Below are 72,089 nucleotides of genomic sequence, written 5' to 3'. Positions count from 1 at the left end.
ATATGATCCACTTTGTAGATTTTACAAGTGTTATAAAGTGCTACAAATGATATAATCCTGATCATTCATGTAGAGACATGTGCGTGGGGGTATCCTATACAAAGAGTTTGTATAAGACCGGACCACAAAATGATTAGTCTTGTTATATAATACCGTTAATAGTAGAGACTTATATTTCACCAAGATGACCATAGGTGACATGACCTGAATCCTAAGTGAGTTGTGAACTCATGCCTATGAAGACGATCCTTTGATTTGAATGGTTAAGAGTGACCAGATTGCCAACTCAATATGCCTACCATTTTGGGGATTCGTCTGATTGGGGTGCTAGGAACACAGCTACATAAGCCAGAATTTACTTCTTCCTTGATTTCGAGGCAAATATATAAATTGTTCTCTTAAGAGCTGATTCCGGGGCTTCAATAATGTGGCCACACCCTCTCTTGGTCCGAGAGGGACTTGGTCATAGTTGGACTATGACTTATTGTTCATTAGAGGGATTAGTGGTACTTAAGAAGTTAGATGTGACTACAGGGGCAAAACGGTAATTATGGTCCACTGTACTTAAGAGCAATTTGTGAAGGGTCATCGCACTGTTGATTGGTTATATCCAATGAACACAGAAATATATCTATAGTGCAAGAGTGCAACTGTCAATCTTTAGTGGGTTGACCGATAGTTAGTGGATGTTAGGTAATGTAATTAGAAAGCTTAATTAATTATCCAAGTACCATTGGAGCTTCAATCTACAAGTCCACAAGGTCCTCTCTATAGCTCAACAAAGATTATTAAGAATTATTTTTTGATTAGTTTGAATTTGTTCAAATTAATTGAAGGAATTAATTATATATAATATAACTAATTAAAATTAATTATATGTGATATAATTAATATAATGTATTTGATACATTATAATTGAGAGGAATTAAATATTTGAATATGATTCAAATACTAATTATATGGATGAGATTCATACAATTAAATTTAGTATAAATGTGATTTATATTAAATATCATAAGTAATTGAGAGAAATAAAACTATAGGCTATATTGTATTTGAAACAACATAAAAACTATAGGTTATGTGTTATTTTTTATATAACATATAGTATATAGAATATATAAATGTATGTATATATATATATATATTATTAGTTAAATTAAATTATTTTATTTTAATTTAATTTAATTAATGGGAGGGAGTTACAACTCCCTCCCTAATCTCTCTTAAAGCAGTACATGGACTAAGGGGTTGCAGGCAGTTGTTTGATATCTCTGTTGTTTTTGTTTCCAAGAAAAATACAGAAAAAAAAATGCTTTTCTTTTTCCTTCTCTCTTCCCTGCCTAGAATTCAAGCAAAACCCACAACTCTTGTTTGAATTCTCAATCCCAAGAGAATATAGAGGGTTCTCAAGTGGTGGTGCCCTTTTTGGGATTTCAAATTCAAGATCAAGATCGAAGCGTTCGTGATCGTGGATTGAAGAAATTATGCGAAGAAGGTGTTCTTCAATGGTAAGCCATTTTTCTTCCCTAATTTATTCTTAATAGCATGCTGTAATTTTAGATTGATAAGGCATATTTTTTGTTTCTGTTCTATAATTTTACAATTTTGTGAACATAAAAATTGAGAACGATCTCTGCTTCTACACAGGGACTTTCATCGGTTCCCTTCAATTGATATTAGAGTGGAGGTTTCGATCCCAATTTTTTTTTATTTCCAGAATTTAATTACAATTATGGGTTGCATTCTGTAAATTTTTCATGTTGATGAATGTTTATTGAATGGTTTTCTATTATGGATGTTTCATGGTTGGATCTTAGTTTTACAACTTTTATTTTACAAATTTGGCTTGCAATAGCCCATGTTTATGGGCATTTAATCGCTATCGAGTCTGTAATTTGTTGTTTTGAGTCGTTCGTGGTGCTCCCGATTTTGATCTGGAGAAAACGAGGCCAAAATCGAAGGTGTTTCAAAGCTATTTGAAATATACAGTGGGCGATTGTACAGTAGCATCGCGATGCCATGTTGCGGCAGACGAAGTCTTTTCTCCGTAGTGTCGCGACGCCAGTGTCGCAACGCTCCGAGATGGGGAAGACATGCTGTCCAGCTTCGATTCACCCATGGTTCGTGGTTTGTTGGTCCGGTTCAGGTGACTTCGGTTCTTCTAGACCAGTTCGTGGCTGGTTCGAATAGTATGTGGTCCAGTTCAAGCAGTCAAAACCCAGTTCACCTGTTTCAAACTGGATGACTATTTATTATTGTAATAGTTGGACTTATGATTAATTAAGATTAATTAAATTAATATAGATGTTATATTAATTTAATTAATGGTTTTAGCAGTCCAATCCCAATCCATAATTGCTATTTAAATTATGCATATGATGTATGGTTTAATTATTTTATATATGTCATAATATATGTCATATAGTAAAAATTCCCACCATAGGTTATGTATTATTCGTGCATCATTTATATTATAAATTTTATAATATATAATTGTATGATTTAATTTTATAGTATACTCATGCATCATATAAAATAAGTATTATACTATATGGTTGCATGCATTAATAACATATACATGCATCATTTATATAATATATAGTATGGATGTATGTTTGAATGTATGTTATTACTTGTTTCATTACCTTATTATATAAGTGTTATATATGGTAAGTAATGAAATGAGAATTGCATGATGCATGTCACTACTTAGATAATCATATAATTGTTATAATTTTATAAAGTATATCATTCGACACAATAAATGGTTTTAATTTATTTTATTTTGTTTATTAAAAGTTATAATTAAATGAAATTAGAAATTAAAATTAATAATTCAGAATTACATGTTATAATTTTGTTTATTAAAATAGTTTTTAAATATGATTCACATAGGCTTAAGATAACAAATTTCTAATGAGATTAGAAATTAGTTTAATCTTTTTAATTAGTTTAATAGGATTAAATTGGTTTTAATAAAAGACTAAATTTTTAGCAAATGTATCTATAAGGGACCTTTTGTCTAAGGCTAGTTCTATCTCGGCTAGGGTATTTAAGTTGACGGAAACGAAACACCCCTACCTGGGAACTGACCTGTAAAGGTGAATTAGATAGATTTGTTACAAGCATGAACTTTTTTATTAAGGTTTGTTAAAGTGTTTAATGAACATTAATCGAAATTTGTTTAACTATTCAAAGTAAGTATTACTTTTGGGCAAACATAAACAATCACTTAGCAAAAATAATTAGCCGTATTTTTTCTAAGTTAAATAAACTCTAGGTTATTAAAATACTCAATGGGAGGAAACAGATGTATAAAATTCATCTTTCATTCACGGTTCTCCCTTAATGTTCACACTGTGAGACTCATGTTTGGCCTTGAGGTGCCCTGCGAGCATCCCCCTTCGGATGGTATTTGCATGGGTCAATATCAAGATGAATGGAAAGAGTATTTATAGTAAGTGAGAAAGGGAAGTGTGTCAACATGTCCTACATTCTCCTTCATTGGTTTGCATCGTGAGATCTTCTTGCACGGCCTCGAGGCGCCCTGGGAGCGTCCCCTTTTGGATGGTTTGTGCAGTAGGTTAATATCAAGGAAAATTACAGAAATGGATAAGATTGCTTTAGTTTTTGTCCCAATCGATTTTCCCTCCGGTTGGCTCATTAGGACGAAACTCTAGGTTCTAAAATGTAGGGTCACATTTATGGGAAATTGTTAAGCTAGTTAATGGTTTCTTGACCAAATAAATGATCACTGATTGTTATAGGAATAAGAGTTATTCTGGTGTAATAATTGGTTGGGAGTGTCTCAATTTAGTGAAAGGACAACTGACTACCCTTCAGTGGCTTTTGTCCTAAATCACTGAAGCATATTGAAAAATTAGATGTTAAATGGGCTTTATTTAGTTTTTGCTAAAATTGAGTGAATGTTTTAGAGTTATGCTAAAATCTAATGTAGATCAATCTGTTTCTTTTTAGCAAAAATGTCAAACTGTAATTTTTCGTTAGTTGTTTCTAATAATTTGACTGGTTTTAATTTTACGACGGTGGAAAGAATTAATTAAAACTTTTTTCGTGGTTAACGACCTCAACATTATCATGACTGAGGATTGCCCTCGAGTTCCAACCCTTGATGCAATACGAAATGTTCATGATGCATATGAAATATGGACAAAGGCTAATTCTAAGGTCAGGGTTCATATTTTGGCAAGCATACCATATGCATTTACCAAAAGATTCGAGCGCATGATCACTGCACATCAGATCATGCAATCAATACAAGAATTGTTTGAATAAAAGTTCTCACAATTCAAGCAAAACGGGGTTGATGACAATGAAACCAGTAATGTCAACTTCTTAAATAAACTACAATCCATATTAAATATCAAGGGACAAATAGAGAAAGCAATTGTTGCTAAATCTAATGAAGTTAATCAACGAGGATCATTTTCTAAGATGAAACTTGGAGTTTATGATATGAGTTGTGGAGCTTATTCCACTACTCTCCAGAAAAGGAAGAACTTCGCAGAAAATAAATCTAATTTATTTGTCTTGGAAGCGTGCTTAGTAGAGAATGATGATTCTTCCTGGATAGTTTATTGAGAAGATACTAATCACGTATGTTCTTCTCATCAAGGATTCAATTCCTGGAGACAATTGGTAGCTGGAGAGATGACTCTTATCGGTACTAGTGAGGCTATTTCAACTGTTGCTCTAGGCAAGCTTAAGCTATTTTTGGACAAGAAACGATATATGTTATTGGATGACGTATATGTAGTACCTCAAATCAAGAGGATCTTAATTTTAGTTTCTTATCTGATTGAACAAAAGTATTCCTTATCCTTATCTAAAATTAAAATGTTTATTTTTAAGAATGGAATGGAATTAGGCTTTGATTCAATAGAAAGTAACTTGTATGTACTAAAGCCGTTAATTACAAAAGCCGTGCTAAATACTGAAATGTTCAAAACAACAACAATTGTTAAAAGACCGAGAATTTCAACTAAAGAAAATGCCCATCTTTGGTATCTAAGGTTAGGTCACATCAATATCAATAGGATTGAGAGATTGGTAAAAAGTGGACTTCTAAATGGTGTAGAAGAAAACTCTTTACCTGTATGTGAGTCATGCCATGAAGGCAAAATGATAAAACGACCTTTTACTGGAAAAGGTTATAGAGCTAAAGAGACCTTGGAGTTTATACATTCAGACCTCTGTAGTCTGATGAATGTTAAAGCACGAGGAGGGTATGAATATTTCATCTATTTTATAGATGATTATTTTAGATTATGGTATCTATACCTAATGCAGTGTAAGTCTCAAGCACTTAAAAAGTTCAAGGAGTATAGAACGGAAGTTGAAAACTTGTTAGGTAAAAAGATAAAAACGCTATGACTTGATCGTGGTGGAGATTATATGGACTTAAGATTCTAGAACTATATGATAGAACATGGAATTATATCCCAAATCTAATCCCAGGTACACTTCAACAGAATGGTGTATCGGAAAGGAGAAACAGAACCTTGTTGGACATGGTTCGATCGATGATGAGTTATGCTCAACTTCCTGACTCGTTTTGGGGATATGCAGTAGAGACTGCTGTTTATATTTCAAATAACATTCCCTCAAAGAGTGTTTCTGAAACATCTTTTGAGTTATGGAGAGGTCGTAAAGGTAGTTTACGCCACTTCAGAATTTGGGGATGTCCAGCCTATGTGCTAATGACAAACCCAAAATATTGAAACCTTGTTCAAAAGTATGCGTATTTGTAGGCTATCCAAAGGAAACAAGAGGTGGGTACTTCTTTGATCCAAGTGAGAATAAAGTGTTTGTATTGACAAACGTTACCTTCTTGGAAGAAGAGCACATAAGGTATCATAAGTCACGAAGCAAAATTGTTTTAAGTGAAATTTATAATGAATCTATTGAGACTTTAACAAGGGTTGTTGAAGGGGTTGATACATGAATAAAAATTGTTGATGTGGGTTCGTCTAGTCATATACATCCATCTCAAGAGTTGAGATTGCCTCGACGTAGTTGGAGGGTTATGAACCCACCTGTACGTTACATAGGTTTAACAGAAGCCCAAGACATCATAGCTGATGATGGTATTAAAGATCCATTGTCTTATAAACAAGTAATGGAAGATGTTGACAAGGATGAATGGATTAAAGTCACGAATCGAGAAATAGAGTCTATGTACTTCAATTATGTCTGAGAGCATGTGGATCAACTTGACGGGGTAAAACCTATAGGTTGTAAATGGATCTACAAGAGAAAAAAAAGGTGTAGATGGAAAGGTATTGACCTTTAAAGTTAGACTTGTGGCAAAGGGTTGTACCCATGTTGAGGGAGTGGCCTATGAAGAAACTTTCTCATCTATTGTCATGTTAAAGTCTATCAGAATTCTCTTGTCTATAGCCACATATTATGACTATGAAATATGGAAAATGGACATAAAGACTACATTTTTGAATGGTAATCTTGAAAAGACCATCTATATGAATCAACCAGAAGGATTAATTAAATAAGATCAAGAGCAAAATGTTTGCAAGCTTAATTGGTCCATTTATGGACTGAAACAAGCATCTCGATCTTGGAATATAAGATTTGATGTTGCGATCAAATCTTATGCCTTTGATTAGAATGTTGATGAGCCTTGTGTTTAAAAGAAAATCATCACAGCTTAGTAACTTTCCTCGTGCTGTATGTGGATGATATCCAACTCATTGGAAATGATGTAGGTTTTATGACTGATGTAAAAAAATGACTGGCCGCCTAATTCCAAATGAAAAATTTGGGAGAGACATAGTTTGTTCTAGTGATCCAGATCATTAGGGATCGTAAGAACAAAAGGTTGGCCTTGTCCCAGGCATCATATATTGACAAGATGCTTGTAAGATATTCGATGCAAAATTCGAAGAAGGATTTGTTACCTTTCAGGCATGAAATTGTATTGTATAAGGATCAGTGTTCTAAGACTCCTCAAGATGTTGATTCCCTATGCATTGGCTATTGGTAGCCTTATGTATGCAATGTAATGTACCAGACCTGACATTTGCTATGCAATAGGGATTGTCAGTCGATATCAATTTAATCCAGGATTAGATCACTAGCCAATGGTCAAAACAATCCTAAAGTATCTTCAGAGAATGAGGAACTATATGCTTGTGTATAGAAATAAGGATTTGATCCTTACAAGATACACAGACTCCGACTTTCAGACTGATCAAGATTCTTGAAAATTCACATCAAGGTTAGTGTTTACTCTGAATGGAGGAGCTATAGTTTGGCGAAGCATCAAGCAAGAATGCATTATAGATTTTACTATGGAAGCCGAATACGTAGCTGTTTGTGAAGCTGCTAAAGAGGCTGTTTGGCTTAAGAAGTTTCTTACTGATTTTGAAGTTTTCCCAAATATATCTTTGCCCATCACACTTTATTTTGATAACAGTGGTGCTGTGGAAAATTCTAAGGAACCTAGGAGTCATTGTAGAGGAAAACAAATTGAGTGGAAATATCACTTGATTTGGGAGATTGTGCATCGAGGTGATGTGATTGTCATGAAGATTGTTTCGGAGCACAACGTTGCTGATCTGTTTATAAAGGCTCTTACGGTTAAAGTGCTTGAGGGTCATGTAGAAAGTCTAGATCTACGAGATATGCGACATATTGTCTAGGGCAAGTGGGAGATGTTACTGGGGTATAGTGTATGCCCTAGTTTATTGTATTTTATACTTTATTTTTATTGTACATTAGGATCCCTAAGCTTTAGGACAAGTGAGAGATTGTTGGGATTGGTGTCCTAAATCTCTATTGTATTCTCGTAGTTTGTAAATGTTGTATAAATAAATTGTTATTTAATGAGCATACACTCAATCCAACAAACTAAGATCTTAGGTTATTTTATGTAATTTTAACAAGTATGTAGAGACATACAAATGTACGAGCAATTTGTGAAGGGTCATCACACTGTTGATTCGTTATATCCAATGAGCACAGACATATATCTGTAGTGCAAAGAGTGCAACTGTCAGTATTTGGTTGAGTGACCGAGAGTTAGTGGATGTTGGGTAATGTAATTAAAGAGTTTAATTAATTATCCAAGTACCATTGGCGCTTCAATCTACAGGTCCATAACGTCCCCTCTGTAGCTCAACAGGGATTATTGAGAATTATTTTTGGATTAATTTGAATTGTTCAAATTAATTGAGGGAATTAATTATATATGATATAATTAATTAAAATTAATTATATGTGATATAATTAATATAATGTATTTGATACATTATAATTGAGAGAAATTAAATATTTGAATATGATTCAAAAACTAATTATATGGATGAGATTCATATGATTGAATTTAGTATAAATGTGATTTATATTAAATATCATAAGTAATCGAGAGAAATAAAACTATAGGTTATATTGTATTTGATATAATATAAAAACTATAGGTTATGTGTTATATTCAAGGTAGTTATTATATATATATATATTTATTTATTTATTTATTAAATGATATTAATTTAATTTAATTTAATTTAATTAATGGGAGGGAGTTACAACTCCTTCCCCTAATCTTTGTCAAAGCAGTACGTAGACTAAGAGATTACAGATTGTTGTTCGATATCTCTATTGTTTTTGTTTTCCAAGAAAAATACATAAAAAAAAATGATTCTTCTTCTCCTTCTTTCTCCCCTCTCTAGAATTCAAGCAAAACCCACAACTCTTGATTGAATTCTCAATCCTAAGAGAATACAGAGGGTTAGTGGTGGTGCCCTGTTTGAGATTTCAAATTCAAGATCCAGATCGAAGCGTTTGTGATCGTGGATCGAGGGAATTGCTTGAAGAAGGTGTTCGTCAAAGGTAAGCCATTTTTCTTCCCTAATATTCTTAATAGCATGCTGTAATTTTAGATTAATAATGCATATTTTTTTGTTTCCATTCTATAATTTTACAATTATGTGAAAATGAAAATTGGGAACGATCCCCGCCTCCGCATAGAGACCTTCATTGGTTCCATTCAAAGTCATCATTCTCCACTAAACAAGTCTCCAGTACAAGTAAATCATATTTATCTTTCAAGTACTTGGGGAAATTCCTTTTCTAGTGTTCTTCGTGGTTGCAATGGAAACAGATTCCCTTTGTAGCCTTGACCTTTTTGCCCTTTTGTGCGCAGCTGGTTGGTTAGCTTTCCCCTTTTCACTTTTTTTCTTTGTCCATTTTTTTGGTGCTGAAAAAAGAAGGTACAGATTTAGTTTCAGAGGACGATTCTTTGTAGAACATTTTAGAGGACGAGGTAACATTTTTCTCTCCCTTTTGTTCCTTCCTTTTCATCAAGGTCTAGAAAGTCTATAGCTCATTAAGCAAAGTGGTCAATTTATAGTCAATATTGTTCATAACAACATTGCTACGAAACTGTTGGAAACTTTCAGGAAAAGATTCCAAGATGAAGTTAACCTGACTGGCCTCATCGATGATAGACCCATTCATCTTTGCCATGTTCAAATAGACTATCATGTTAAGAACGTGTTCTCTAACAGATGCCCCCTCTTTCATACGGGCATTGAAGATGTATTTTAGAGTGTCATGCCTGAGTTTTGCAGACGGTTGTCCGAACATTCCCTACAAGGACTCCAAGATCTTACGAGCAGTGATCGTGGGCTCATGCTTATTGGCCAAGATTTCAGAAAGGGTTGCCAAGATATACACTCGAACCTTGTGATTTGCCCTTATCCAGCGCTCGTATTCCTCTTGAATGTTTCAAATGGAATTTTGAACAGGAATAGGAGGACAATCCTCCATAAGGAAAAAATGAAGGTCGTCGATGATTAGTATTGTGTTGATTCTATTTTTCCATGTTGTATAGTCTTCGCTGGTAAGTTTGTCGGCAGGGAGTAAATTCAATGTAGCAGAAGTTATAATGAAATTTGCTGAAACCATACAATTTATTTATATTAGTACTCTATGCATTAATCCATTTGTAAAAAACCAATCAAATTTAGAAAAATAATCTAATGCACCCTAAGTTACATCTATTTTGCAATGATGTTTCTTTGAGATAGGAAAAAAGCCACCGTAGGGTGATCAGATGCCCCTTTACTGAAATAAGACTATCTCAACCAATAGACAAAACAATTCCTTGTTGCTGTAACTATCAGTTACCATTGTTCAGTCTATAAATTGTTAAACTTGCTTAACATTTTCTTGTAAGTATAGCCCTCATTTTAGATTCTAGAGTTCCACCCCAATGAGCCAACTGTAAGAAAAAACTGATTGGGACAAAAACTAAAGAAACCCTATCCATTTTCGAAGTTTGAAGTAAAAAATCATGCAAATGCCATCAGTAGGTGGACATAAGCAAAGGTGCCTCGAGGCCGAACATGAAACTTTACTACAAACTAATGAGAGAGATTGTGGGATATGTTGACACATGTCCCCCTCCCACTTACTATAAATACTTTCTCTATTCACCTTGATATTGACCTATACATGAAAAATCCCTGTGAAGGGTCCGTAGCGGAAGCGGATCGCCCCAATTCTAAAAAATTTACAGAATGTAGTTTTACAGAGAAACAGAAAAGATTATGCATTTAATTAAACAAAACATACAACAAGCTTGAGAAACTAAGAAGAGAAAAGGGAATAGAAGACTTACCTTTAAAGAATGAAATCTTCACGTTTCCTCTCCACTGTGAACATCGTGAACACCAAAAACGGTGCTACCACAAAAACAACATCGGTATTCTTTGGATGAGAATCCAGGAGGAGTGGACTCTTACTATTTTGGTGAGGGAAGGGATTTGGAGAGCAGGAGAGAAGAAAAGCCCGAGATCTGATCTGAGATATCAGAACTCCCTCTGTGATTTTTCTATGTTTCTTTCTTCACCACATAGAGAAGAAGAAAGTGTAACTAACTCGCATACATGATCTGGAAAGAAAAAGGGGGGAGAAGTTACAACTCTCTCTCAAATAACAATAATTTAAAAATAAACAAATTAAATTAAATTAATTAATTAATTTAATAAATTATTTAATATATATTCATATGATAACTACCTTATCATATAATATATATTAAACTATATGTTGTATCAGATATAACATATCTTTCTTTCACCAATGCCTGTTAATATAAATCACAATTATATGAATTTTAACCATATGAATCCAATTCATAATTAATATTTGAATCATATTCAAATATTTATTTCCTTTCATAAATACTTAATATTATAATGTATCAAACACATTATAGTAATTATATCATATATAATTAAATTAATTTAATTATATCACATATAATTAATTCTCTCACTTAATTTGAACAATTCAAATTAATCCAAAAACTGATTCTCATTCAATCCCATTGAGCTACCAAGGGGACCTCATGGACCTATAGCTTGAAGCTCCAACGGTACTTAAATAATTAATTAAACTCTTTAATTTAAATTATTCACCATCCATTAACTGTCGGACACTTCACTAAAGACCATCAGCTGCACTCTTCACACCACAGATATATTTTTGTGTTAATTAGATATAACCAGTCAACAGTACGATGACCCTTCATAAATTGCTCGTAAGTACATCTAGGCCAAAAATACTGTTTTTCCACTATAGTTACTTCTAACTCCTTAAGTACCACTTATCCCTCTAATGAAAAATAAATCATAGTCTAACTATGACAAAACTCCTCTCGGGCCAGGAGAGGGTGTGGCATCACATTGTTCAAGCCCCAGAATCAACCCTTAAGGAAGTAATTTATTTACTCACCCTGACGTCGGGGAATGAGTGAATTCCTTCTTGTGTAGTTGTGTTCCCAACTCCTCAATCAGACGAATCCCCAAAATGGTAGGTTTGTTGAGTCGACGATCTGGCCACTCTCACCCATACAAATCAAGAACCACTTTTATAGACGTTCACAACTCACTCAGGATTCAGGTCATGTTACCTATGGTCATCCTGGTGAAACGTAAGTCTTTATCATGAACAACGTCATATAATGAGACTAAACATTTCGTGGTCCGATCTTATACAAACTTCTTTTTATAGAATATCCCCGCTCATATGTCTCCACATGAATGATCAGGTCAGATCATTTGTAACACTTTACAACAATGGTAATATTTACAAAATGAGCCATACTTATAGTGTCAACAGGATAAGGTATCCAACCTTATTCATTTACTACAGACCATTTAGGTTATCACTTAAACATGATCCACCCGTATGTCTCTACATACATGTTTGAGCTACAAGATAACCTTGGATATTAGTATATTGGTTTGTAGTTAATGCAACTAATTTTGAAATAAAACATAAAATATTTTATTACATGAATAAAATGTTTGTACATTACAATTACAAATTATAGGACCCTACGAGTTTTAGGGTATCAACTCCAACAATACAAGCACCATCCGTAGGGGGACACAAGCAAAGGTGCCTCGAGGTCGAGTATAGATCTCACAATGTGAACTTTTAGGGAGAAACATGAAAAGGTAAAATGAAGTATCATACACCCCATTTTTCTCCCACCGAGTGTTCTACCTATGGTTATTTAACCTAGGAAAATCTGGCTACTAATTTTAACTAAGTGATTATTTAAATTTGCCCAAAAGTAACACTTACTTTGGATGGTTAAAAAAATTTGATTAATGTTTATTAAACACTTTAATAAACCTCAATCAACCATTGTATGCTTGTAACAAATCTATCTAATTCACCTTTCCAGGTAAGTTCCTAGGTAGGGGTGTTACGTTTCCATCAACTTAAATACCCCAGCCTAGATAGAATTAACCTTAGATAAAAGATATCTTATAGATACATTTGCTACAAATTTAATCTTTTAATTAAGAACCAATTTAATCATATTAAACTGATTAAAAGATTAAACTTAATTTCTAATCTTATTAGAAATGTGATCTTAGGTCTATGTGAATCATATTTTAAAACTATTTTAAAAAATGATTTTATCATAAGGTTTGCATACAATTCTGAATTGTTCATTTTAATTTCTAATTTAATTTAATAATAACTTTTGTAAAAGAAATGGAACAAATTAAAATAAATCTATTGCATGTTATGAAATACTCAGTAAAATTATAACGATTATAAAATTACCTAAAGTAGTGTCATGCATCATACAATTCCATTTCATTACTGAACTTATATAACACTTATATAATAAAGCAATGAAATAATTAATAACATATAACCATCCATACATTCAAACTATATATTATAACTCTTATAATATAAATGACGCATGGAAATGTTATTAACACATGCATGCATATGCTATAACATTTATATTATATGATGCATGAGCATGCTATAAAAATAAAATCAAGCAACTATACATTATAACATTTATAATATAAATGATGCATGAATTATGCATAACCTATGGTGGGAATTTTACTATATGACATACATTATATCATATAATAACAAATAAAAATCATACATCAAATGCATGGTTTAAAACATTATTGGACCGGGATTGAACAACTAAACAATTAATTAAATTAATATAACACTTATATTAATTTAACTAATTTAAAAAAATCTAACTATTACAAATAGTAGCCAAACAAGTGAACCAAGTCTTGAACCGCTCGAACCGGCCGACACCTGAACCGGACCTGAATTGCTTGAACCAACCGAATGGATGAACCAAGAGCCAGAATAGCAACAAACTGTGTGCGAACTAGAAAAAAAATTTAGTCTCGCAGCGTTGCAATGCTACGAAAATTTTCGTCGCAGCGGAGCATTGCAACGCTACTGTACAGTTGTGAAATCCTTCGATCTTCCTCTTAAAATGGCCTCGATTTCTCCAGAATTCCACCAGAATGATCACGAACGACTAAAAAACTTTAAATTTACAGACTTGGTTGCAATTATGCTAAAAAATAGAGGGCCCTTACAAACCAAATATGTAAATTAAAGCAGTAAATCTATAATCCAATCTCGAAAACATCCAACAATTGAAAACCATTCATCATAATATTCATCATATGAACACTCTCACCAATTAGATGAATCCTCAAAATAGTAGGATTGTTGAGTCGGCGATCTGGCCACTCTCACCCATACAAATCAAAGGACTATCTTCATAGGCAGGAATTTACAACTCACTCAAGATTCAGTTCATGTCACCTATGGTCATCCTGGTGAAATGTAAGTCTCTATTGTGAACGACGTTATATAATGCGACTAGTCATTTTGTGGTCCGATCTTATACAAACTCCTCTATATAGAATACCTCTGCTCACATGTCTCCACATGAATTATCAAGATCAGATCATTTGTAGCACATTACAACAATTGTAACATCTACAAAGCGGGTCATATTCGTAGTGTCACCAAGATAATGTATCCATCCTTATCCATCTACTACAGACTATTTAGGTTATCACTTAAACATGATCCATCTATATATCTCTACTTACATGTTTAAGCTATATATGATAACCTTGGATGTTAATTATTGGTTTATGGGTTTAATGCTACTAAATGTAAAATAAAATATCTCATATTTTATAAAATAAATAAAATGTTTGTACAATTCAATTACAAACTACAGGACCCTACGAGATTTAGGGCATCAACCCCAATACTGCAACGATACTTGGATAATTAATTAATCTCTTTTAATTAAATTACCCATATTCCATTAACTTTGGTCACTCCACTAAAGACCAACAGCTGCAATCTTCGCACTACATATATATTTCTGTGTCCATTGGAGATAACTAATCAACAGTGCGATAACCCTTCACAAATTGCTCGTAAGTACAATTGGACGAAAATTACCGTTTTGCCCCTATAGTTACATCTAACTCCTTAGTCCAACAATAAGTCATAGTCCAACTATGACCAAATCCTTTTCGTGCCAAGAAAGGGTATGGTGCCTCATTGTTCAAGTCCCGAAATCAGCTTTTAAGGAAGCAATTTATCTACTTACCACGATAATAAAATATGAGTGAATTATGTCTTGTGTAGGTGTGTTCCCAGCTCCCTAATCAGACACAACACCAAAATGGTAGGCATATCGAGTCGGCGAATTGACCACTCTCACCCATGCAAATCAAAGGACTGCCATCATAGGCAGGAGTTACAACTCACAGGTTATGTCACCTATGGTCATCCTGGGGAAATGTAAGTCTCTACTATTAATGGTGTTATATAATGAGACTATTCCTTTCGTGGTCTAGTCTTATACAAACCCTTTTGTATAGAACACCTCCACTCATATGTCTCTACTTGAATGATCATGATCAGATCATTTGTAGAATTTTACAACAATTGTAACATCTACAAAGCGGGTCGTATTCGTAGTATCACTGGGATAAGGTACCTAGCCACCATCCTTATCCATTAACTACAATCTATTTAGGTTATCACTTAAACAAAATCCACCTGTATGTCTCTACATACATGTGTAAGCTATAGAAGATAACCTTGGATGTTTATTTATTAGTTTTGTGGGTTAATGCTACTAAATGTCGAATAAAATACTTCAAATTTTATTAAATAAATAAACCGTTTGTACAATACAATTACAAACTACAAGACCCATGAGATTTAGGGCATCAGCCCCAACAATTTCATCAATGTCAGAAAGATTTAAATATTCACCTGTTTAGATTTTACCTATTTTTCATTCAATTTTACCTAGGGGTTCAAAAACTCCGACAACTCGGACTACCCAACTCAAACCATAAGGGTTGAGTTAGGTTAGTTCTGCTCTTGGATTGGATTGGGTTGAATATTTTCTATTTTTGTTGGGTTGGTTTGGGTCTCGGGTTGGCTAATAAAATGTGTTTGACCCAATCTAACCCGATTACGTATATAACATAAAAAAGAATATATGTGTTTATCTTTGTTTAAAATTTGACTATTTTGGATTGATGAATTTGTGAATTTTTAATATTTTTCTTTTACAACTGTTATGATGTTTGTCTTTGTTTAATGTTTGTAATAAATATCATAGATATTTGGTATTTAACATTTAAATTTTATGAAATTTTAATTATTAGTCATGTATTGTAGATAAATTTGCGTTTTAAAAATTTATGTATTGTAGATAAATTATTAGTCATGTGTTTTAGATATTTGGTATTTAATATTTGAACTTTACGAGATTTTAATTATTAGTCATGTGTTGTAGACAAATTTACATATTTTAAATTAGTAAGAAAAAATAAGTTATAACCCAACAATCCAACCCAACCTAACTCATGGGTTGTATTGGGTTTGAGGCTTTATTTGGATCTTTTGGATTGCCAACCCAAATTTTCGGGTAGGTCCAAAAAATACTCTCAACCCAACCCGTATATACCCCAAATTTTACCTCTATAATCGTTCATTTATCTACCATGATTTCTTATTGAATTTGTTAATTTTCTTTCCTAATAAATATAGATAGTATACTTTCTTTATGTATACTCTCTTCTTTTTTTTTTTTTCTTTTGTAAAAATGACATTTAGGCCTCGCTTACCATAGTGAGAACATAATAAATCAATGATAATGTGAAAAGTGGGCCTCATTTGATTACCTTTGATGTTGTTTACTTGTTTGCATTCATATTGACACACGAGGTCTACTTCTAAATCTGTAATAGAAAAACGCAAATTGATTGACGAGCAAAGCTTGCTCAATCCAATTGCATCTTGAAATTATATCGTATCGTTACTGTTACCGTTACAGTTACGATTATTGTTACTGTTTTAGATAAAAATCACGAATTCTGACACTTTTACAGTCACCGTTATCGTTAATTACCATTATTGTTTATCTCTCAGAGGTGACGGTAACAGTGTTTAAAAAAAATAAAAGAAAAGAAAAAATGATAAGGGTAATAGTATATGTGAAAATATCAAAATATTTCAAAAAAAGAAAAAAGAAAAATTTGCCACATGACAAGTTATAATGGGACAATTTGGGGGGAAGCACAAAAATAGATGCTATACGGGATACACCTAAATATTTTTCTACGTTAAATATACTTGCAGATATGAGAGAAAAAAATATACAATATATTGTGAAAATAAAAAAAAAAAATGGCTAGATACCCTAGTTTATAAAGAGACTATAAAAATAGTTGGAGAAAACTCAAAGTGAAAGAATGAGAAAATTTTTTGAAAACTAAATCGATAAAATGAGGAAAATTGAGACTAAAAAATGAGAAAAGAAAATATATGTTAAACTTCTTATTAAGCAAAAATTGTGAGAGACATAAAAAGAGAGAAAAATTAGGGTGATTTAAAGAATTTTACGAGAAATAGAAAGTGAATTAAATCATTTAGGCATTTTAAAAGCTTCCCTTTCTCAATTATCTTTCTAGTTGCGTCATCATCAAGCATCACTCAACTTGATCCCACAGACTTGAGATTAGTGATATAATTTTTTTTCAGTCGTATGTCTAAAGCTTCCACTGTCAAAATATTAATAATCTTTTGTGGAGGATAGAAGATGTTAGTACCACATGACATCAAACTCTTGTTTTTACACGTCATTCTTGTTTTGATTGAGAAGTTAAAGACTTTTGAACAAAAGCCTTCCTGACCTGAGCAGAAGACTACTAAGATAAATTGTTACAAAAACCAAGCAGTTTAAAACAATAAGGTTTAATGTAACCTTTTTTGCCACAATGATGACAAATCCACACTCTTGTTGGCATATTTTACAGACTTCTAAGAGGACGTCTGTACAGATGTTGAGGACACATATACAAACATTGGCTTTTGATTACTCCCAGCAATAATCTTTTGTTTCTCCTTGGAAATAGACTAATCATCAACCTTGTGCTTCATTTTGGAGTATTTGAGACGTGTTAAATCACCACATTTCTTTCCATGAGACAAGATCTTGTCAAGATGATCATTTGTTCTTGAGTTTAACATCTTTACATATTTATACATAGAATCCAATTCATTCATGGCTGGATTTAACTCGCGTTTCAGCTCTAAGATAGTAGTCATGATTCTATGATGATCGAATAGAAGTGACTCAATTCCTTCTATTGAACATCCAATACTTTTAAGTCCTATAGCTTGTTGATGTAACATACGGTAAGAATTTTCAATTAATTCAGGTGAATCTTCTTCTTCATCACTATTGACACTACCCTCATTTTCTTGACCTTTGCATAATTTAATGTCCTCTATAATGTGACTACTAAGTGCTCTAACATCTTTTGATTCACTGCTTTCATTGGACGCTTCATTAGAAAGAGTTAAAACATAGCTTTTTGTTCTGTCATTTGAGGAAATTTGGATATTCAAATTGATAATGACCATATACTTCACATTCCTTGCAATGAAAGGATTTCCCTTTATTCTAACCAACATTGCTTGATTTGTCAACATCCTTCTTTTGATTATGAGATGTATATGGTTTTGAAGATATGCTTCCCCCTTCTTTAACATTTTGAGGCACATAATTCCCAAATTTCCTTTCAAAGTGCTCTAGAACTTTATTAAACTGTTTTGATAGCAAGGATATTAAGTCCATAAGTGATTCTTCGACTCTCCAATCATACCTTTAGGTTGATCATTTATGAAAGATTGTAGAACAATGTTCTGTTTCTCTTGTCAGGTTTCCCATCGAACGTCAACTCAAAATTAAGTAAGGATCCAAAAAATTCATCAACCTTCATTGTTTCAATGTCATGTGCTTCTTCAATAGCAGTCACCTTCATATCAAATCTCTTCAGCAAATATCTGAGGAACTTTTCTAACTAACTTCTCTTTAGACATCTTTTCACCCAAAGGAAACAAATCATTCGCTATATCAAGTAAACAAACCTTAAATTTGACAATTGTTTCATCTTCAATCATTTTCACACTTTCAAACTTGGTAGTCAACAACTGGAGTTTGGACATTTTAACTTTCGAGATTCCTCATAAGCAACAGCTAAAATGTCTCAGGTTTCTTTAGCAGAAACACACGTGTATATCAAATGAAATATATTTCAGTCAACTCCATTAAAAATAACTTTGAGTGCACGAGAATTCTATGGAAAAGCTGTATCCCCAGCTTCAATCCATTTTATTTCAAGTTTAAGAGCATTTCCAACATTTGGAACAACAATTTGAGGAGTCTATCCAGTAACCACTACTTTCCAAGTTTCATGATCAATAAACTTTAAGAAATTTACCATCTTAGCCTTCTAATGCGAATAGTTTGTTTCATCTAGAACCAGAGGACTTGTGGTAGATCCACCTTCTTTGATTCATTCCATTTTAAGAAATAGGGGTTGAAACACAAGAAATAACGGTGACTGACTCTGATACCAATTGAAAGAAAGGGTTATCTAACACATAATGTTACAACAATTCCAATACCATATAATAAAGCACAGCTAAAAATACTAAAATGCAGAACACAAAGTATGGTAACTCAATTTGGTACAATACCACCTATATCTAGGGGACAATGTGCCCAAAATAGATAATTTCACTAATTTAAAGTCAAGCGACGATTACAACATTGTACTTATCTATAAATAAACAACAATTACAATGACATATGAATATCTAACTTAGTGAATGATCACTTAGGCTCCCCAAGTGTGAGACTCTCTCTTAGTGAAACTTAGACTTTACCTACGTCTAGGGGACATATGCCCAGGAAAGATAATTTCACTAATTTAAAATCAAATAGTTACATGTTGTACTTATTTGTAAATAAAATAACAATTAAAGTGACACACGAATAGCCTACTTAGTAAATAATTACTTAGGCTCTTCTTAAGTGTGAGACACACTCTTAATGAAACTTAGGCTCCCCCTAAGTATGAGATTCCCTCTCAACAAGAACATTTAAATTAAGACCATTTCACTTGATAAAACTTAGGCTCCCCCTGTGTATGAGAACCCTTCTCAAGATGCACTAGGGTATATCGATATGATCCAGAGAAAAACTCAAGATTAATACTAGTAGAAACTTCACAATCATGAGGATTGACACACTTATGGGTTGACAAAATCATAAGACAAACGACACAACCATTCTTCAAAAGTGACAACTCTAAAAAGAGAAAAACATTCATTTAAATATACACAATGAAAAATGAGAACCAAACCTAGACCATTGTAACGACCCGACCCACTAGGACTTAGGTTAGGCCGTTACTAAAATAAATGCATGCATAGAATTTAAAACGACGCTCAATTATATTGAAATAAATGCTAAATAAACAAGAGAAGTTCAAAAAACATTTATTAAATGCAATTGTTAAAACAATAATAGGGTACCCATAATTCGTAAAGAATATTAAAAGTATATAAAATAAATAATCCATAATAATAAGTTTCAAACAGTAAAACTAAACATTAAGGGAAAAATAAGGATTTTAAGTTTCATGATGCGGAAGCGTAAAAAACTAGTCCCAGTGGCACGATCACGGATTCCGCTGTACCATCGCCGGTGCATCTCTACCCTTACCTAAAACATCAACATAAGAAATAATGAGTATGAAATACTCAGTAAGGGGATATTTGTTCTTGACGGTCACCTTGTTCAACTCTCTGTAATCAATGCACAGACGTAACGATCCATCCTTCTTTTTCACAAACAAAACAGGTGCACCCCATGGTAACACGCTAGAGCATATGAAACTCTTGTCCAACAACTCCTACAATTGGACCTTTAGTTCCTTCAACTCTGTCGGGGCCATCCTGTACGGAGCCCTCGAAATAGGAGTTGTGCCTGGCTCCAATTCAATGACAAAATCTATCTCCTGCTGCAGGGGTAGTCCTGGAGGATCTTCTAGAAACACATCTGGAAAATCCCTCACTACTGGCTCCGAAATCAAGGTGACTTCATTCTCTCTGGTGTCCACCACACTGGCCATAAAGCCCTAGGCTCCTTGGTCGAATAGCCTATTGGCCTTCAATGCGGATATCACTTTGGGTAGGACTACGGTCCCAACCTCTTTAAACTTAAAACTGGCTCCTGTAGGAGGGTTAAAGATGACCTTCTTATGGGAGCAATCTATGTTGGCATGGTTAGCAGCTGACCAATCCATGCCTAATATAACATCAAAATCGCACATATCTAAAATTATCAGGGTTACATCAAATGCGCGATTGGCTACCTCTACCTGACTTGTTTTTATCTTTTCTATAGCTAATGAAGTGGAAATGGACAATGCAAATGGCAACGGTTTTGAGTCTAACATGGCATGTCTCACAAATATAGCAGATATAAACGAGTGCGAAGAGTTAGAGTCAAATAAAACAAGAGCATAGTGTCCCAAAATGGGAAGTGTACCTGTCACCATGGTGCCTAACTTCTTGGCCTCACGCTGAGTGGTAGAAAATACCTTTCTCTGCTATTGTTGATGGTTCAGGCCTCCCTGGAATGAGCTTACGGGCTGGCTTCTATGCTCAGGCGCATTCTTCCTCGGGCATCTATCTGCCCTATGCCCCTTTTGGTCCCATCAGAAACAAATTCCAGAGCCGGCTAGACAATGTCCCCAGTGTTGCTTACCGCAAGTGGTGCATATCAGTCTATCCTCCCTCCCAATCCCAGCCTGGGTACTCTATCCCCACTAACGTGGAGCATGTACTGTGTTCTGACTCCTTTGGTGATGCTCAAGAGTCCTGTGCTCAGCCTTCCTTTTCTAACCTGCGGAGGTCCCAATCCCGAGTGACCTCCTGTATTTCTCTCCCCCCTGGGAGTCGACATCAATCCTCACAGCGGCTCGCAGAGCCATAGCATACGTCTTGAGATCCAAGGCATGCACCATCCCTCGCAACCCGCTCCTCAGGCCCTGGATAAATCTATCGGTCCTTGCTGCCTCAGTGGCCACTAGCTCAAGAGCAAAATGAGACAGTTTATCGAACTCTTGCTCGTATTCCTCCACCGACATAATGCCCTACTTCAAGTTCAAGAATTCTGCCTGCTTATTATATCTGGTGTTGGCCGAAAAGTACTTTTCATAAAAGCGTTCCTTGAACTGTTCCCAGGTTGCAAGTTTATCTCCAATATCGATCATCTTTTTTGCCAAACGCCACCAGATTTCCGCGCTACCAGTCAACATGAAGACTGCACATTGCAGTTTGTGCTCTTCTGGGCACCTCATAAAACGAAATATTGTCTTGATAGATGAAAACCACATTTCTGCCTTGGTGGGGTCCCCCAACGATCCATCAAAGGGGCAAGGGTCATACTTTCGGAAATCCCTTAGATGTTTGGCCTCAAGAGACAAGCCCTGCGTGTCTTTGTCCTGCGGACGAGTCTATCATAACGGCTTGGGTGGTACCGGTTCCTCCTGAGCCTAGGTTTGGGAAGGCTGTCTTGCCATCGTGCTACGGATCAGTTCCTACAGTTTCCTCATCAGAGCGGTTGCAACAGCTTCACTAATTCGGGCTTCCATTATCTTTTCATCCACTTGGGTCATAGGCGGAATTGACACTGCCGGAGCAGTTGGACTACTCTCCCCTCTCTCTGCTTGCATTTCTTTTCTAACTGTTTTTCTTGTTCTATGTTTAGGTGCCATGCCCTGTCATAAATTCGTATGTTAATTAACTATTTCTGAGCCTTTCTCAGACATCATGAATTTAAAACACTACATCACTGTTCTCACATATGCATTGAAACTTTCATTAGTAGAACGTACTTGGCGATGATGAGGAATCCGTTACTGGCCACAGGGACTATCTAGACTTACATAGTAAGTTAGTCTACAGAACCAAAACCATGGGCTCTGATACCAACTGTAACAACCCGACCCCTAGGACTTAGGTTAGGCCGTTACTAAAATAAATGCATGCATAGAATTTAAAATGACGCTCAGTTATATTGAAATAAATGCTAAATAAGGAAACAAAAAACTGGTGAATCCCGAAGGAAACAAAAAACTGGTGAATCCCGAAGGAAACACAAAACTGGTGAATCCCGAAGGAAACACAAACTGGTGAATCCCGAAGGAACACAAAACTGGTGAATCCCGAAGGAAATACAAAACTGGTGAGCATCTAACTAATCAGTGAGGACATTCACACAGTCTCAATATTCAAAAATTAACACCGTACGAATCTATGACATACATGTAATCCTCGATACCATGGCTCTACCACATACACATAATCCTCAACAACATATTCTACAACATTCGTGTATACCTTAACATCATAGTTTCACAACATACAAGTAGGCCTTAACATCAGCAGATTCGATACCAACATATGGAAACACATACCACCCCATACTAACAATCAAGTGCCTAGGTGTATATTTAAACAAATCAGAACTCGTGCCAGAACATATTTTGATTCAGGTCATACTATCAATCAACATGTTAATATTTACCATAACATACACTCATCATGCTAGCATACAACTAAAGCCTAGCCCGTGGGCAGTTCCAGTGGTAAGATTACCTACCTTAATCGAAATTCCATAGATAAACTCAGACAACCAAACGATGACCGCGATTTGAAGAAACGACCCTAACATACGAATACAACCATTAAGTTTCAGTCCAAAAATAATTGTGACATCTCAGATTTAAAACCACAGCACCTAAAAGCTTACCCAAGGAACTCGATTAACAACCACTCCAAAATCCCCTTCCAACAGATTTTAACTCCCAATGGACGATAACTTGGAACCTTAAAGATACAAGGGTTAAGTCAAACTTAATTCAGTAATCAAAGCGTGCCCACAAACCAACAATAAGGACTATATCTCTTACCAAAACTCTTGTCGAACAATCTCGAACCCGCTGGATAGCTACTCCAACAGTTTCCTCGATTCAAATCTAAGGACAAAAATAATTTGACTAAGTTACCCTTCATTCCAAACTTAATGGGGCCCAAACTTCCACCCAACTTCACAAAGGGCTTACCTAAACCTGCCAGATCCGGCGAATCCAAAGGTGACGACAGTGGCAGACGGTGAACAGAGGGTGATAGCAGGGCGGCGGATGCGAAAATCCAGTGGCTGGGCTCGAACCTGGGTGGAAACGACACGGAGTGGTGGTCCAAAACGGGAGTGGCAGCGGTCCGGCTCATGCGGCGAAGAGATGGTGTAGGTGCGGTGGTCGGCTCGTTGCAGGGGGGGGGGGCACTCGAATGAGGGGTTTGCGTGAGGGAGAAGGGTAGGTGTGCTCTTTTTATTTTTAAATAATAATAATAAAAAAAAAAAGAAAAATAGTATAATTAGAATTAAACCTTTTTCTTATTCCACTTTATACTATTTAATTCCTTTCCTTTTCCAAAGAAAAATTAATTCCTGCCATAAATTTTCAAATTGAATTTGAATAATTTCCATGCCAACACTTAAATCCTCGCGCTTATACTTTAAATTCAAAATTCTAAACATGGCCTTCAACTACGGACAATTACTGAAAAAGAAAAATTACATTATTAATAAATAATAAAAAGGTGCGGAATGTTACAAGCATAGTCTATAAATCAGCCCAGAAAAGGAAATAAAGTTGTGAGAATAAATACCAGTATTTTCCAAATAAGAAAAATGTATTAGTCTGGAACAACATTTGCAAAGATATCCTAAACGACAATCCAAGATAACAAACATCTCAAAGGACAGCTGGCACAACATCCTTTGAAAAAAATATTGTCATTACCAAATCTCTAACAATAAAAGTTCAATTGTTTTGTTTACTTGGCTCTGTAATCAATAACTGAAATACAACAATTTTATATATCTATTATTCTTTAGGAGTGTTCAAAAAACTCGATTGAAGTATCAAATCTCATGTAGAAGCACGCGAATGCATGTGCCATTGAAATTCGTTTTGGAAGTTCTTGAAAAATAGAGAAATAACATAAAAAATAGGATAAACATACATTTACAAGTATGTTGTACAAGGAAGAAGACATATCCTTGAATACCTTCTTCAATGCTTTCCTCTATACGAACTTCTTGAAGACTTTCATAAAAAATTCCTTCTCCGCAATCTCACGATCAACCATGAACAAGGACACTACCACATAGTCTTCCTTGTTATTCTCTGGCAAGAATCGAAATGGTAAGATCTGAACTTTAGAAAAGGGAAGAATAATTTTTACTGAAGAAAATGGTTCTGTAAAAATTTCTTTTGAGAGAGATGAGATTTTCTTTGAGAGAATCTTCTTTGTAGAGAGTTCTTGTGCGTTCGAATCAACATCACATAAAAAAATTCTGCAAAATTTTTCTTAAATGAGAGTGATGGATGGAGTGGGAGTTACAACTCCCCTTCACTCAATCGAAGTTATTCTAATTTTATTTTTTTTAATATATACTAAATTAAATATATTATATTATTAAATAACTTTTAATTAATTAATAAATTCAAATATCATATATTTAAGTTTCATTTGAATCATATTCAAATAATATATCCTCTCACATAATCTATAATTTTAATATGAATCCAATTCATATTTATTTTAACATAGTTTCTATATGAATCTCATTCATATGTTTAATATTTGAATCTTATTCAAATATATAACTCATTCATATATTTAATATTTGAATCTTATTAAAATATATAACTCATTCATATATTTAATATTTGAATCTTATTCAAATATATAACTCTAATGTTATCTATAGTTTTAATATGAATCACATTCATGTTAATTATTCAATTATAGTTTATATGAATCACATTCATGTTAATTATTCAATTATAGTTTATAGAATCACATTCATATAATTTATATTGGAATCTTATGCAAATATTAATCACTCTCATATAAGAAAGTATAATTTTGTATCTCATTCAAAATTAACTACAAAATTATACTTTATCTATATACATAATATTAATTGTATCTAATACAATTAATTTCCTTATTTAATTTGAACAATTCACATTAATCCAAAATGAGATGATTCTTGTTTTATTTTTAGTGAGCTAGCAAGGGAGACCAATAGACCTACAGATGAAAAGCTTAAATGATATGAGATTAATTAATTAAACTATTTAATTAAATTAACCAACATTCATTAATTGTAAGTTACTCTACTAAAGGCCTATAATCGAACTCTTCGCGTTGTAGATATATTTTTATGTCCATTGATATAAATAATCAACAGTAAGTCGATCCTTCACAAATCGCTCGTAATTACAGATTGATCAAATTATCGTTTTACTTCGATAATCTAACTCCTTAAGTCCCACTGATCTTCTAATGAACAACCTATTTATAGTCCTACTATAAACAAAACTCTCTCGGTCCGGTCTTATACAAATTCTTTGCATAGAGTATCTCCACTTGCATGCCTCCACATGAACGATTAGAATCAACTCGTATGTTACACTTTACAACTCTTTTAACAATAACAAAGTGAGTCGTATCTGTAGTGTCACCAGGATAAGACACCCAAGCTTATCAATATACTACAGACCATTTGGGTTATTACTTAACATGATCCACCTATATGTCTACCACATACCGTTCAAGTTTCATAAAATAATCTTGGATCTTTCTTTAGTGGATGATTGCATATATAAAATAATCAACAATTATTTCAAATAATATATTAACTACAAGGCTCTATGGCATACATCCCAACACCCTAATGACCTCATGAACCCAACCCAACCCAAACTATACGTTTATCAACTCATTTGAGTTGGGTTGGGTTCAAAAAAATGAAAATTTTATCGATTGGATTAGTTCTTGTGTCCACCTAAAATAATCTAAACCAACACAAACTTATCATTAATTTTAAAATATATTTTCTTTTACTTATAATACAATTATATATGCATATATTAATTTTAATTTTGTTTTATTTAATGATTTTTATGGATAATCTAGTCTCCAACAACTCCTAAAAATAATTTTTTAGAACTTGGGATAGAAAATTTTCAGAATATAAATTGAAATTGAGTTGTTAATTCAATATATGAAAATAATTTAAAAAACTAGTACATATTAATGGTTTACTACTGTTAAGAACAAAAATTTAAATAAATGATCCAAGTAACTAAAACAATCCAACCGGAATCTTTCATAGTTGAGTTGGGTTTACTTTTTAATAAATGCAATTGAGTTGGGTGTAAAAAAATTTTCAAGCCAACTCAACCCAATCTGTAAATATCTCTAATTTTTTTAAGGGTTGTGTCACTTGTAAAGGCACAATTCTTTTTCCTTTCATTTCACACATGTATACAAATGCTGTTAACCATCATTGATTGGGCTGTTTGGATTTTTGCAAATAGTTTTCAACCCACACTTTTTTTTGCAAATATGTTATAACACTGGGTTTTTTGTGTATGGATGGCTCTTTTTTAGGGAGTCAAATAAAAAGTGGGTACCTTTTTGAAATTGAATGAAAAGTGGCCTTTTGCTTATGTTAACATCTTGTGAATTTACTCATTCAATCCTAAAACTCATCTGCGCACTGTGATTTATAAGTTTTCTTGATACTTGATACTTTATACTTGATACTTAATCCTTGATCCTCGATCTTTGATACTTGATCCTCAATACTTGATGCTCAATGTTTGATGCTCTATGCTCTATGCTCTATGTTTTATGTTATATGATCTATGCTATATAATAGCCACATGCTACTTGATCCTCGATACTTGATGCTTCATGTTTGATGCATTACACTTATGCTCCATGTTATATGCTCTATGTTATATACTAGCTACATGCTACTCGATCCTCAATACTCTACGCCCTATGTTGTATGTTCTATGCTTGATTCAGAAGTTTACTTGATGCTCGATGCTCTAATGTTATAAACTCCATGTTTGATGCTGATTCAAAGAAATGTAAAAAAAAAAAAAAAAAAAAAGAAAAAAAGGAAAAAAAAGAAAAAAAAGAAAGAAAGAAATGCAAAGAAAGGGAAAAAAAGAAGACATACACAAAAAGAACAAAAGAAAAAAAGAAAGAAGAAATGCAGAAAGAAAAACGAAAAAAAAAAAAAAAAAAAAAAAACTACAAAACAAAGAAATAGAAGAATAATGAATTTAGGGTTAAAGTGGTAATTTTACAAAGTGATAACATAAGAAGAAGGCCAAATTTCATTGGTTTTTCAAAATGGTACCCATTTTTTATTTGTGCCTTTTATTTTGGCCATGTATGTCATTTTTCCATAAAACTGCCCTATTCTAAGATTTAACCTCTAAAATTTAATATGCATTTTGATTCTCTTAACCTTAAAACAATACTACCATTGTTGAACTTTAATTTGACACGAGTAAGCCAACTAGATAAAATAATTTCATATGGGTAAAAAAAAACAAAAATAAAAAACCAATTGAATGAGAAAATAAAAAAGAAAAAAAGAACCAAGATTTTAACACGTCATTTTTAATTTATTTAGATGATCTGCTCATATTTGCATTCGGTTGCCATATTGTATCAAATCATAACTCGTACACAAGTCACATCAACATTCAAAGAACAATGTTAACAACAAAGACGTATAAGAATCAAAGTTTGAAGTTAAGAAAATGTGATCGCAACTTTATAATAAAGTAAAGCACTAAATAACACCGACATTAAAGCAAAGTTTACTTAAACCACTAATTCAACCTAAAACTAAAAATAGAAACTAAAAGGATGTGTTAACCATAGAAAAAGTATATATGCCATTTGGGAGCTTTAAAAGGGGTAGAATCTGTCTCTCACACAACCAAGAAAGTAAGTGTCATGTACAAAAAGAGAGAACTAGTTCATCTCCAAAGAAAGGAAAAGGGGGAAAAAAAGAATAAAAACCAAAAAAAAAAAAAAAAAAAAAAAAAAAAGATATTGAATTTGGTGTGCCCAATGGACCTACACTGCAATTTGATGTGCCATTAAAAGAGAATGAAAGAAAGCCAATCAACTTTCTTATCCAATTCAAAAGCCTTCCTTTTTTTTTTTCTTTTTGTGAAAAATTATCCTTCAATCAACTTTAATAATACTAATAATACCCAAACCATTTTTAGGGACTTTGATTTTTCAGCCATTCTAGATTCTTAAATGTTAAATAAAGTTCCATTTGATAATGCTTTTAGTCTTTAGTCTTTTTGAAAAAAGAAAATATACTTAATTTATAAATTCTAGTTTTTATGTTGTATTATCAAGCCATGAGAACTATTTTTGAGATATTATCAAACTATAAAAATGAAATTCTAACTTTTAAAATTATATAATTTGAGTGAAAAAGAATCTGTTTTCGTTCCAAGCTAAGTTATTTTGGGGAACTGATACCATTGTTCTGGCATCATCTTACTAAAAAATGACAAGATAAATTAAAGAGTAACGTAATGATGGTTTATAATGATTAGATGATAGTTAAAATAATCGACCGAGTGAAGAGATAGAACAATAGTTAGAATGACAAATTTGAAAGAAATCATACCGAAAGACATAATTTTCCTTGCAACCCCCTTTATAAAGGGCACAATTATGGGGGGGCAAAAAAAAAAAAAACCTAGTAGTCAACTGTGAAAAAAGTTCCATAAAGCAAAGAGCATAACTAGCACTATAAAGGACACCCTTAAGAGCTAAGGGCCCCCTACCCCCAACCAAACCAACTCCCTTCACCCTCACCTTTTCACTTCTCCTTCATTTCTTAAGAAGTCAGAAAATGGAATGAATTGCCGTGAACCAACTTCCTTTGAATATGAAATCAATGCCCGACCTGATTCAAACTTGAATGCTGAAATAGATCACTTAGAAAACCCACAAAGTGCAGAAAGGCCCTTGATGAAGCAAGAAACTTCAGTTTTTCCATTAAAAAAACACCTACAGATTTCATCGATTAAGTGATCCCTTCCATTCATTGCAGAGGATGATGAATATACTTCATCATCTCTCACTTATCAAAAAACTGACATGTCTACGAAACACATCACCACCTGATATCGCTGAGTACAGAGTAGATTCAAGCAAAAAAGGCTTCTTTGACTTTACCAAACAGTGAGTTAAATATACTTCATCAAATAAATCTCTCATGGTGGCCATGGCTAATAGTAACAGCAAGCTTACAGGATATTGGTAGGGGCATGGAATCCAAAAGAACAGCTTTTCAAAAGTCAAAAACTTATCGAGTACTGTATCACATAGAAGTTATGAAGATTTGAACCTTCGACCTTGAAATTCAAGGTATTCAACTACTGTTGAGCTGAGCTATGTTCAAGTTATCTTAACAGTAATTAATCAATGAAGAATAAAAAGAGTCTGAATTGCAAGTATTCATCATTAATGACCATTTCACTTGCGCTGTGGTACTAGTGCTATTAATCAATAGTCATACACATCAAAATAAACTACAAGCTGCAAGTTGTTCAGATCATAAAGGAAATAAGGTTAAAAGATATGGATTCATTTACTGAGATGTCAAAATGATCACATCAAAATGTTCACGTAACAGTGTCAATACACCAACATTCTAATGAACTCAGAATTGTTAAAATAGATGCTCAAATACTATGAATTTTTCAACTTTTATAATATACAAGTGAGAGAAATACTATCTCTGCAGAAAACTGACCTAGGGATAGATATCACATGCCCGCATCATCATAATCCGTCGTCCTTCGAGCTCTAAATCCAAAAAATAAAACTCAGCTGGTTGCTTCTTCATCCCAACAATATCAACATATGAACCTCTTCCACCCTGATTACACAAGCAGCAGCAGGTTCTTGGATTTTATGAACCTCAATTTGATATCTGAATAACTGCAAGCAGAAAAATCTAATTGCATTATTTTCTGTTCGAGCCACACGAGGAGGAACTGATCGTCAGATATGATAGACAGCAACCAATAAAGAACAGGACATGTGGGGGAAACTTGACAGACGAAAGATAAACTCCCTACCTCCCTCTATTTACCACCATTAAAGGGATGGGTCTCTCTACTACCTATATGTAAAAGGAGTAAGCTAGTGAACACTTTGGGTTTGGTCATGAGTTTCATATTTTAATGACAGCCAAGCCAACTAAATAGATATGGAGGTACATTAGAAAGAACTATATAGAAACAACAACTAAGATAACATCAAGATTTTCAGATCAGACCCATAATACATTTATACCAATTTCCACAAGAATTAGAACAGAACAGAAAAGATCAGTGAAGAGGAACAAACAAAGCTCAATCATCCCCAGTAGGAAATAAGGTGAGGACTTTTCTTCCTCCGCTGGCATTGGCTGATTCCAAATCCTCTATGTAATTAGGAACTGAATTATGCACTGATGCTCCCATTCTATGGATAGGCTGGGACTGTCTAGCTAAAAATGGATGCTCAAACTGCCCATTCGGTGGCGAACCGAAATGCCCGACCTGCCGATGATACGGCGGCTGGAGCTGTGAATGGCTGGCGACAGCAGCAGCAGCAGCCATCTGCTGCTGGTGATGGTGGTGTTGCTGCAGAGTGGCCATGGGAACAAAGGGCAAGAAATGGTCTGAACTAGTACGAGCAGAGTGAAGCAAATGGGGTGGAACTGGGGAGCTAGCAAACAAATGGTCGGTGGCGGGGTCGGAGGAACCAACCAAAGCGCCACCGCCGCCACCGCCGCCGCCGGACAAGCCCTGCATCCGCTTGAGATAGAGGCGGTACTTCTGCAAATGGCTAGCTACGTTCTCTCTAGTCAAGCCATCTACACTCATGAGCTGCATTATGGTCTTGGGGACGGCATTTTTGATCCCCAAATGAGCAACAGCATCGACGAAACGCTTGTGGAGTTGAGGCGTCCAAACAAGGCGTGGCCGCTTGAGGGTCCGAGCCGGCTCGTCACCGGCGGCGCCGGAGCCCAAATCGGCAGAATCACCGAAATCCGCCGAGTTGGGCGGAGCAATTCCGTTGCCAGAGCCAGGCAGAGGATTCGAAAGCGGCGGAGATGGGCAAGGCAACGGCGGACTGCTATTGCTAGGATTCTGAATATCAAAAGCCAAAGCTAGATCGGGGGTTATTAGGGTTTGAGAAAGAGGCATCAATTCATCTGGAGATGGAAGCTCCTCTTCCCACCTAGAGAACCAATTCGAGTGTTCTTCTCTCATTATTCCCCAAATCAAACTCCAACCCAATTCACTGTTCTTCCTCCTGGTCAACAGTTCAAACCCCCCTTTCAAGAAGAAGCCCAAAAACAACAAAAATTTCCAGAAACTAAAGAGAACCCAAGTCAATTAATACGATTAGCAACAGTAATAAACAGAAATAGACAAAACCCAGATACAAGAATCCTTCTGTGAATCAAAAGAACACAGAGAAACAGAGAAAAGGGAAGATGGGCAAGGATGATTCTGAAGATTAAGATGAAGGGGGTCAAGAACTATGAGGGCGATGGATGATGAAGAAGGGGGGTCACAATTCACAAAAGGGTTGAAGATGAAGAGAGGTTCGAGGTGGATCTTGTTTTCTTGTAGCTTTTTTTTTTCTTCTCTCTTTTTCTCTTAGTTTTTCTCTCACTAGGGACCGGGGGCGTGGAGGTACTGTTGCTGATGCTCTCTTTACCCTCATATTTTTTTTTCTTTTCTTTTTTTCCTTCTTGTTTGTTTGTTTCTTATGTTTTTTTTTTTAAATCTTTTTTATGAGAATTATTTTCCTGGATTTATGGGTCTCATTAATAATACCTGAAAGTGAGTGTTGTAAAGATCCATAAGATTTTGTTCCCTTCATCATTTCATCCAGCGCGTCTTCTCACGCGCATTTGATATCATCTATTAATTTCTATTGAAAAAAAATTATTTTTTATGGGAAGTTATCGATTTAAATCCAAATTCAAGTGTATCAATTTACATTTTTAACTAAAATTTCATTTGCATATTTATGAGAAAGGTTTCTTGTACATGCACGAAGTCACTTGTTGCTCTATGATATATACTATAATATACACAAAAGTACAATTGTTGAAGAAAATTTATAGTAGACTCATTAGAGGTTTTTTTTTAATTTGAGATAGGACTTTTCTATCATATGGTAGGATTAGGCTACTTTTTTCTTTTCATTAATGGAGCATTTTTCAATTCTAGGTTATCATTCAATTTCATCGACTTTTGGTAGAAACAAAGATTATTTGCATAAGATTTTTTTTCCAATGGAGTAATTACATTCTTAAATCGATTGCCTAATTGGTCATCGTTCTTTTTTTATTTCATGTCGACCTTGAGCATGATTTTTCTTCCATCTGTTGCAGTGGGCACATGAGTTCTCTAAGCTCAGATGAATGTCTCCTCTCTTATTAGTTCTTTAAGCTCTTCTAGGCTCACCCCCACAAGTTCTTTGAGCTTTATTAAGCTCTCCCTATAGGTTATCTATGCTCTCCTAGGTTCTTCAAGGGTTCTCTACGCTCACTCTCAAAGCTCACCCCATGGGTTCTTTGAGCTCTTCTACGCTCTCATAAGCTCTCTTAAGCTCTCCATGGGTTCTTTGAACTCACTCTAAGCTCCCTATGGGTCCATTAATCTCCACTAGGCTCTCTCCATAGATTCTCTGAGCTCCGCTAAGCTCTTCCTATGAGTTCTCTGAACTCACTCTTTAAGCTCCCCATGGGTTCTTTAAGCTCACTCTTTAAGCTCTCCATGGGTCCTCTGATCTCACTCTAAGTTCCTCATGGGTCCATTAAGCTCCACTAGGCTCTTCTTGTGGGCACTTTGAGCTCCATTTGGCTCTTCCCATGGGTTCTCTAAGTTCACTCTCTAGCCTCCCCATCATAGGTTCACTACGCTCCATTAGGCTCTTCCTCATGGGTTCTCCAGCCTTCACTAAACTCTTCTTATGGATTTTCTAAGCACCTTTAGGCTCTCTACATATGTCCTTTAAGTTCCTCTAGGTTCTCTCTATGGGTTAACTCATCATGCCTAGACTTCTCTAGGCTCAGGTTCTCCTAGGCTCCTCATGCCTAGTCTTTTCCAGGCACGGACTTTCCTAGGCTCCTTATGCTTAGGCTTCTCGAAGCTCAGACCTTCCTAGGCTCCTCATTTTAAGGCTTCTCAAGGCTCAGGCCCTCCTAATTTTCTCGTACCATGCTTATCTAGGCTTGGGCGCTCTTAGACTTCTTATGCCTAAACTTCTCTACCTGAGCTTTCCTAGGCTTTCTCTAGAGCTACCCTTCTAGACTCCTCTAGACTTAGGTCTATCTCAGCCTCTTAGATTCGACCTATCTTGATAAATCTATCCAATACATATTTCATATTTGTGGCAGGGTCAAACAAACATTCTTCTTGGTTATTACATGAATCTTTTCAAATCCTATGTTCTAATATACATATTTTTGGTTAACAATATTTTTACTAGTATTTCTCCTTTAATTTAGCTTATTTTCGTACAATTATGCATGTTTTTAATAAAATAAATGCAAGTAATCAGTCCATTAGTGATCGAAGTAAGAAAGGCACATGCGCAAGGTGTTTTCTTGTTTATTTAATGTATTGGGGTAAAAGTGTTAGTTTCCAAATGAATTAACCCATTTTGTCTTATGTGCAGGAATTCTGTTATTTTGCCAAAATGTGTCATTTCACTCTAAAAATATCGAAGCACCATTTTCTCAGTTCAAATCAAATAATATCATTTTTGCTCTAGTATTCCTCCTTTAACTCCAAAGTTGTCTAGAGAAGTTGGTAGCATGGATTTCAACCTTTCTCAACCATGGTAAAAAGCTATAAAAAGCCTCTCAAGCTTCACTTTAGAGGAGACTAGTCATAAGGAAGCTTCACAATTTCTCTACTCATGAAGTCTTAGCTTTAAGTCAAGAACGAAAATTTCTTAAATCCTCCAACACTTCCACTTCCTACTCAAGAAGTCTAACCCTTACCTAGTGACAGAATTGGAAGTCCCGATTCTCCTAGAAAGAGATTGAATTGAGCAAGACAGGAGACCTCTTAAGTGCTTCAACTTCCCTTAAACAATGAGATTTTCACTTGTTTACATTTCACTCTTGAAATTTTATGTATTAATGATTGATCATTTAATGAAGAATTCTCATATTTCATCTATGTCGAGTTAAGTATTTAATATGATTTGAGTATGTGGATGGATTGAGCATGGTGTAATGTGATACTATGTTGTTGTTTTTTATTTTTACTAATGTCATTTTTCTTATTGAATTGCATGATTAATCTTGTTAATTTGAGCTACCACTTAAATTATAAGTTTAAGTACTTAAAAGACTTGAGCAACAAGTGGATTTCACAAGAAAATATGACTTAGACTTTAGATATAGAGCATCACGTGACCTTAAAAATATGGAGCAATATAGAATAAAAGATTGAATATTTGATTCTCTAAGTTCTAATTATCCACTAAAAGGAAGGTTTAGTTGAGGCTCCAAGAGATACTTAGAAAAATATTGAGTAGAAGTTGAATCTAGTTTATGGCACTTTGGTAAAATGCAGCTAGAATGTGGACAATTTTATACAAAACTTTCCTTAGTGGCTAAAAAATAACTTTTTCCATTGAATTGTTTGCATTTCTTTTACCAATCATCTATCATTTTATTTACTTGGATTATCGAGTTACTTTTTAAAACCACACTACAAGAAACTAATTTTTTCAATAGTCTCTTGGAGTTTCGAAACTTAAAATATTTTCTATTTCATATTATCACCATCCTTTGTTTCAGGAGGTTACAATACCGATTTTAGGTTGGGATTTATATCTTAAATCTTTGTAGTTAATTAATTATCTAATAATTATTTAATTGAATCAATATGCAATATCAAATTATTCGTTTATGTAACAAGTATTACAGTGCATAAGAGTGCAACTACGGATCTATATTGTGATTTGCCATATAGTTAATGAATGAAGAGTAATTAATTAACGAGTTTAGTTAATTAATCTTTTGTCATTGAAGTTTATAATCTGCAGGTCCATAAGATCCTTTTGCTAGCTCATAACAGACCAACAAGGATCAAATTTGTTCTCAAAGGGGGGAACCAGAGAAGTGTTCTCTATATTTTTGCTTTCTTTAAAATCCTTACCTTCTTTCAACCAGGTGATACCTATCATGAAATGCATGTTTTAGTTCTTTATTTTCATACTTTTACTGAGGAAAAATGAATTCTTGCATGTATTTTCCCCTTGATTTAGGCTTTAATGGATAAATGAGCTTATGAGGGTTTTGGTTGTCTTAAAAGGTGATATTTACGGATTTTAGTTGGTTTTATGAACTTTGGCAAGTGATTTTGACCAATTTGAAGAATTTTATTCAATGCGGCCGCATTGCCAAATTTCACTATGGTCGCATTGCCAAATTTCACTACAGCTGCATCACTGAGCTCTAATTTTTTAGATATTGACCAGTTGTGGGAGGCTGCATTTTTCTTCTTCCAATCAAATGTCCAACCCCGTAATCATCTAATAAACCCTCAGAGCTTGAATCTCAGCTTTCCTCAACCAATTTGGAGCCTATAAAAGGAAGAAAAATTCCTCATTTCAACACGCAACTCTCCATCCACGATTCTCTCACAATTTACTTACGTTTCTACCATTTTAGTCAGTCACCCTTAGGCAATTTCTCAACTTCTCAAGTTAGTATCGTAAAAAACGAAAGGTGATGACTAGATCGGAAGTTTCGTCGCTTAAAAAAATGTTTTTTGCATTCGAGCAAAAGAAGGCGGTCATGAAACAAGGCGATAGTGTTGAGATAACCACCGCGGAGCATGTAAACTTGGTGGAAGAGGATAAGGAGCCCTTGCAATGTAGGAACGCCAAAGAAGGAAAGAGAAGCGAGGGAGAAGTGATCGCATTGCCCGCCTTATCTGGAAAGCGGTTGGCCGCCCGCTTGACTGCCAAAACAAAAAGGGTTAAGGAAGGCTTCTAAGAACTGAGAATGGAGGCCAAAGTTCTCATCGTTGCGACCAAGTTTCACCATGAAACGCGCGATGAGAACATTGAGGAAGTGGGCACCATAACGCAAGATCAGACCACAAAATCTATGGACAATGTGAAGCGTGCCACACTTGGATTTGAAAAATAGATGAGGGAAGAAAATGATGAAGAGAAGAGAAAACGAATGGAAAAGGCTGAGCACGTAAAGTACAATTTGAAGAAAATACAAGAGGAAAAATGTGCGTTAAGGGAGGAAGACGAGAAAAAGAAGGCGACGAGCAAAAGGAAGCAGCCCGAGAAAGAAGTAGCCACAAGAAAAGATGCGACACCAAAGAAGGTGGCGCCCAAAAAGGATGATAAGAGCAAGACGACCATAATAGAGAAAGAATCATAGAAGAAACAATCAGCAAAAAACAAAAAGATGCGCTAAGAATGGTTGCCGCTCTAATTCGTCAAAAGAAATCTTCTTTCCAAAGCCAAGTTTCACTGGGACAATTAGAACGTCATTCTCAAAGCCAAGGGGGCAGCTATTCTTCCCATCGCTGGTCACTAGTTTGTGCACAGTGATAGGGACAAGACTCTCAAACTATCTCCACAATAGTATGATATTGTCCACTTTGAGCATAAACCCTCACGACTTTGTTTTTTGTTTCACCCCAAAAGGCCTTATACCAATGGAAATAGTCGTCCTCACTTATATACCCATGATTCTCCTCTTATCTAACCAATGTGGGACTTTAGTCGCATTCCCAATACACAGCTTAGGGTTTCTTTGAGGAAGAAGAAGAGTTGGCAGTGAAAGGTATGGTCACAAATCATTCTTTTTGCCGCCTCATACAACTACCACCTTAAGCCAAAGTGGCTCAGCCAAAACAACCAGTAAAGCAGCCGTCCTAATAGCAAGCTTCATCGCCTCCCAAATCTTCTCAACCAAAAAAAAGAAGAGTGAATATTGAAAGGGTTACTGCAACACCCCAAGTTGAGAAGACTCATCCCTCCTGTTGTAGACAAACCCCTTCGCCTAAGCTTAGACCAGCCATTCACCAGTATCAGGACGACTTTGATGTAGAATCACTTTCATCGCTAACTCATAGAGAGCCGTTTAGGTTAGGCGTTGATCTAAATCAGCGCCCTTCCCCTCTTAATAAGCCATCTCTCCCTCTTTTGCCCATTGAACCAAAAATCCCAATGCTTCCACCCTTTACCAAAAGAAACAAGGCAGGCTCCAATTCTTGTCGAGCCCAAGTTCTTAAGCGTTCCACTTTTTCCCGCTGCTAATTACCCAAGCCTACCAATTCCTACCTTCGAAGTAAGAGGAGGTTCCAGCATTGGTGAGGCAAGTGAGTGCCCAGGGGGAGAAAACAATCAACGCCAAGTTCCTATCACATCTAAGAGGAAGACCATCTAGAAGATGATGAATGCTACAGATTTCTCCATGATGACCTACGAGAACCTATCTTGGGAGGTCTAGACGACTTGTCACGGTGTCAAAATACCATCACATAGCAATTGAACAAACTGGTATGACAAAAACAAGCACTCATTACTCCACAAAATAAATTAAGAGAATTTATCCACAAACGAGTCTAGACGGCTCAATGCCAGCAAATGTTGACTAGGACTTTTATCTGCCAGCAAACACAAAGACAACATGAACAATTCTATTTCATGATACAATTCTTCCAGGATGTTCTTGCTCGCTTAGTGGTTAGACCAGCCATTCTTTCGTATCTCCAAGCTCTATTACAATTCCCAGAGGATCTACTGCCTCAAGATCACAACAACAACGATGCAAGCAAAAATTAAATTTGGGGGTGTTTTCTTTGAAGTTTTCATATATTTTTTGTTGTATCCTTGCATCACATATTTTCTAATTAATCAATGAATTTCGTTCCAAGTGCTAACTGCTCTATACTTTTTCTTTATGCTCGTCACTTGTATATCTTTATTGCTTTCTTAATATGCTTATTTGTTTTGTTGTGTTCCATAAATGACCTCAATGATGATACTTGTACTAGTCGACGCATTGATTAGTAGGATTGGTTTTAGTACTTAGCTGTAGGACTTTGCCTTAGGAAATATTTCTTGAAGTTAGTATGCGTGTAAGCTTTATCTCATACCTCTTTTGCAATATCTTTCTAAGCTATCAAATATTTTGATTTTCAGCAATGAGAACCTTGTTGCCCTCTACATTTGGGAGTGGGAAAGGTTTGAGCTAAAAAAGTAAAAATTTTTAATTTATATATACATATAAATATGTATGTACATATATGTATATACATACATATATGTACATACATACATATCCATATATGTATGTACATACATATATGGATAGATAGATAGATATTTTTACTAATGCATTGAGATTGGAACCCGCTCGTAACTGGATGCCTGCATGACACCCATGGGGGCCACAATGAAGATAGGAATCATGTTCAACGCAACGCAACTCTGCTGCCTATATTGAAAATTTCCAAAGACATGAATTAAATCTAAAAAGAGCGCCTTGCTTGTAGTTAGATGTCTGTATGACACTCGTGGGGGCAAGCCAAAACGAAGGTAAGATGCTCGGATCAGCGCATAGTCAAAATAAGTACATCAAGGAGAATCTTTTTGTTAAATTTTGAATAAAAAGCCCATTCCTAAAAATAAAATATAAGACAGCTTTGCAAATGGGTAAAGGAATTTTGAGAAATAAGCTTGTCGCATCTAAGTTAGAAATATCTTTGTAGGCAAAAGAATTAAGCCAAGGAAGACAATGCTCTTACTAATCTAGAATAGGAGGCACTTTAAGGGGTCTAGGCAATGCGTCAAAACTTTTAAGATATATTAAGAATCTAGATATATGCTTGAAGACAAGCATTGTTTTAAATTTGGGGGTGTGATAACTTGTAGAAATACAAGTTATTTTACCTCTTTTATCTAAAATAAATAAGAAAAACCATGGATAATGCGACAAAGTTGGTAAGAAATTCATGATTTCATTATATTATGCAATCGCATGTGTACAACATCTCATAACCCTTAAAAGTTATAAAATTGTGCTTTTTGAAATACGGAAATCGTATCATGTGATCAACAGTTCATCGTGGAGGAAATTCCTAACACTAACAATAAAATCGCATAGCTGGAGATGCATAGACTCATGCAATAGAAGAAAGGGAAGGTGACATGATGCATAGACAGTGGAAGTCAAATCAAATACCAAGTTGGTAGCTAACAAGAAAAGTTCAAGGCAGAGCCAATGAACTTCTGATGTGAAGTAGACAGCGCATTAGGGTATGGAATTTAATGCATGCTGTCAGAATAATCATTAATGAGAGATAGAAAAGCTACCTCATGATGCCTATAAATACCTTACAAGATTCCTATGAAAAAGAGAAGTAAGGAGACGTTGGAAAAACTCTGAAAAAAATTTCACTTCACATATTTCTTTCGAGCCTCGTGAAATCTTAAGTGAAAACTCAAAAGCTCTCTTAAAGTAAAAGAGAAGTCATCTTCTTCAACACAATCCTCAAGAAGTAGTTGTTTAAAGAGTCAGAAGGAATAAGAAACTATCACCTATGGCTTGACTTTCTATCTCTATCTCTATATCTTCTTTTTACTATAGTTGTTCATATTGTGTAAAATGTTGAAAAACTCATTTTATCAATATGAATGCATTCACAGTTTATTATTCATCTATCTCTTCGTCTTTATCCATGAGTAACTAATTTCTGTATGGGTTGAGAATCATTGCAACTAACATGAACTAAGTAAAGCTTGATCATGTATTCAACATGTTTTATGCATGCTTTGTAAGCTATTTGAATCAGTTGAAAGATTGCTTTAAATAGAATGAGCCTACGCTTGAAAAAATAAAGGATTTAGACTACATAAAACAAAAAGAGATTACCTTTAGAAATAAAGAAATATCTCTTTCATTAAAAGCTCATCGCATGCATCCTAGAAATAGGACAATGTGGCTAAATACACTGAGAAGTGTAGTTATGATTTGCGAGTAATTTGCTTGAACGCATGGTCTGTGCATTTACTTAGGGAATGTTAGTGTATATGTGCCTCAACCTTAATTCATCCCTTGAAAAACTCCATTGCATTGCATAAGCTACTTCCATTACGATCAATGCATTCATCATCTTTCATTTCAACATGTAGGAACATAAACTCATAGCCTTTATTTAACAACAAACTAGCATCAAGATCGAAACAATAGTGTCATCGGATCAATAGTAAGCAATCCCTATGTTTAATCCTAAACTCACCAGGCGTCTAGTTAGATTTAACTTGAATTTAATTAGGCAAAAAAATGCATTCTTGAAAACATCATAGAGCATTTAACCATCGCATATATCAAAACGTATCAACAATGTGGATGTCTTAGGGTTGCTATGGCTGAATCAATTTCGCACTTCATACCACTTTGTTTTACACATTCTCTTTATTGAATTTAAAGGTAAAATTGGTAAGTTAAACTAGTCATTTAATTTAACAATCTAGGAGAGTCCTAATGCTAAGAAGGTTAAGGTGAAAATAGATGTCACATAAGGATATGGGACTAAGAGTCTTGAAATAAGATGTCATGTCACCTTAGAAATATTAGGCATTAGTTGCTTATACCTCCTAAAGGAACTTGATACAAGATTGAGCAGGAGTAATTTTCATGAGCCTTGAAATAAGATGTCATGTCATTATCCTAGTATAAGGCAGCCTCATCGCTTAAGGCATAGAACATGAAAGGTTGAATCATTGTTTACCCCTATTTATCCATCATTGTTTATTGCTTTTAAGTTAATTTCCTGCCCATCACAATATAAACTTCCCATTGGTTACTTTGGTTTTATTGGTCCACTGTCGTAATCAAATTAAAAAGTAGACCTAGTTTGGTACGATTCGTTACTTAAGAATACTTCAAAATTATTAATTCATCGATAGTGTATGCTTGCACTTAGATCTCATCTATCTCTATTTCCATCACTCAGACATATTTGGTCGATCAAAAGGCTTTCAGAAACCGGATCTCTTACCAAAGTCATAATGAGGAAGATCAAGAAGATGAATCTTATTGTGAAGAAGAGTCGTTCGACAAAGGTAATTTTCCATATGCTTAACATCTCTTTCGGTATATTTTTCTATTTTAATTCTACTTGGAGCTAAACTGCCCGAATTAATCGCTTTCGCTGCGGAATCGAATCGTTCGTTCACTTTCCACATACACAAATCTATGATCAACTACAAATAAGATCCTACGAGACACAAAATTGTTGTTACTCTTACAATTAGCTCCCATCTTGCCAAACCATTCCAAGCAGAGGAAACTAAATTGCTTTAAAGCAAATACATCTCTCCAAAGTCCATGGACTTGTCTCAGTTGCTTGAATAAAGGTGTATTACCTAAAAACTTCAATCACACATCTATCATCTCCATTCCAACTCCAAAGTGCAAGAATCCATGTATGGTGAATGATTTTCATCCTATGAATTGATGTGATGTTATAAACTTATTGCTAAGGTTATAGTTAATTGCCCAAAGCTTATTCTTTACTTGTATATTATTTTGCTATTTTAGAGTGCCTTTATTCGTGTAGGTTTATTGTTGATAACATTATTATTGCTTTGAAACGTCTACACCATATTAATTGTTGTGTTGCTAAAAAAGGTAATGATTCTTTAAAATTGGATATATATATTAAGCTTAGTGGAATTTTCTTTACTGCATGGTCAATAAACTGGGGTTTAGTGCTAAATGGATATATCTTATTCATGTGTGTCAAATTTATTTCCTTCCAAATTCTAATTAACAAAGAAAGCTAAAAAATCTTCGGGATTTCAGTAGGTCTAAGACAAAGATATCCTCTTTTCCCTTATATTTTTCTGCTTTGTGTTGAAGGTTTGTCAAGCCTTTCTTTGTAAAGCATAGTTAATAAAATAGATCTTTGGTTTAAAAGGTGCTAAAATGGCCCTTTTTATTACCATCTTCTTTGTGCCGATGATAACCTTTTATGTTTATCGTGGTCTATCGCGGTCAATCACAATCTACCTCTGATAGATAGTGATATTTTGCTATACTTGAAAATATTTCCATCATTTTTATCATTTAAAACAATTACTCATTTTGGTCCCTAAACTTTCATAGTTGTAACAATTTTATCTTGGTTGATAACGATTTATTCCATGTACTCTCAAATTTGTAACAATTTAGTTTCTATATTTTGAAATTTTGTAACAGCTTAGTTGCTATTGGAAAAATTCTCTTCAAAATGAAGTGCCAACTTTTATTACGTACCGGCTTAGTTTTTATAGTTTATAAAAAAATTAATTTCAGGCATGAACAATTTATCAATTTACATGTAATTTTTTTTATTTAAATATTAATAATATTTTTTTAAATTATAAATAAAGTGTTATAAATTGTTTTAGTATAAAGACTAAATTGTATTTATTAAAGTTCAAGAACTAAGTTGGTATAAATTTGAAAGTACGGAGACTAAATCATTACCAATTTAAGAGATTAAATTATTAACTTCATGAAAGTTTAGGGACCAAAAGTGTTCATTAGCCTTAAAATTTTAAAAGTTAAATACTTTTTCTAGAATGAAAAAAAAAATAAAAAATATATTGAAACTAACTGTTTAAGTGCATTCATAAAATTGACAAATGAATAGAAAGTGAAAATTTTGAGATTTGAAATTTTCAATATGAAAAATAGCTTAATTTGATTGTAAAATTATAAAATTGATAAATGAAAATAGTATGATGAGTTAGATAAAGAAAAAAAGTTTAGCGTAAGAAGTTTGTCAAATTATTTCTAATATTTATGATTTTACCTTATTCTATCATTAATAATTAATAACGGAATTATTTTTTTACTAAAAAAGTAGCTCAATTATTTTTAAATGTAAAAGAAAAAGATACATTAAAACTAAAAAGTAGCTCAACTATTTCCAATATTTATGATTTTGTTGTTCATTCTAAAAATTATTTCTAAAATTTATAATTTTACCTTATTATAAATATCATAACATATGCGTAAAGTAGATACCAATTCTTAGTATCAAAAGATCAAGTAGTATTTACCATTATTTCATGTATTGTTCATATGTCTCGAAATTACATATTATTAGTATCCATGCAATCCACCTCCTACCTACTAAATTACCTATAAATCATTCGGTGGATTTTGTAAATATACACCCGTTGGGGAAGATTCAAAGAAAGTGAAGAATCTGGAGAAATTTCTTATTTTTGTTATTTTATTTTATTTTATTTATTTATATATTATATTTTATTTATTTTAATATTATATTTTCTCTATATTCGTATTTTCGTTGTACGTTGTTTTATTCTTAATTTTTGCAATAGTTATCAGCCCGAGCTTTTGCTGGTTCTCCTGCAAGGTAGGTCATTTTCTCCTATTTATTATAATTAATAAATTAAATATTATTTTATATATATTAAATTTCTAATATAAATACAATGTTTTGTATTAGTATTATCGTGACAAACCTTACAAAATTAGAATTCGCAACCCTTGACATTTGTGACAATAATTATTAGACATGGGTGCTTGATGTCGAAATACACCTGGATGTAATGAAACTTGGGGAAAAAATTAAAGGAGGGAATACGACATTAAGTCAGGGAACGACAAAAGCCATGATTTTCCTCAATCATCATCTCCACAAGGGATTAAAAATGGAATATCTAACAGTGAAAGACCATTGTATCTTGTGGAAGAATTTGAAAGAATGATATGATCATCAGAAAACAATTATTCTTCTTAAACCTCGTTATGAATGGATGCATTTGAGGCTCCAAGATTCTAAATCAGTAAGTGATTACAACTATGCTTTATTTAAAATCAGTTCAAAATTTTTGTTATGTGGAGAGAAAATTACTGATGTTAATATGTTAAAAAAGACATTTTCTATATTTCATGTCCCGAATATGCTCCTATAGCAGCAATATTGAGAGAAAGGTTTTAAACAGTATTCTGAAATAATTTTATGTCTTCTCGTGGCTAAACAAAATAACGAGTTATTTATGAAGAACCATAAATCTCAACCAATTAGAACAACACTATTCCCTGAAGTGAATGTTGTGAATTTTAATAATCGTGGATCGAGGTCGTGACTGTGTCAGAGGAAGAAATAATTATTATTTTCGTTGTGATTGTTCTAATCATCCGAGTTTCAAAAGAACCGCTTGAAATGATGATTATAAAGGAAAGGCTCCACAAGATAAGAATTCAAAAGGTGGTGAGAAAAATTGCTCACGATGTGGCATGATTGAGCATTGGTCATATATTTGTCGTACATCAAAACACTTAGTTGATATATATCAAGCATCCCTAAAGGAAAAAGGGGGAAATGTGGAAACAAATTTTTCATGCCAAGATAATGATATATTTGCCTCATCCAATCTGACAAATTTGGATGTGACAGACTTTCTTGAATCTCTTGAAAAGAAAGCTGAGATTCAAGAAAGTCTGTCACAGTTGATGAACATCAAGTATTTCTTTTGACTTTGAGAATATCTAGACCTAATGTTTTTTTTTTAATCTATCTTCATGTTTTTCCCCCTTAATTAATGTTAACCTTTCTATATTCTAAGTATTATTTTTTTCTTATTGTGATTATTTTCTTTTAATGAAGAAATATGTTGGGTGATTAAAAAGTGAGTAAAGAAGATTCATGTCTTACAACTACACACACAATACTTACGAGTAAAAATACTTTTCCAAATTTACAATGTTGGAAGCACAAGTTAATACAATATCAAGTTCTGCAAATCTATTTAACGATTCGAAAAACAAATATTATTTGTCCTAGAGGAACAAAATTTACAATTGATAGTGCATTATTTTCTAGTCAATCAAAGAGAAATCTACTGAATTTTAAAGATATACGTTGCGATGGTTATCATATTGAGATTGTTAGAAAAAATGAAATAGAATATCTCTATATCATATCTATTGTCTCACATGAAAAAAGTATACTGGAAAAGTTGTTTGTCTTATCTTCTAGATTATATTATACTCATATGCGAGTAATTGAAACATAACCAACAATGAACTTAAAGTTAATGAATCCAAATATATTCAGAATTTGACATGACTGATTGGGTTATCTAGGGTCTATAATGATGAGAAGAATTATTGAGAATTTAAATGGACACCCATTGAAGAGCTAGAAGATTCTTAAATCTAATGAATTATCATGTGACGTTTGCTCTTAAGGAAAATTAATAATTAGATCATCACAAGCTGGGAACTGAATCACCTACATTTTTAGAACGAAGTCATGGTGATATATGTGGACCTATTAACCCACCAAATGGACCGTTTAGATATTTTATGATATTAATAGATGCATCCAATAGATGGTCACACGTGTGCTTATTATCAAGTCGAAATCTTGCATTTTCAAGATTACTTGCTCAAATAATTAAGTTAAGAGCACAGTTTCCTAATTATACAATTAAGACCATTCATTTTGATAATGTTAATGAATTTACATCCTAAGCTTTTGATAATTATTATATGTCAATTGGGATACGTGTTAACATCATGTAATTCATGTTCATACACAAGTTCAGCATAATCATTTATAAAATGTTTGCAATTAATTGCTAGACTATTGCTTATGAGAGTTAGCTTCCTACATCTGTATGGGGACATGCTATTTTGCATGTTGTTTCTCTTATACATATTAGGCCATTAGCTTATCATAAGTACTTGCCATTACACTTAGCTTATGGTCATGAGCCAAATATTTTCCATCTGAGAATTTTTTGATATGCAATATATATTTCAATTGCTCACCACAACGTATTAAGATGGATCCTCAAAGGAGGTTAGGAATATATGTTGGATTTGATCCCCCATCAATTATTAAATATTTTGAACTCCCGATGGGTGATGTATTTACTGCACAATTTCCTAATTATCATTTTAATGACACAAATTTTCCAACATTAGGGGGAGGAATTAAGAAGTTGGAAAAATAAATTACATGGAATGCATTATTGTTATCTCATTTAGATCCCCATACAGATCAATGTGACCTTGAAGTTTAGAAAATAATTCATTTGCAAAATATAGCAAATTAGTTACTAGATACATTTATAGATGCAAATAAAGTATTCAAGTCACATATACGAGCTGCAAATGTTCCATCGAAATTTGATATTCCAACACAACAAGATATCATTAATGAGTCTGGGACACGCCAGAACCATGGTAGACCAATGTATTCCAAAGATAAAATCCTCAAAAAAAAAATAATTAAAAATAAAAAAAGACTTGGTTAAGGATGTAAATACCTATGAAGAGATCTTTGACATGACTAGTGAGGCCGAAGGTGAAATACCTAAAGATAATAATGAGATTTCAATCTACTATGTCATGATAGGGAAAAGATAAAATCGAACTAATGTAGTTATTGACAACATTTTTTTCGTATAATGTTACTCTTGATATTTTATCTGAAAATGAGGATTCTGAACCAAAATTTGTTGAAGAATATCGACATAGAAAAGACTGACTTCAGTGGAAAGAAGTAATCAAGACAGAATTAAACCCACTTTCAAAACGTTAGGTTTTTGGACCAGTGTCCGAACACTAGAAGGTGTCAAATCTGTGGGATACAAATGGGTCTTTTTGAGAAAAATAAATGAAAATAATGAAATAATCTTGCATAAGGTGTTTCACAAAGACATGACATGGATTATGAGGAGACATATTTGAAAGGATCGAATCCCAAGCGGGGGTGTGTGATTGCCTTGCAATTTTATTTTCGATTTTATATAAACAAAATACGGTAAAAAAAATAATAAGATAATGAATAACATTCAAGATTAGTATGCATTTAAGAGAAGAAAAGAGGGAAGAGTTAAACCTTACCTTTGTAGATTCCCAAATTCTTCACAATTCCCTCTGTCTTCTCCAGAACGTCTCTTCACTAACCAAGGGACACCACCATAAGTGAAATCTTGTTGTTCTCTAGGATCCCAAGAATTGGATGTGTGGTCTCCAAGACTTGGAAGAGGAAGAAGTAGTAGAGAAAAGAAGAGATATTTTGAGAGAAGTTGTAGGAGACTATGATTTAGAATTCCTAATTCAACTATGTCATGAACATGGGTATGAAAACCTATTTATAGAGATGAGGGGTGAGCCCCTTCTCCTAGTCTTTCATATTCTAAATTTTATTTAATTAATTAGTCCAATAATTAAATAACCTTATATATTAAATCCAATTTAATATATATAATTAATAAATAAATAAATAAACATCTCATATTTATTTATCTCTACTTCTCAAAAATTAATTAATTAATTAACCATTAATTAATCAATTAAACGACTATATTAAATCATATTTAATATAGAATTAATCAATATATAGTTATCCCATATTTATATGTATACATCTCTTTAATATTTGAATCTTATTCAAATATTTTACTCTCTTAATTATAGATCACATCTATAATTAACCATATCATATTAATCTCATTAATATGTAATTGACTTGAACAATTCAAACCATTCCTTTTATATATCCTTTAGTGAGCTAACAAAGAACCTTATAGACCTACAGATTAGAAGCTTCAATGATTAATTACACTTTTTAATTAAATTAATCAATTTTTATTAACTATTAGTCACTCCACTAAAGATCGATAGTTGCACTCTTTGCACTATAGATTTATTTCTGTGTCCAAGGATATAACCAATCAATAGAGAGTCAAGCAGAGAAGAAGTGTACTTCATAAATAGGAAGAGATATCGAGAAAAAGTGGCAGGCAGAGCAAGCAGACAGAAGAACGAGACCTTAACCTTATAGCTAGAGATCCTGAGGTTCAAAGGGATCCAAATCAAACTAAGAGAAAGGGTAAAGATCAAGTAGTATAAGAAACGACTTCAGAAGGTGAGTCGAGTACCCTGTAGGTGGGAGCAGATCCTCAACTAGAGGATAGAGTGTTTGATAGGATCGCCTGGTTGGTGACGAGTGTAGGGTCCGTAAAGGTAGACCTAGAGAAGAAGTACGACATGAAAGGCTTAAAGGCTTAGATGCAACGACATTTGAAGGTGCCACAAATCCAGTAGACGTTGAGGTCTAGTTAGATTTGGTTGAGAAGTTTTTTGATGTGATGACATGTCCAAACGACTGTATAGTCAGGTTAATAGTGTTCCTATTACAAAAATGAGTCGAGAAATGGTGGAAGATTGTAGACGACAGAAGAAATCAATCAGAGGCTATGATCTAGTCAAAGTTCAGGAAAGCCTTTGAAGATAAGTATTATCCTAGCTCTTTCAGAGAAGCTAGGGGGATGAGTTCCTCAAATTAGTTTAGGGATCGATGACGGCCGCAAAATATGAACAAAAGTTTATAGAGCTATCTCGGTATGCTCTTCCAATTATAGCGAAAGAGAAAGATAAGTGTAAGAGGTTCGAGAATGGTTTGAGGAAGGAAATTCGAACTCCAGTCACTTCTACAACTAACTGGATGGATTTCATTCAGTTAGTTGAGACAACTATCAGAGTTAAGAGGATTTTAGGTGATGTAGATCAGTTGCAGAAGAGAAAAGACGAGTAGCAGAGAGCTCTAGCAGAATAGAGAGGTAAGAGTTCTAGGCCTCACCTCTCTAGACAGTCAAATATGTAAGGACAGGGAGCTGCGAGCCAGCAGGGTTCGAGCAGGAAGAGACCGAGACCTATAGCTCAAGTAAAACAGAAGGTGATTTCTCAAATAGTAGATCGGGTAAAAGCAACTAGAGCCAGAGATGAGGGTTCCAATGGAGCTAAGTAGAAACGAGTAGCAGGACGACCTCAACAATAGAATAGAGTGTATGAAGTGACCCATCAGGAGGCAGAGAAGGCGCCAGATGTTGTAACTGGTAAAGTAACTCTATGTAACCAGTCTTTTTATGTATTATTAAATCCTGGTGTTACACATTCATTCATATCCAGCATGTTTGCATTGCATATAGATAGGATGCTTGAAAGCATGTCTAATAAGTTGCTTATTTCTACACCAGTTGGAGACGTACTAGTAGTGCGAGAATATTATAGGGACTGTGAAGTATTCATTGACAACCAGAGTTTATGGGTTGATCTGATTCCATTAAAATTACTTGAGTTTTATGTTATTTTAGGCATGTATCTTTTGAGTAGGTATTATGCCTCTGTTGATTGTTTTAAGAGAGAGATAGTGTTTAGATGGCCAGAAGAACAAGGGATATTGTTTGTAGGAAGCAAAAGACTTCTTCCTAATAGTTTGATATCAACAATTAAAGCTAGAAAGTTGTTGAGCAAAGGTTGTATTGCCTATACGGAACATGTGGTTGTTTCACAGGATAAGAAGTGGAAGACAGAAGATGTGCCACTCGTGTAGGAATTTCTAGATGTGTTTCTTAAGGAGATGTCAGGTTTGCCACCTGACAAGGAAGTCGAGTTTACTATTGACTTAATTCTAGGTACAACACCTATTTCACAGGCACCATATAGGATGGCACCAGCAAAGCTAAAAGAGCTAAAGGCACAATTATAGAAGTTAGTTGATAAAGGGTATATCAAACCCAACGTGTCACCCTGAGGAGCACCAGTTTTATTTGTAAAGAAGAAAGACGACACTCTCAATTTATGTATAGATTACAGGCAGTTGAATAAAGTGACGATCAAGAATAAGTATCCTTTACATCGCATAGATGATCTCTTTGATCGATTAAAGGAAGCCCTGATGTTCTCTAAGATAGACTTGAGATCAGGATACCATCAGTTAAAGGTAAAAGAAGCAGATGTTCCTAAGACTGCTTTCAAAACTAGATATGAGCACTATGAGTTTCTAGTAATGCAATTTGGTTTGACAAATGCCCCTACGGTATTCATGGACTTAATGAATAGGATATTTCATCCCTATCTGGATCAATTTGTGATTGTTTCCATTGATGACATCTTAGTATATTCCAGTAGCAAGGAAAAGCATGTGGAACATCTGAGGACGATGCTTCAGATATTACGAGAAAAGAAGTTGTATGCTAAGTTCAGTAAGTGTGATTTCTAGCTAGATCAAGTTGTATTTCTGAGGTATGTAGTATCTACAATAGAAGAGATCCTTAGAAGACAGAAGTGATAGTGAACTGGGAACGACGTACTACAGTATCTGAGTTACGTAATTTTCTTGGATTAGCAAGTTACTACAAGCAATTTGTGGAAGGCTTTTCCAGGATAGCTCTTCCATTGACTAATTTGACAAGGAAAGAGTTGAAGTTTGAATGGTCGCCTGAATGTGAACGTAGTTTCTAAGAGTTGAAGCGAAGATTTATGTCAATCGCAATACTTACTCTTCCTACTCTAGGTAAAGAGTTTGAGATTTACTATGATGCATCCCGATAGGGACTAGAATGTGTATGGATGCAGGAGGGTAAAATAGTAGCCTATGCTTCTCGTCAGTTAAAGAAACATGAATGTAATTATCTTACTCATGATTTGGAGTTAGCAATAGTAGTATTAGCTTTGAAGTTGTGGAGGCATTACTTATGTGGTAAGCATTGCCACATATTCACTAATCATAAGAGCTTAAAGTATATTTTTTATCAGAAAGAGCTAAGCTTGAGACAATGATATGGTTAGAATTGATCAAGGATTATGATTGTACTATTGAGTACCATCCAGGTAAAGCAAATGTAGTGGTTGATGCCCTAAATAGGAAGTTAGGAAAGACAAGAGCTACTCTTTGTTCAGTACGAGGTTTACTGTTACAGGAGTTGAAAAGTGCTAGGACTGTTTTAGCAATCGGTCCAAGTAGGGAGTTTGTTAGCTTCATTTCAAGTATGACCTACCTTGGTTGTTGATATTCTTCATGTTAGAAGATTATGATCTCCGTAAGATAGCTGGGGAGGTAAGTAAGAGTCGGAGGACAGACTATGAACTAAGAGTAGATGGAGTTTTGCTCAAAGAAGGCAGGGTATGTACCTAATGCCTTAGCTTTGAAGCAGGCCAGTTTGGAAGAAGTGCATAGTTCAGCATATGCTATGCATCGAGGCAGTACGAAGATGTATAGAACGTTAAAGAAGTCATACTAGTGGCATGGCATGAAAAGAGAGATAGCAAAGTTTGTTGATAAATGTTTGATTTGTCAACAGATAAATCCTGAATGGTAGAGACCGATAGAGTTACTTAATCCACTCTCAGTGCCAGAGTGGAAGTGGAAGCACATTATGATGGATTTCTTATTTGGCTTACCTAGAATGTCGTCAGGTTATGATGGAATTTGGGTAATTGTTGATAGGTTGACTAAGACAGCTAAGTTCTTACCAGTGAAGATCACTTTTACCCTAGACAGGTTGGCCATGCTGTATGTTGATAGGATAATGAGCCAGTTTAGGGTTCTAGTGTAGATAGTGTCAGATCGAGATTCGAGGTTTACTTCGAAGTTATGACCTAGTTTACAAAAAGCTCTAGGCACTAAGCTACATTTCAGTACAACTTTCTATCCGTAGACAGAGCGAATGATGCAGACGTTAGAAGCATACTAAAAGCATGTATATTACATTTTAAAGGAAGTTGGGATATGCATTTATTGTTAATTGAATTTGCGTATAATAACAGTTATCATTCCAGTATTGGAATGGCTTTATGCGAAGTTCTGTATGGAAGACCGTGCAGAACACCTATGTGTTGGAATGAGGTTGGAGAAAGGAAATTGATAGGTCCAAAACTAGTACAGAGACTTTAGATAGTGTTAAGCTAATCAAGGAAATTCTAAAGATAGCCTGAGACAAGCAAAAGAGTTATGCTGACAAGTGAAGAATGGAATTGGAATTTGAGATAGGTGATTAGGTATTCCTTAAGTTATCCCACTGGAAAGGAATACTCGAGTTTGATAAGAAAGGAAAACTGAGTCCAAGGTATGTTGAACCTTATAAGATAATGGAGTAAGTTGGTCCAGCGGCTTATAGGTTAGATTTACCTTCAGAACTATCTCGCATACATGATGTCTTCCATGTGTCGATGTTGAGGGTGTATGTACCAGATCCTACTCATGTGTTACCAGAGCAATTAGTACAGTTAAAGGAAAATCTTACTTATAAGGAGGAACCAGTTGAGATTTTTTATAAAAAGGAGCAGATGCTGGGGAACAAGACGATACCTTTAGTAAAGGTATTATGGAATAATCATGGAGTTGAAGAAACCACTTGGGAGATTGAGGAACAAATGGGGGTAGATACCCTCATTTATTCAGTTGATGGATTTGAAGCAAATTTCAAGGATGAAATTTTATAAGGAGGAGGTAAATTGTAAACCTCGAACCCTATTTTCTCTACATAAGTATGTTAATTAGTATGTTAATTAAGATTAAGAATGAGCTGATATTATGTTCGTAGGGAAGAAGATTGAAAATGATTAAAGAAAGAACAAATATTCTAAGTGATAAGAATGAAGCTCGCGGATGCCAAGTATGGAAGCCTTGCATTAAAGGTCTTGTTGAAATATGCGGCAGCCTAAGAATCTTGATGTTATTTGTGCACTAAAGGCATGAAGAAGGGTGATAGTTATATGGCTAAATGTGGTCGAGGGTGAAGCCATGCATTGGAAGTATGGCCAATGCACTAGCCAAACCCCATGTTGAGGTTAGAAAGACATGATCGTGCATGTGTGTGGCCAAAGGCAAGATGGCCTTACCCATTGTGGCTATGGCACGCGTTGGCTAGGTGAAGGGTTGCATACAAGGAAGCCATGTGGTGGTATTAGACAAGGCGATTGGTGCAAAAGGTGTTTAAATATGCGTTCAAGTAAAGTTGCATTTGAAAGAGCTCGATGGGCCTTGCATTGGTGATTATAGGGAGTTCTCAGCTTAATTCCTGTCTTAAGTGGGCCAGCTATTAAGATTATGAGAGCTAAACTCATTTAATGGGTGAGTTGGTAGCCTAAGGTTAAAAAAGGGCATGCAGTTCTCAGTATATAAAGGAAGCCTCACTTCATGATTTCTATTTGTCCAAACTACTCATTCCTAAAGAGTGATTTCATAGCCATTTTAACGAGTGATGAGTGTAATTGATGTCCCTGGGATGTTGAAAGGAAATTCTTAGAGATTCTGGTTGAAATCTGAAGGATTCTTTAAGGAGGTCAGGCTCTCGGGTGAATCTGGGCTAGAGGTAAAGATTGAAGGATTCTGACTCGACCATGAGAAATTTAAAGCTGAAATTTTAAGGAAAGCAAGTTAAGACATTTTTAAACAAGTTGTAGAAGGAAGTTTTCCAAGATAAGGTCTGGAAAATAAGTTATTTGAGCTCAACATTGAATCTAGAATTTTGGTTTGAATAAGTAGGCTTGCAACCATTGAACAAGCAGACAGCTGAACACAGTCAGGTTGCAGCCACACACGAAGAGCTAGGTTGAGTGCAAGGTGTGCGCTAGGCTGCACATGAGGGTGTGCTGAAGGGAAAGAGGCTATGTGGGCGTGTGCACAAGGTTTCATTGAGTGTGCGATGGCATGTAGCTGTATAGGTGCATAGGCATGTGCTGGCACATGGGTGGTGCTAGTTAGCCACATGGTTTATTATCAACAATCAAGAAATTTCCTAAGTGTTGAACGCATAAAGGAGGTATGCGTTGAGGTGAAAGATGATGTTTTAAGTTAAATGTTAAGCTCATCTGGGTGAGTTAATCTCACATGGGAACTTGAGGCATTGACTAAACATGTTTATCATTTCCACAAGGTTAACAGCAATAGGAAAGGCCTATCAACCCTTGGAGGAATGCCCAAGGCTATGAGTGACAAAACTAAGTGTTTTTCCAATGCTTTAGTAAACTCATGTTTTACTTAAAAGTTCAAATTTATGCTAGCTTTAGTTATAAGAATCTTTAAGATAGTTCCAAGCAAACTAGTTTTAAAGAGTCTATTAATGCATGCCTAGTTTAAAGAAGTTTATGAAAGCATGTTCAAGTATTTATATACTTTATGTTTATAAGCATGTGTTAGAAGTTCATGATTATATGATAAGGATGTTTAAGCATATGTTTCATGTTACTATGCTTCCATGTATACATGTTTTAATGAATAAGTATTTATGTTGATTATGATAAACCAGATACTGAAGGACTTTGAGAAGGTATCTGGGCAATAGTACTTATGGTATAACGGTACTTAGTTATTACCACGTGCACGTAGGTAGAGTAGACGTTGGTAATGTCGAGAATAATTCACACCAGCTAACTTTGACGTTGAGGGATTGAGCAAAAGGGTTATCTCTCAACTAAGGATTATGATGAATTATATTTCTAGCTATGTTATGTTTTAAAAGTTTTAAGTATAAGTTTGCATGGCAATTTTTAGTAAGAGTAAGATAATTATGTCTAATAAGTCATTCACTGGGCGAGTAGTTTATTCTTTCAAATGTTTTCTTTTTTTTCCAGGTAGTGGTCGTCTCCTCAAAAGCTAGTTGTCCTGCTGTTCTACCACCCAAGGACTCCAGTTAAAGCTCAATTTTTTCAGAAAAGTTTTAGGTGTTTACTTGTAATGTCTGTTGATGCATTGATAACATGTGATGAATAGATAAGACTTATGTGGTTTAACACTTAGTTTTATCTAGTCGAACCCAAGTTCAAATTCAACCAGATTTTTAATGAGTCTATGGTCTAATGCAGGGATTGCTTGCAAATGTGCGGTGAAACTAAAAATATGATCGTAGTGCAAATTAAAATGTTTAAAATGGTTGAGTGAATGAGCTATTTTAAATCTAAGTATTATGTGATGAAAATTAAGTCTAAATGAAACAGTGTGAATTTAACGACTGATATATGATGAAAGGGTTGAGAAGAATTTTCACTAACACTTCCTAAACAACTAAGTGGATTATGTAATCAAGCGATGCACTCAATGTTATGTCAAGTACTTCTCAGTGTATCTAGCCACATTATCTTATTTCTAAGATGCATGCAATGAGTGCAATGTGCAGAGGATATACTTATTTCTAAGAAATATATTCTCTTGTTTTATGAGATCCAAATCTAAGGTCTTTCAAACTTAGATTAAATTTACTTAGAACAATCTCTCAATTGATTCAAGCAAAGTCATATAAGCATGCATAAGACAAGTTGATCGCATGATTCTCTTGTTGTTTAGTAGTGTCAGTTGCACACTTCTCAACCCATTTGACAATTTAGTTTAGTGTCAGTTGCACACTTCTCAACCCATTTGACAATTTAGTTGTGCATGATATTAATGGAAAAGATGGACAGAAGATAAGATGAACATGTATTTATATTGCAAAGTCTGAATTTGTCAATATAGAAAGTACAATGCAAATACATAAAGAAAAAGAAAGGAGTATAGAATCAAGTCGTGATCTGCAATGCCTTGCTCCCTACGGCTCCTTTGATGACTGCTTCACTTAGAACATTAAAAAGTGGTATCCTTCTTCCTTTCCCACAGGAATCCTAAGCTCTCACTAGAGCATTTTTATGGAAAAAATAGGAAGGTTTTTTAGCAGAGTTTCCTCTCAGAATTTTCTCTCGTCTCCCACTATTTTTTGCATGAAAATTGCATGGTATTTATAGGTGTTCGTGGATGCTTTTTTTTTTTTTTTTTAATCTTTCTCATGATTGAATTGATGAGGCGCATTAAATTCCATATCATGTCACGTTGTTTGCAACGTGTCAGGGGTTCATTGAATCTTCACAAAGTTCTATTGCCGGCTACCAACGCAGTCTGTGATTTGACTCCCACTGTCGATATCATGCCATACCTCATCGCTTATAGTAATGTGATCTTTTGCTTTTCTGGCAGTTCTTGCTTGATCTGTTAATGGGTACTTGGCTTATGCGATCATGCATTCATCTGGCTGTGCTAAAGGGTATTCTGCACAACGATAGCAATATCAATCTGAAATTTAGATATGTTAGATATTAAGAGTGTGTGATCACATACTTCGTTTTTTGTATAAATTCTTTGGTAAAGAGTGTCGAAGCTTTATGCCTTTTTTTTTTTTTACATGGAAGAGATACAATAACTTGTATTTCTTATAAGTTATCACACCCTCAAATTTAAAACAATGCTTGTCCTCAAGCATATACTTATGATTTCTTAGTACTTTGATCGCTTTCATTAGTTGCCTAGATCTCTTAAAGTGCCTAACCCAATTTGCTGGACCAGAACTTTCTTAAGTTTTATTCCTTTTTCCTCTAAATTTATTTCTAACCTTGAAAAGCTGCAAGCTTAATCTTCAAAGATCCTCTATTCATTTCTAAGACAATTTCATATTTTAGAAATGGAGGTTTTGAATAATAAAGGAAAAAAATCTCTCCTTGCTATTTTTGCGGTGATCTAGCACTGATCCAAGCGTCTGACTTCATTTTGGCTTGCCCCCATGGGTGTCATGCGGACATCCAACTACGAGCTAGTCGCTCTTTTCAGACTAAATCATGCATTTTTATGGTAGTGGAGTTGCAATAATTTATTCTTTGCGTTGATCATGATTTTTGCCTTCGTTTTGGCTTGCCCCCATGGGTGTCATGCGGACATCCAACTACAAGCAAGTTCTGATCTCAACGTTTATATATATATATATATATATATATTATTTTTATTATTATTATTATCATTATCATTATTATTATTATTTTAAGATGAAAGTATTCAAAGAATCATTTTGAAAGCTTTTAAGTTCATAAACCTCCCCACCACCCCCAAATTTAGAGAGCAACAAGGTTCTCATTGCTGAAGAAAAGAAATATGCGATGGAATTAGAAAGGTTTTGTAAAAGAAGTTTGTCATGAAGCCTATACGGTTACTGAATCCTAGAAATAATTTCAAAAGAAAAAGAATCCTAAAACTTAATACTGATTCAAGTCTAGGCATTAATGTTAAAGCATGATTTCATCACTGAGGTCATTATTGGCAACCAAGGCAACAGAAAAATAATAAGCGATCAAAAGTATGTACAGAATACAAATAGCAAAAGAAGACACAAAAGATAGACAAAATTTTCAAAGAATTTATATTCAATTATCAAAGTATGATACATGAAAGTAAAAGAAGAACGACATCAAGTAAAAATAAAATAAGCAAGGAAGGACACCACCCCCAAATTTAAGTTTCTCCTGCGTCATTATTGCGATCTTGCGATGGATCTTTGTTGGAAAATCGCAATGGATTCTGAAAATGCAAGGGAATTGGTGGCACCACCACTAGGCGAGTGATGACATTCTGAAATAAGTCAACCATACAATGGAACTGATCGCGTTGCCTTTGTGTCAACTGCCGAGTGAAGTCACGCGTTGTATTTTGTTGGTCTTAAACAAATTCCCTCAGCTTGTTGTGCTGTCTAACGAGCTCGTCTTTCTGTCGCCTTAGATCATTCATTTGCATTTGGAGCACTTGCTGTTGTTGCGACAGTGCGTTGAGACCTCCTACAATTGGTTCGCGAAGGTCATCATAAAAGAATATGTACCATTCGTCCTTAGGATCGATCCTTTCAAAGTCATTTGTTGTAGGGTCCTGTAGTTTGTAAACACCTGTATGAACAAAACGCTTGTGATGTAATAATATAAGATATTTTCTTCACTGTTGTCTATAAAATACGAGAGATTTTATTAGCATTTACCACAAACCAATAAACTAAGATCCTTGGTTTTCGTTGTAACTTAAGCATGTATGTGGAGACATACAAGTGAATCATGCCTTAAGTGATAACCTAAATGGTCTATAGTATATGGTATAGGAGGGAAATCTTATTCTGGTGACACAACGGATACAGCTGTAAACCCTGAGCCCTAATTTCTCTACTTGTGTATGTTCCCTACTAAGACCAGTGTTGTGAGTAGGTTGATGTGAGAATTAATGTTCAATTGTAGAGAAAAGGGTAAAAAGTTAGAAGAAAAGTTTGAGTTTGAAAGTTTGACTCTTGGGTGAAGATAGAAAATGGGCTAAGTGTAACCCATGCATTGGAAGCTAGAAAATTGGCTAAATGTTGTGCCCAAGCGTTGGCCTTGTGCGAGGCATTGGAGTTAAGTCAAGGGCATTGGCTTTACTCATTTGAGAGGTTAATTGGGCATTTAAGGAAGCCAAATTGTGGCCAAGAGGAAAAGCTCTGCGTGGACAAGACATGTGACAACCAAGTCTTAAAAGGTTAGCACGCATGCGGCAGCATCAAATGTGCGTGAGTGTGGGCGTTGAGCATTGGAGTTGCGTGCGCGGACGATCGTGTATCAACGAGCGGTGCTAAGTGATACGGTAGATGATCGTGTAGCTATGTGTGGTGCTAGACGATGCAAAGTGATGCGCTAGACGATAGCACTACACGATGGACGATAGCGCTAAAAGATGGTTAATGGCACTACACGATCAGCATCAGCGCTAGACGATGACACTAGACGATGGCGCTACACAATGGGCGTGAGCACTAGATGATGGGTGTGATGCATTAGACGATAGGCATCAACGCTACACAATGAGCATCAAAAAGAGCTACACGATGAGCGAGAGCTATGCGATAGGCAATGTGCTACACGATGAGCTACAGTGAGATCGTTGGGTGTTAAGCTTCAGCGAGAGGTCACTGAATGATGAACTGCACGATGCGACGGTGAGCTAAATGATTGAGCATGCGTTGATCAGTATTAACCACCAATTAAGAGCACAAGCTTTCCTAAGCATCGGATTTAACTCCATGAAAGCTGAAGGTGTCGTGCTAAGACTTAATGGTAAACGGTGGAAAGCAGTATAAAAAAAAGAGGCTGAACTTCAAAGGATCAGTTTGATCATTTTCTCTTTGCAAATTGAGAGACCTTAGTGTCTTTGGAAAGCTCAGAGAGTCTACTTTTAGAGATGACACTGCCAGAAGAAGGTTTCATTGGAATAAGGCCGGAGAAGGGAAACGAGACTAGAGGTTTTGTTCACGGGTGAATCTAGGCCGTTGATAAAGAATTGAGTCTCCAGGACGAACCACGAGAAGTTAGAAATTGAAATTTTATGGTAAACTTCCTGAGAATATTTTTAACATGTTTGTAGAAGGAAATATCTTGAGATGAGCTCTAGAATTCGAGTTATTAATTTTGAAATTTGAATCTGGAATTTCGTAAACAAGCAGGCAACTGCTTGGGTTGAGTAAGTTGGCATGCAGCTCAAAGTAAAATGCTCGGACAGACTAAGGGCTAAGCTTTTCTATGTGTTGGACTTACTGTGTGGGCTGAGGAGAGCTTGCATTGAAGTCTTGGACGCATAAGTAGCCTTGTGGATGGCCATGTGCAGTTGAAGGAACACTTAGAGAAAAGTGTTGGTTGCATAAGTGGTGATGCATTTGTGAGGAACGGTTGGAAACATTGCATGAGTCAAAGTCTCAAAGAAATTCCTAAGTGTTAAAGCTATAGCAAGGTATATGCGTTGAGTGAAAGTCTTCTAGAGGAAGGTTAAAGCAAGGCTTACTTAAGGGTTAGTCTCAAAAGGGAGACTAGTGCTAGTAGCTAATATATGCTTTTGTGTCCACAAGATTGACACCTGTGATAGAAGCATATCGACCCTTAAGGAGTAGTCCTAAAAGTTTTGAGTGACTAAATAGTTACAGTGTTTTAAAGAAACCATGTTTTAAGAAAGATTATTCCCATTCAAGCTAGTTTTACAAAGTAGTTTCCAAGCAAACTATGAGTTATGTTTTAAACGCCTGCCATGTATGGAAGTTTATTGAAAAACTATTTGTGTGTGTTTAAATACACAAAACATGCGTTAGTATCAGACATGTTTTCTATGTGTATTGCTTTACATGCTTTAAAGAGAAAGTCATAGTATGCCTAGTTTTACTTGAAGCTCGATACTGGGGGACATTTGAGAAGGTATTCGAGCAACTCGATATTGAGAGACATTTGAGAAGATATATGAGTAGAAGTATCTAAGGTATGACGGTACTTAGTTATAGCCACGTGCACGTAGGTAGTGAAAGTCAGAGATTGAGCAAAAGGGTTCTCTCCTGACTAAGTCAGAGGATGAGCAAACGGGTTCTCTCTTGACTAAGCAATCAACGTTGGGATTTAACCACAATAGTGTTATTCTCAACTAAATAACAGTTTAATGTTTCATGATGAACACAACTTTACATGTTTTATGCTTGGAAAATGTTTATATTGCAGTACAAGGTTACTATAAAGATTAATATTTCAGTATGATCTCTTTATTGAGACTTATGCATGAGAATCGGTTTTCTTTCTTAAGTCACTCATTGGGCTAGCAAGCTCACTCCATTTTCAAATGTTTTTCTTTCCCCCAGGTAGCGGTCAAATCCTCAGGAGGAAGCTCTGCATCTACTCTGCCACTCAAGGACAAAAGTTATTGTGACTCGTCTGCTAGATGGTTACTGTAAATATTGTACACATGTTATAGTTGTTCATATAGGGACTAAATGTTGGGTGTTGGGACTTATGAAACCAGTAATGAAATCTCTATAGATGTTTTTTGTTTTACTTAATGTTGTTTTGGCCATAGAGGCAATCGTTGTGTTTGTGATTGCAAGTTGGTATCAGATTATTTCTGCTAAAGTTATTAAGCAGTAAGTGTCAGCAAAAGGGTTGATAACTGCTACAGTCATGTCCTTTCCTAGGCTCAGAGAGTAATCTGGGAGGGGGTGTGACAGGATAGTATCAGAGCATAAAATTTTGGGTGAAAGAGAGAGTTCATACATTAGAATTTGTCCCATAAGTAAGTCCCTAACATGTGTACTTATTAATTAGACAAGGAAAAATGGTAAGCTAAGCAGGTAGGCTGAGGAAAGGAATGTTGACCCTACCAGCGGAGGCCCTAAAGTTAGACAGGACCCAGATTTGAAGCGAAAGAGAGTTAGAGACCCAGTAGGGCAAGAGACGACTTCTAAAAATGAGTCGAGTACACCATAATAAGTGAAGATCCCTAAATAGAGGATTGAGTATTTGATAGAATCGCCCAAAGATTGGCGACGGGTGGAGGATCGATTCAGATAGATCTAGAGATGAAATTCAGCGTCGAGAGGCTGAAAGCTTTAGGTGCCACGATGTTTGACGGAGCCACAGATCCAGTAGATGTTGAGGTTTGGTTGGACTTGATTGAGAAATGCTTTAGTCTTATGAGATGCCCTGAGGACCGCAAGGTCGAGTTAGCGGCATTCTTGCTACAGAAAGAGGCTGAGAAATGGTGGAAAGTGATAGAGGCCAGGAAAAGCAATTCAGAAGCTATGACTTGGCCTGAGTTTAGAAAATTATTTGAGGACAATAACTACCCTAGTGCTTTCAAAGTAGCAAAGAGGGATGAGTTTCTTAGGCTAACTCGGGGATCGATAACAGTTACTGAGTACGAACAGAGATTTACAGAGTTATCTCAATATGCCCTTCCGATTATTGCAGAAGAGAAAGAGTGATGTAGGAGATTTGAGAATGGCCTAAGAAGGAAGATAGGTACTCCTGTTACCTATACAACTAATTGGGTGAGTTTCACTCAGTTAGTTGAGGCCGCTTTCAGAGTTAAGCGGAGTGTAGAGGCAGTAGACATACTCCAGATAGATGTGGAGTAGCACAGGACTCTAGGAGAGACGAGAGGTAAGAGTTTTAGACCCCTGTTTTCTAGACAGTCGGGAATGAGAAGTTATGGAGGTGCGAGCCAGTAGAGTTCGAGTCGAAAGAGGTCAAGACCTATAGCTAGATCGAGTAGTAGATCGGTAATAGGTCGTGCTAGCGAGACAGTGGCTAGTATAGGAAGGAAGCTACTGTGTGCAAATTGTGGTAAGCGTCATGCAGGAATATGTTATGGTGACAGAAATGTTTATTTTCAGTGCGGACAAGTAGGGCACTTCAAGAAAGATTGTCCCCAGCTAGTTCATGGAACACAAGGTGAACAGAGAGAAGTTACCCAGGTTGTAGACCAATCTAGAGCGACCGAAGCCAGAGGTAAGGGATCCGATGCAGCTAAGCAGAAAGGGGTAGCAAGATGACCCCAACAACAGCAACAACAGGGTAGAATATACGCTGTGAGACACTAGGAAGCGGAAGAGTCTCCAGATGTCGTAACTGCTATGATAACTTTATGTAATCAGTTCGTTTATGTGTTATTTGATCCCGGTGCTAGGCACTCATTCATATCTAGCATGTTTACATTTCATATAGATAGAGTGCTTGAGCGTATGAATGAGGACTTATTTATTTCTATGCCTGTAGAAGACACTCTAGTTGTGCATGAATATTACAGGAATTGTGAAGTAATTCTTAGGAATAAAAGTTTATAGATTGACTTGATTCCACTAGAGTTGCTAGAGTTTGATGTTATCTTAGGCATGAATTTCCTAAGTAAACACTATGCCACTATGGATTGTTTTAAGAAAGAGATAGTGTTTAGGAAGTCAGGTGAACAAGAGATAACCCTGGTAGGAAGTAAAAGAATACTTCCAGGAAGTTTAATATCAAAAGTGAAGGCTAGGAAACTACTGAATAAAGGATGTGGAGCTTATTTAGCCTATGTGACGATTTCACAAGATAGGAAGCTGAGACCTGAAGATGTACATGTGGTAAAGAAATTCCTAGATGTATTCCCTTAAGAGTTACCAGGCTTTCCACCTGACAGGGAAGTTTAGTTTACTATTGAGTTAGTTCTAGGTACAACACCTATATCCCAGGCACCATATAGGATGGCGTCAGTAGAACTGAAGGAGTTGAAAGTTCAGTTACAGGAACTTGTGGATAAGGGGTACATCAGACCCAGTGTGTCGCCTTGGGGAAAGCCAGTCTTGTTTGTCAAGAAGAAAGACGATACTCTCAGATTATGTATCGACTATAGACAGTTGAATAAGGTGACCATTAAGAATAAGTACCCATTGCCTCATATAGATGATCTCTTAGATCAGTTAAAAGAAGCCACGATGTTCTCTAAGATAGATTTGAGATCAGATTACCACCAGTTGAAGGTGAATGAAACAGATGTTCCAAAGACTACTTTCAGGACCAGGTATGGACATTATGAGTTCCTAGTAATGCCGTTTGGTTTGACGAATGCTCCTGCGGTATTTATGGACTTGATGAACAGGATATTTCATCCTTACCTGGATCAGTTTGTGATAGTTTTCATAGACGATATACTAGTATATTCCAATAGTGTAGAGAAGCATAATGAACATCTGAGGTTAGTGTTGCAAATGCTAAGAGAAAAGAAGTTATATACCAAGTTTAGTAAGTGTGATTTATGGTTAAATCAAGTTGTATTTCTTGGGCATATAGTTTCAGCTGACAGAGTAAGTGTAGATTCCCAAAAGATAGAAGCGATAGTTAACTGGGAATGACCCATAATTGTAACAGAGGTACACAATTTTCTGGGTTTAGTAGGTTATTACATGAGATTTGGGGAGGGCTTTTCTAAGATAGCTCTACCATTGACAAACCTAACCAGAAAAGATGCGAAGTTTGTGTGGTCACCAGAATGTGAGCATAATTTCCAAGAGTTGAAACAGAGGTCAGTAACAGCACCAGTGCTGACTTTACCTACACCAAGTAAAGAGTTTAAGGTTTATTATGATGCATCATAACAAGGATTAGGATGTGTGTTGATGCAGGAAGGAAAGGTAGTGGCCTATGCTTCTCGTCAGTTAAAGAAGCATGAATGTAACTACCCTAAGCACGACTTAGAGTTTGTAGTAGTTGTGTTGGCTCTAAAGTTGTGGAAACATCTGTTTGGTGAACGTTGTCATATATTCACTTATCATAAAAGTCTAAAGTATATATTTGATCAGAAAGAGCTAAACTTGAGACAAAGAAGATGGATCGAGTTGATCAAAGATTATGATTGTACAATTGATTATCACCCAGGTAAAGTGAATGTGGTGGCTGATGCTCTAAGTAGAATGACCAAATCAGCCAGAGCTGTTATCTGTTCAGTAAGAGATGTACTGATACATGAGTTGTATAGTGCTAAAGCGACATTATCAGTTGATCAAACAGGAGGTTTGATAGTTTCGTTTCAAGTACATCCTACTCTCGTAGATGATATTCTACGTGAATAGTTAAGAGATTATGATCTTGAGAAGTTAGCTGAATAAGTAATTAAAGGTCTAAGAACAGACTATCAGTTAGGAGCAGATAGAGTGTTATTGAAAGAAGGTAAAGTATGTGTATCCAATACCTTAGCACTTAAGCATGATATTCTGGAAGAGGCACATAGTTCAGCTTATGTTATGCATCCAGGCAGTACGAAGATGTATAGAGCATTAAAGAAGTCGTACTGGTGGCCTGGTATGAAAAGAGAAATAGTAGAGTATGTTGACAGATGTTTAGTGTGTCAGCAACTTAAGCCTAAACGACAGAAGCCAGCAGGATTGCTTAATCCACTCCCAGTACCAGAGTATAAGTAGGAGCATGTTACGATGGATTTCTTGTTTGGTTTACCTAGGACACCAGCGAGCTATGATGGTATATGGGTAATTGTGAATAAATTGACAAAAACAGCTAAGTTCTTACCTGTTAAAGTTACTTTTACCCTAGACCAGTTAGCTAAGTTATATGTTGACATAATTGTGAGTCAGTTTAAAGCTCCAGTTTTCATTGTATCAGACCGAGATTCTAGGTTTATATCGAAGTTTTGGCCTAGCTTGTAGAAAGCTACGGGTACCAAGTTATATTTCAGTACAACTTTTCATCCACAGACGGATGGTTAGTATGAGCGGACGATTCAGACACTAGAGGACATGTTGAGGGCATGTGTATTGCAGGTCAAAGGTAGTTGAGATACACATCTATTATTGATCGAATTTGCGTATAACAACAGTTATCATTCGAGTATCGAAATGGCACCGTATGAGGCTTTGTACGGGAGCCCATGTAGAACTCTGGTACGTTAGAATGAAGTCAGTGAAAGGAAATTATTAGGCCCAGAACTTGTTTAGCAGATGTCAGACAGTATTAAAATTATAAGAGAAAATCTTAAAATAACTCAAGACAGGCAAAAGAGTTATGCAGATAAGCGGAGAAGAGAATTGGAATTTGAAGTTGGCGATAAAATATTCCTTAAGTTGTCTCCGTGGAAAGGAATACTCAAGTTTGGTAGGAAAGGGAAGTTAAGTTCGAGATATATTAGACCCTACGAGATAATAGAATGAGTTGGCCCAATGGCTTACAGGTTAGAATTACCTCCTTAATTATTTTGTATCCATGATGTGTTTCATGTGGCAATTCTAAGAAAGTATGTGCTAGATCTTACCCATATATTACCTGAGCAACCAGTGCAGTTGAAAGAAAATGTGTCATACGAAGAGAAACCAGTGGATATTCATGACAGAAAAGAGCAAGTCTTGAGGAACAAGACAATACCATTGGTAAAGATACTATGGAGAAACCATAGCACTGAAGAAGCTACATGGGAAGCTAGGGAGCAAATGAAAACCAAGTATCCGCAGTTGTTTAATTGATGGACTTGTAGTAGAATTTCGAGGACGAAATTTTCTTAAAGGAGAGGTAAATGTAAAGCCTGAGCCCTAATTTCTCTACTTGTGTATGTTCCCTACTGAAACCAGTGTGATGAGTAGGTTGATGTGAGTATTAATGTTAAATTGTAGAGAAAAGGGTAAAAAGTTAGAATAAAAGTTTGATTTTGAAAGCTTGAATCTTGGGTGAAGCTAGAAAAATTGGCTAAGTGTAATTCATGCATTGGAGGCTAGAAAATTGGCTAAGTGTTGTGCCTAAGCGTTAGCCTTATGCTAGGCATTGGAGTTGAGTCAAGGGTGTTGGCTTTACTCATTTGAGAGGTTAATTGGCCATTTAAGGAAGCCAAAGTGTGGCCGAGAGGAAAAGCTATGCGTGGACAAGGCAAGTGGCAGCCAAATCTTGAGAGGTTAGCATGCATGCGACAACATCAAATGTGCGCAAGCATGGGCACTAGGCGTTGGCGATGTGCGCACGGACGATCGTGTAGCAACGGTCAGTGCTAACGATGCGGTAGATAGTTGTGTAGTTATGTACGGTGCTAGACGATGCGAAGTGATGCACTAGATGATAGCGTTACACGATGGATGATAGGGCTAAACGATGGGTGATGGCACTACACGATCAGCATCAGTGCTAGATGATGACACTAGACGATGATGCTACACGATGAATGTGAGTGCTAGACGATGGGCGTGATGCATTAGGCGATAGGCATGAACACTACATGATGAGCCTCAGCGAGAGCTACACGATGAGCGAGAGCTATGCGATAGACAATGTGCTACACGATGACTACAGCGAGATCGTTGGGTGTTAAGCTTCAGTAAAAGGTCACTGAACGATGAGCTGCATGATGAAGCGGTGAGCTAAACAATTGAGCATGCGTTGATCAGTATTAACCATCGATTAAGAGCACCAGCTGTTCTAAGCACCGGATTTAACTCCTGAAAGTTGAAGGTGTCGTGTTAAGACTTAATGGTAAACAGAGGAAAGCAGTATAAAAAGGGGAGGGTGAACTTCAAAGGATCAGTTTGATCATTTCCTCTATGCAAATTGAGAGACCTTAGTGTCTTTGGAAAGCTAGGAGAGTCTACTTTCAGAAGTGACACTACCAGAAGAAGGTTTTATCGGAATAAGGATAGAGAAGGGAAAACTTGACTAGAGGTTTTGTTCACGGGTGAATCCAAGACAAACCACGAGAAGTTAGAAGCTAAAATTTTAAGGTAAGCTTCCTGAGACAATTTTTAACAAGTTTGTAGAAGGAAATATCTTGAGATGAGCTCTAGAATTCGAGTTATTAATTTCGTAAGTTGAATCTGGAATTTCATGAACAAGCAGGCAACTACTTGGGTTGAGTAAGTTGGCAGCTGCAAGTGAAATGCTCGGACAGACCAAGGGCTGAGCTTTTCTATGCGTTGGATCTATTGTGTGGGCTGAAGAGAGCTTGCATTGAAGTCTTAGACGCATAAGCAGCCTTGTGGACAACCATGTGTAGTTGAAGGAACACTTAGAGAAAAGTGTTGGTTGCATAAGTGGTGATACGTTTGTGAGGAACGGTTGGAAGCATTGCATGGGCCAAAGTCTCAAAGAAATTCCTAAGTGTTAAACCTACAACAAGATATGCGTTGAGTGAAAGTCTTCTAGAGGAAGGCTAAATGAAAGGCTTACTTAAGGGTAGGTCTCAAAAGGGAGACCAGTGCTAGTAGCTAATATATGCTTTTGTGTCCACAAGATTGACACCAGTGATAGAAGCATATCGACCCTTGAGGGGTAGTCCTAAAATTTTTGAGTGACTAAATAGTTATAATGTTTTAAAGAAAAAATCATGTTTTAAGAAAGATTATTCTCATGCTAGCTAGTTTTACAAAGTAGTTTCCAAGCAAACTATGAGTTATGTTTTAAACGCATGCCATGTATGAAAGTTTATTGAAAAAATATTTATGAGTGTTTAAATACACAAAACGTGTGTTAGTATCTTTAAAGACATAGTTTTCTATGTGTATTACTTTACATGCTTTAAAGAGAAAGTTATAGGATGACTAGTTTTACTTGAAGCTCAATACTAAAGGACATTTGAGAAGGTATCCGAGCAGCTCAATACTGAGGGACATTTGATAAGGTATCTGAACAAAAGTACCTAATGTATGATGGTACTTAGTTATAGCCACTTGCACATAGGTAGTGAAAGTCAGAGATTGAGCAAAAGGGTTCTTTCTTGACTAAGTCAGAGATTGAGCAAAAAGGTTCTCTCTTGACTAAGTCAGAGATTGAGCAAAAAGGTTCTCTCTTGACTAAGCAGTTGACGTTGGGATTTAACCACAGAAGTCAATCATTTAATGTTTAATGATGAAAACATTTTTACATGTTTTATGCTTGGAAAATGTTTATATTGTAGTACAAGGTTACTATAAAGATTAATATTTCAGTATGATCTCTTAATTGAGACTTATGCATGAGAATCAGTTTTCTTTCTTAAGTCACTCACTGGGCTAGCAAGCTCATTCCGTTTTCAAATGTTTTTCTTTCCCCCAAGTAACGGTCAAATCATCAGGAGGTAGCTCTGCATCTGCTCTGCCACTCAAGGACAAAAATTATTGTGACCCGTCTACTAGATGGTTACTGTAAATATTATACACATGTTATAGTTGTTCATATAGGGACTAAGTGTTGGGTGTTGAGACTTATGAAACCAGTAATGTAATCTCTGTAAATGTTTTGTGTTTTATTTATGTTGTTTTGGCCATAAAGGCATCGTTGTGTTTGAGATTGCATGTTGGTATCAGATTATTTCCGCTAGATTTATTATGCAGTAAGTGTCAGCAAAAGGGTTGATAACTGCTGCAATCATGTCCTTTCCTAGGCTTAGAGAGTAGTCTGAAAGGGGGTGTGACACGGCCCGCCTTATAGATAGTTACAAGTGTTATGGTGTGCTACAAATGGTCGGATCATGATCATTTATGTAGAGACATGTGAGCGGGGTAGTTCTATACAAAGGAGTTTGTATAAGATCAGACCACGAAATGTTTAGTCTCGTTATATAACGTCATTCATGACGGAGACTTTCATTTCACTAGGATGACCATAGGTAACATGTCCCTAATCCTGAGTGAGTTGGGAACTCCTGCCTATGAGGGCGGTCCTTTGATTTGCATGGGTGCGAGTGGCCAGATTGCCGACTCAAACTTCCACTTTGGGGATTCGTCTGATTTGGGAGCTGGGAACTCAACTACACAAGTTGGAATTCACTCATTTCCCGAAGCAAGGATAAGTAGATAGATTGCTCCCTTAAGGGCTGATTCCGAGGCTTGAACGATGTGGCACCACACACCTTCTCATCGCCCGAGAGGTGTCCACTCATAGTAGGACTATGATGTATTCTTCATTAGAGGAATCAGTGGTACTTAAGGAGTTAGATGTATCTACAGGGGCAAAACGATTAATTGTCCCAGCTGTACTTACAAGCAATGTGAAGGGTTATCATACTGTTGGCTGGTTATATTTGATAGACACAGAAATATATCTGTAGTGAGAAGAGTGCAGTTGTCCATCTTTAGTGGAGTGCCCGGCAGTTAACAGGATGGTGAATCTTGTGATTAAAGAGTTTAGTCAGCTTTTCACGTACCGTTGGAGCTTTGAGCTACAGGTCCATAAGGTCCCCTTGGTAGCTCAATGGATTCAAGTTGATAATCAATTTTTGGGTCAATTTGAAGTGTTCAAATTGACAAGAGGGAGTTTGATTATATATGATATGATTAAACTGGTTCAATTATATGTGATATAATTGATATGATGTATGAGATACATTAAATGGAGGAATTTGATATAAATATGATTTATATTGAATAAAGGAGAAAAGAACTATGGTTTAAATGTTCCATAAGATGTGATATTGAAATTATAGGTTATAAATATAATATGATAAGTTAGTTATTATATTTATTTATTATATGGTAATTGTAGGTGGTTTCTCCTTTAACCGTGCGTGAAATGGGAGGTTATGTTCAGTTTTCATAACTGAAGGATAAAATGAAAAATGATTTCATTTTGTAAAGAATGGCTTCATAAAGTACACTTCTAATCGTTTAGCACACGAGAGACTATTTGATAGCCTTCAAGTGTTTTTCTAAACGGTCGTGTACACGCGCTTCTCTCTAAACAATCATGTAGCATTTTACTAAACGATTGCATGGCAAGCGAGATTCACTGAACAATCTTATAGAATTTTACTAAACGATCACGTGGCAAGCGATATTCACTAAATGATTGTGTAAACGATCAAGCCTGTTTCTCTAAACAATCGTGTACCTGCTGAGTTTTACTAAACGATCAAGCACACAAAGTCTATGCGATAGACAGTTCCTTTTCCCACTTGCTTGGTTATTTGGTTCGATCGTTGCCTCCTCCAACCCTATACCAAATTCATAACAGAGCCCATACCTCCTGGATTCTCACTCTGAGAATACCAAGGTTACTGAATGGTGGTGTCCGAGAGGTTACTTGTTTGTGGAGAAGTTTGTTCGTGATTGACCAGATGATTGGGTAGTCGATTGTAACGACAGTGAGAGGTTGCTGGTTCAAGTCTTCACGAGAGCGAGAGGTCTTTAGAAGAAGGGTTCTTTAAAGGTATGTCTCTCATTCCTTTTGTATTTATTTACTAAAGCATGTCGTAATTAATTGGAAGATGCATAACTGGTTTGTATGTTTGTGAATGCTTGTAATTCTGTCACAATGGATTTGGATCGATCGTGCTTCCGCTCATGGGTTCTCTTTGATAAGAATACTTTCAATAACAAGAAATAAATTATGCGTTGTGAATTGTGATGCGATCATGGTATGAGTTTGCGGTGAACACGCAAGTTTTCCTAATAAGATCGAACTATAAGCCTCACTAGGTTTCTTGGTAAGTCCAGGGTCGAACACAGGGACTACTGAGTAAATATGCGATAGCTACTTTGATTCTCTTGCGGTGGTGAAATCAAATAATTTAGATGGTGCTTTGATTAAGAATATTTCCTATGCGACGAAGTTCGAACGAAGAGTTGATGAAATCAAGAGTTACAAAGAATATGCGATGAACAGGTTGAAACGGGGTTTAGCTAACACTTCCTAAGATTACGTACAAGTTATGCAATCATGCTACACACAAATAACAACATGTCATCTCTCAATGCAAATGCCATAATTCCTATTTCTAGGACGTATCGATGTATACGAAAAAGTTGATAGGACCTATGTCTAAGCCTCTATTCTTGCCTATGCAATGATGAATGTTCCACACATAAAACAAGGTGACCGCATACAATCATATCCTATTTCTAGGGTACATGCGATGTGTAAATAGCGATAGAACTTATGTCTAAGTTTCTATTTGTTGCTTATGCAGTTCTAATCTGACTCTCTCAAGCCTAGATTCTAATCTGACTCTCTCAAGTCTAGATTCTATCTTTAGACTACTCTCTCAAGTATCTCTAAAGGGTGAATGACACATACATAAGACAAGATGATCGCATAAAATGTAAATCTTAGGTCATGCTAGCTAAGTACTTCTCAACCCATTCGGAAATTAAGCTACTCATGCGAAGTGTGGAGAGATTGAACATAGATTGAAGTGAGATTTCCATTTTCTATAAATAAAGTGCTGAATACAAAAGAACAAATGGAATTTAGAAATAATAAGCCCGGTAAGCAATGTCTTGCTTCCCGTGGCCTTTTACACTGTCTTTTTCACTCCAACTCTGTCCAGATGAATATTCTTGCTCTTACAAGTGTTGGCCCTCTCTCCCTTTGTAATGCTTTCCAGTAGTCTCTCGATCTGTCTGGGAATGATCTCTCGGTTTCTTCGTCTCCTATCTCGTCTTCGTCCTCTAAATCTAAGTATGAGTATGTACGTGAATGGACTAACGGC

General features: G+C 35.4%; 1 protein-coding gene and 1 pseudogene across 1 annotated transcript; one reads left to right on the top strand and one right to left on the bottom strand.

Annotated features, from left to right (window-relative positions):
* Nucleotides 1-30,289: 30,289 nt before the first annotated feature.
* On the bottom strand, nt 30,290-32,558 carry LOC120074057 (transcription factor MYBC1-like). The gene has a single exon (XM_039027045.2). It carries the CDS (start codon nt 31,986-31,988, stop codon nt 31,083-31,085), a length of 906 nt encoding a protein of 301 aa, XP_038882973.1. The 5' UTR covers nt 31,989-32,558; the 3' UTR covers nt 30,290-31,082.
* Nucleotides 32,559-41,796: 9,238 nt separating this feature from the next.
* Nucleotides 41,797-44,892, top strand: LOC150037479 (uncharacterized; annotated as a pseudogene).
* The last annotated feature ends 27,197 nt before the right edge of the window (nt 44,893-72,089 follow it).

The sequence above is a fragment of the Benincasa hispida genome, chromosome 3, assembly GCF_027475165.1.
Source record: "Benincasa hispida cultivar pf3 chromosome 3, pf3_genome.v1.1, whole genome shotgun sequence".
Lineage (NCBI taxonomy): Eukaryota > Viridiplantae > Streptophyta > Magnoliopsida > Cucurbitales > Cucurbitaceae > Benincasa > Benincasa hispida.
The sequence above is the reverse complement of the archived record's forward strand: the minus strand, read 5'-3'. Positions and strand labels throughout refer to the sequence as shown.

Coding starts and splice junctions, on each gene's coding strand:
- LOC120074057 (XM_039027045.2), bottom strand. CDS start 31,988: ATGAGAGAAGAACACTCGAATTGGTTCTCTAGGTGGGAAGAGGAGCTT.